Consider the following 72,089-nt stretch of genomic DNA (forward strand, 5'->3'; position numbering starts at 1 on the left):
TCCTGGCTGAATTAAGGAATTAATTAGGGAATTGATTAAGGGATTTTGCAGCCTAAGGCCAAGACTAGGACATAATGCCAGGGTGGGAGCCACAAGAGGCCTTGAGCTCAGCACCCTCCATGTTAGACAATCCTTCGGGTAAGGACAGGGGCGTTCTTGGGCTGCGCCATGCTCTGTCAAGGACAGATACACATCACAGCAGAAATCTCAATTAATATCAAATTAACGCCCACCCCCTCTCTGTGCGTCCACTTTGACTCTGAAATATTACCTTCATTAAACACAAAGCCACCCCAAACCTGACACAGACCGTCTGATTTCACGATCCTGTTTCCTTCAGCGCAGTTACACTGGCATTATTAAATTCAAGACTGGGTCCCTTTAATTGTTTAAATATATATTTTTTTTAAACTGTTTTAAGTTACGACAGTAATTTTAAAATTTTTAAAGCATTTTAAAACCAGGTGGAAAATCATTACTGTTTCACAAGCATATAAAAAACGACAAAAAAAAATTATTTATATGGCTGTTAAGTAGGGGTGGAGCACGCGAAGCTTTATCTCCTCATGATTTAAATCCCAGGCAGCGTTCCGTTTGGAAACGACACCAGATGGATTCCAGAGTGCAGCTCAAGGTCATCTAAATACTGCGTTCTGCTCCAAACTGTAAAGCACGATCCTCGCGAACCGCACAAAGCCATCCACAGAAATTTAATACCCTGGCAGCGACTTGGGGATCTTCCGAGAGAGCACTTCCAACGCTTCTCACCCGCGAGCGCGAGGACACAAATAGCCCTTGTTTAAAGGTGATACAGTAGGAAGGAAACCTCTGGCAGGTCGTTATCATAGGAAAAACGCGTTTATGCTCTTGCTTTGTAAATACGTGCTTTATAAGAACTAGCTGGTTGACGGCCAGATGGCTCATTTAATATCGCCTTATTCCAGCCAAGTCACTCACCTGCAGCTGGAGACGGAAAGCTTGTTCCGACAGAGCTGCACCACGATATTCTGTGTCACTGCATCATCTACAGCCAAAACAACCTCGGACACACAGACCCTATTTACAATTCTCCTGCTTTTTTAGTTTGTTGGGGTTTTTTTGTTTGTTTCTTTTTTTTTTTTTAATAAAACCACTTATACTTGAGTAATAATTCCCCTACATTGCAGGATTAAAGACTTATTTTAGTAGAAAAAAATGTCACTACTGAGTAATAGATAAGCGGGCGCCAGCCACGCTATTTTTACCCCTGCGTGCCTCCTGCCTTCTCCCTGCGCTCCCGCCTGCTCAAGGGGACGGCTCGACCTCTACGGCAGCGGGTCCGCAGCACCTGAGAGCAGCCTTGTCACTCTGAGGTTTCACTTCTGCACTGAATGTGGCCTTTTAAGCACAAAAAAAAAAAAAAAAAGAGACATTAGGCAGTTAAACGGAAGGTTGTCTTCCTTGTTAAAGAGTTAGTATAGAGACTGTTTTACAGTACAGCGCAGCACAGAGGTTGTCCAACATTTCTTGGACTCATTTTTGCCTGCTGTCTTTGATGTAGCCATTCACCCTTCCCCTATAGTTTTTTTTTACACCTTTCATCACTATAGCTCCTAGCACCTGGCATTCCTACTTCTTCTTCTGCCTCTTCCCCCTCCAAGGCACTGCTCCGAAGTTTGGGAAATGGTAGTTTAACCAGATCATGCTAAAGACTAAACCAAACAATAAGGAAATACTTCCACTTGTCCTTTTTACCTTAGACCAAGGCAATTAGCCTTTCCACCAGGACAGAGCCAGGATTTTCCAATGAAATCCAGTTTTTCAGGAACAGAAGGTCTCAAAGACTAATGGATTAGTCCGCTGAGCCATTACATCTGCTGACTCGAGCTAATACCACGTTTCCAATATGCTGCGGAAATGATGTGGGAACGTGTATTCGGGAAAGCATATTTAGCAGAGTAGTTGAACTCGGCACATTTAGAGATTTCCGCGTAGATCTGTTAAGTGTATCTTTTCACAAACCTTTTCTGTATCTTGAGGAAATGGCGAGACCTCAAATCACTGGAAAATTTCAAAATATTTGTTCCTCCAACGACCATTATGTAAACCCAGGAGAGAGGCTTGGTGAGGAATCACTCTCTGTGTAGGTCAGGAAAAGGAAAAGCAACTTGTAGGGAGTCTTGCAAAGGGCAAAAGTGGACACAGAAATTGAAGTGTATTTTTAATTTTCCTGCCCGTTTCCCCTCAAGTAGCAACTGATTTTTCCAGGCGTAGAGAAAAACAGCATCTGCAGATATGTACAAAAGTTTATTTTACAAACAGCAACTACCTTTGCATAACAAAATTGCAAAAACATAGATCAACGTTAGAAAAACCAGCTCAGGGGTACATTTATCATCTGAAGCACAATTTAACAGAATTCACCAAGTAAAAATACTCCCCTTCCTCACATCCCTCCCCAACCACCTACCAGATGGAATTTCTTCCTAAAGCTTTAATTCAAGATATGAAATAGACAGCGGTGACGTTGCAGTAATTTTGGACATCTGCAATTAATTGATTGACTGTATTTTTATTACCTTTCCCTGGCCTTAAAAATAAAAAGTCAGCTCAGATCTGAAATATGACAAAGTCTGATTTTGGAGTAATTTTTTCCTCTAAGAAGCATTGAATGTCCACGTTCATACGTGTGTATTTCGTTACACCACTAACCCACTAGTTCTTTTTTCTCAGTAAGGCAAGAAACAAGTTACTTTTGTACTGGAAACTATGAAATGGCAACAAACATAACCTTGAGTTTGCAATTAAATATTTGTTCAGAGCTCTGAAACGGCTGCTACTCTGTTAGAAACGTGCCTGTAAATGTGTACGGACTTGAGTAATAAATGTACTTTTAAAAAGCATAAGAAGCTTACAAAATATTGATTCGAAAGGATTACGTGCACACGCTTTCATTGAACTACAAGAGTCAGAAAGGTGTAAATCCAGAATTTTGGGTTCTAGAAAGTGAAAAGCCTGCGACAAATTCAGTTTTAGGAACCTGTGTACAAATGCCTTATTCAGCTGTTCACGAACAGAAACGGAGGGCATCGTTACAGTCTTCAAACTTCACTTTGAACTTCCTTTTCATGTTTCAGAAATGTACCAAAAAGCTAATTTTGAATAGCTTAATTCAATCAAAAGAGACAGTAGGAACTGACGCCTAAGCAAGAAATTACCACTTTTCATTTTCAAAGCTGCTGGGTCCTGATGAGATTTAAAAAAAAAGTCATTTTCAATATTTGAAAACATTTGAGAAAATGAAAGCATCTCAAGATATTACAGAGAGTCAGTAATGAAAACTATTATGATACACCAGTATTCATTAGCTCTAATAAAGCTACATTAGTCTGGTTTTTTCACTACAGACCCCACTTTTCAGGTTACGTTATGCCATTAGAAAAACCCCTGTTTCTTAGTACTCAACTTTCTAAACGCTGAAAAACTTTACAAATCATTGTAAATCAACTCAATCAGAATATTGCAAAAATTACTCAATGCTCTTCAGTTTAAGTCTATGGGTTTTTTGCAAACCGTTTACCTGTAACATGGAGTCATTTTTGGTACTAAACTTTACTTTTAAAGTATTGTCGGTGCTTCTTATCAGGCAAACAAGTATTTTTGTAGTCATATCGCTTTAACAATATATAGTTCGATATCTGCAATATCAATATCTGATATTCCCTATGGCAAATGGGGTACATCTACAGACAGCTGATAAAGGAACCATTATGGTTTAATCAAAAAAAAAATATCATCACCTAAGTTTTTTTTAAAAAGTGTTTTGGACAAACTCATGATATACAGAACAGTTTACAACATTCAACTTCAAAATGTGGTGAAGTGTGCCAAGCGCTGTAATATGAATTGAAATGAAATTCAGAAAGTGTTTAGAAACACTTTTTTCTTTTTTTTTAGACTCTTAAGAACTTTGCTGCTTATCACAAAATTCACTTTAAACATAAAAGTTTAGACAAGTTGGATATTAAGACCCAAACTCATTTCATCACACTTTTGCTCACGGCTTGTCAGTTTGACGATTCCCATTGTGGATAATCTCACCCTTTTCGGCAGAGTTCGGCAAGATCACAGTATGGGAAGGATTAAGACAGAGCGGCAGTCTTTGTTTGCATCACCGAGATGTTGTGTATATGCCATATATAATGCGATAACCAACAAACGAGATGGCATGGAACCCATCTTCCAACATTAAAAAAAAAAGCATTTTAATAAACTAGAAACATCAGCCTTTGTAAGAAGTTTTCTTCACAGTTTTATACTTGCTAGCACATATTTAATAGTAACAGGCAGAAAGCCCCAAGGTGTTTATAAACGTACTTGAAGACAGTACTGATTGCTGCATCCAGAAAAGCGGTGGCAGCAAATTCACCGAAGTGTCATTCATGGCTTGGAGAATCCAATTCAAGGAAAGAAAACTGGTGGAGTTTTTTTTTCCTGTTTCGTAAAAGTAGCATTTGACATTAAAAAAACCCCACAAACCAGGGGAGTTGAGCTCAGTACTTCTCTCCATAAGGATACCGTCAAGAGAGTTCACTGCTAAATGGTAAAGTTTCAGCTAACTCCATAAACACCCTTCAACTTCACTTGTGACACTGTCAAAACAGTTGTGTTTTTTTTTTTAACATAACACTGAAAAAAATTACTAAATGCAGTTTCCGTCGTCAAAGAAACACTTTCAGCTGTATCTGCTGCTTTCACTGGGACTTCGATTGTTAGAGTAACTGCGATCGCTTTCACTGTCAGAGCCATAAGATCTACAAAGAAAAGATTAAAATGCCTCAAAATTGTATTTTGAGCTTCAAATTCAAAATTGCATCAACATGAAAAAATTGTCAAGACAGACACACACGAGACAAGAAGAAAACACACAAGTCTTTTACAGGATCATATTTCATATAACTGAAGTATTCATTAAGGGACATGCAAAATTAAAATAATCACTAACTTTACATGATGAAAACCCCTGTGTAACTCAAGTCAAACTGTGTTTGTAACTGCAACATTTCTTTCTCCAATACAGCTAAATCACCCACAGATACTTCTTTTGCAAATACCAATAGCTGACTGAGAAATATATTCTAACAAAAATCATTTTATATTGCAAGTGTTTCTCAACTAAGATAATTTAACAAATCCTTGCTTTATATATTGCAGTTTTTCATTTGAAGAAGGGTCTTAAGGCCCCGTAACACCACCAGGAGTGCATGAGCGTCTGCAGAGTGGAAGTTGTAGATTAAAAAGTTTTGGCTTATCCAGAAGAATTCCAAGCTCAGCACCTGGCTGAACATCAAGATAGAGTCCAGATGGTTTCAGACAAGCCACAGAATATATTCAAATCACACAGAATAAACTTCCACTAGAGATTTTCTAGCCTTGTGCCTGGAAGGAAAGCTCTCTAAATGAAAGATGAGCCAATCATAATCCAACACTCTTTCTCTGAAGCTTCCCAACATCCTAAACCGATGATGTTTCTGTTTCCAGAGTCTCCATTAATGTCGTTAATTTCCCCTCAAACACAAGACCAAAATTGTCTTACTGTCAGAACTAGATGGGGAAATGCATGTGAGCAAAGTCTGGTAAGAGTTGGTACAAAGTTGTGAAAAAACGGTAAGGGGACAGCAGAGGATGAAAATTTACAGCAGTCTTTGGGATCGGCCTAATTTAGCACTGACTAAGATAGGACATTTTAATAGGTACAAAAAGAATCATCACTGATATTAAAAAAAAAAAATAAAATATCTATTTCTATCTCCATCCTGTTCCACTTCTGATCTTTGTGAAATGTGCTCACTTACACCTATATAATTCCCCTGGTCTAAGTACAATAAAATTTATCCTAAATTCATCAGAATCTCACTGGATTTGCAAGCAAAATGTTCTTTCAAAATATGTTCTATGAAGTTAAAAATTACTTCTGGCTAGCACTGCATTTTTTAATTTCCCTTCCAGATTTTTTTTTTTTTAAATCCATCTTTGCAGTTTAACCAAAAAGAAATTACCGTCCAATGGAATACTTTGCACACCAGGAAGCTTTTAATCCGTAACAGGGCACTTGGTTTAAACCTTGAGAGCTAGTTCACTGTAGTTTCAAGAAACATTTGAAATTATTAAAAAAACCCAGACACGCTTATTTTGAATGCATACATACAATGAACTGGAGTCTTCTCAAATCTTTCTGGGGTTTCTAGAGAGAGTTTTCTGGGGAAACTCTGGTTTCTTCCCCATTCTCAAATTTAGTATGTCAGAAATTCCGACTTCCTTACTCACACACTTGCTCTAATTTTAATTGTTTTTAATTACTATTTTTAGTAACAACGTATTTTTTATATTACGTAGGGGAAAAAAATTAGTTTTCACAAAGATCGTTAAGTACGTATTTAGCAAATTCTTTTGCATAAATACAGCGTGTCAAAGCCACGCTAGCAAAACCATACCTGGATCGCCTATCGTAACTTCTGGATCTTCGGTAGCTGTCACTCCTTTTACTTCTACTTCGACTTCTGCTGTAGTAACTATCATACGTGTATGACCTACTTCAAAGGGAAAAGAAAGTCATTGTAAATCTACAATTTCTTGTCTAAAATGCTATTTATTTTAAAGGTATGTTTTAAAGGCATTTATATACAGAGATAAGTGGCTATACAGAAATTACTTCTGAAGGATGTGGCAAGCATCTTTCTACATTTTGTAAAATGTAGAATTTTTAGAAATGTAGAAAAGTTGAAATACAAGACGAAGTATCTTTGAAACAACAGTAAAAATCTCAGATTTATTAATCTAGAAAAGACTTAGTAAGCATTTAAAGTTTTGCGTTTTCTCTACAAATTGTAGATGCAGTAGAAATCTTGTTTGCTAGTAGTTCTGAAAACAAGTAACAAAGTGACTCCATTTATAACTCAGTTTTATTTTAACAATAAAGGGAAACGCGTTGACTATTGCTTATCTCCTATCACCACCTATAACTGTAATGCCAGGATGATTTGGTTATTTTCAAGCTTTTGAAAGCATCTCATGTTGATTTTACTTTGATTAAAATTGCTATCGTGATGTTGGATTTTTAAGTACCACAGATAAAGGAGTATTCTTACACGAAGATATTTTTTATAAGAAGTACATTTATTGCAGAGTTTGTTTAAAACTATAATCCATACCTGGATCGACTGTGATGACCATAAGAACTACTTCTGGATCTGCTTCTACTATAGGTTCGACTGGCAAAAGCAAAAACACAAAGACATTTTAAGTTAATCAGAAACAGAGGCTGAAGATAGTGGGGGGAGAGGGGGAGTGAAAGGAAAGGAACATGTTCTGCTCAGAACTCCTTACCCATACTGCAAAACATTAAACAAAATTATTTTTCAGTTACAGGAAATTTTGAAATCTGAGTATTCTAACTTGCACATTTCAAGCCAACACTTCAACTGCATAGCTAAGCACGTTCCCAACTCGCTCAGAGCCTGAAGCGTCAGACTGCTCTCCCTAATTTACTGGTTTTGTAACAGACCACAACACTATCTCCAGTTAGAGAAACTTACCTACGACTCTTGTAACTGTGGTAAGAACTACTTCGACTTCTTGACCGATCTCTACTATACCATCCCCTGCTTCGGCTTCTTGTATAGCTTCTTGACCTACAATCAACGAACAACTATGAAAAGCACAAAATAGAATATAACTGAAGAGAAGAGCAGCAGAAAACACAAAGCAAAGCATGATAAAGCTTTATCTTTTAAGATAAGTATTTATTCCACACTTGCTAAATGTGCTGTTTAAAAGTAAAACATGAGTTGAAAAAGAAAAACATGACTTAAGTATCAGAACTTTCAATTTAACACGGTAGGCTGTGGGAATGGCGCAAACTTCTTACCTGTATGAATATGTAGAACTTCGAGATCGACTTCTTGAGTGACTGTAAGACATGGACCTTGTTCTGTGTCTGGATTTAGATTCAGATTTACTTCGTGACCTGCTGAGACTCCTGGACGGGCTATTGTCATCTCTACTTGGAGATTCTTCCTCACTGGAACTTTCTTGGTTCCTTGGCCTTCGATTTAGCCGTGCTGTTTTTCTAACTTCATCAAACAGAGATCCAGGCCTTACTTTATTTTTAGCTTTTATTTCAATTCTTAAACCAGCTGGTTTAGGCTCTGGCACTGAAGCTACGTTCTTAACTTCTGCAGCAGTACTAACTGTTGCTGGCTGCAAGTTACCAACACCTTGCAAAGGCTTCCATTTATTATCTATCATATTGCTTTGTGTATTTTCAGTATTTTCACTTTTTAAACTACAGTCTTTAGCGCTAGACATGGCGACAGAGTTATTTTCTTGCCTTCCTGTTTCTTTTTCTTCTTTAATATTAATAAAGTCTATAATATTGTTTCCTAGTTTGACAGCCTCTTGTTCAGGGGTCTCAACCTGTAAATCTTTGTGTATACTAGCACTTAAAGCCTGAGGTTTAGCAGTGAGAATGACAGGAGACAAAATGTCCACATCCAGCTTCCCTGGTGAGTTACGATCTGGCGTACAAATCTCCATGTTGTCATCTGTCTGAATAACATCTTCCAATCCGTTCTGGTTACTTTCTTCAGCTTGTTTAACCTCATTCTTACAGGCAGTCACATTTATTCCTGAGTTTAAAATACCGGTTGAAGCATTTGTTTCAATGCCATCTTTATTAAGGTTGCTGCAATCCGGTGAGGTATCACATACCGAGTTTTTACCTAAAAGCTTTTCATCCGCACAAGGCTTTTCACCATTTCCCATTTTATCTTTGACTATTTCATCCTTCTCATGAACTTGCTTTTTCTCCTTTATGTCCCTGATAAGCTGCTTTTCTTCTTTATCATCCTTGGCAACCAGCTTTTCATTTATCTCCTCCTCATCTTCTTCACCAAACTCCAGGGGGGGCTGCCAATGAAACATTTCTTTTCTTCTCTGAACTTTGTGTTTCTTCTCCTTTTTCCCTTTGGATTTTTCTTTTGCTTTTTTGGAATGTGATTTTTTAAGAGTTTTTTTCAATCCGTGTTTGTGTTTTTTTGACTTTCCTCTAACGTTTGTTGAGCTAGAACAAGAACTCTCAGATTCAGAGGATGACAACTGTTTGCTTGTCTTCCAGGTACAATCAGAATCCAGAAAGCCTTCTGAAGAATTTGATTGCTTTTTTATCCTTTTGGTAACGCTAAGCTCTGTATCAGATCCTGACGTGGCCTCTCCTTCTTCTTTGCCAGAGGAGGGTCTGGAATCTCCCCTATTATGCCTTGCTTCTCCCCTTTCAGAATTTGATTCAGAGTCCCATTTACTACCCGAATAGGATTTTCGTTTAGCTTTTGCACCACCTCTAGGTTGCTCAGAGGATTTCTCCTTAGCTGCTTTCTTTTTAGCGTGATCAGAATCCCGCTCACACTTGGATTTCTCCTCCCCTCTCTCAGAACTTAAGCTATTTTTATCCTGTTTCTGAGTATCTCCTTCTAATTGAAAACGGCCTTCTTTTTCTTGGACTACTTTCACTTTGGCAGAACGCTCACTGTCAGTAGAGAAGTCTGAAGACGACAGACTGTCGCTCTCTTTCAACCCTTGAGAAGACTCATCGTAGTCTTTTGTACACTTATAAGGGAGAGTACTTTCAGAGCTCGTTTCTTGCCTCAGTTTAAGAGACCGAGCTTTTTGATCGCTTGATGCAGATTTTCTTTTGTTTCTGTGTCTATCATCATCACTAAGGGAATAGTAAGACGTTGACTCACTATAACCTGACCTGTCACTGCGGTATTTACTCAATGATGGTGATCTGCCAGAAGAACGAGACTTTGTCCTAGAGCTAGATGGACTTCTAGATCTTGTGTAAGATCTTGAGTATGACCTGCTTCGAGAGGACCTGCTTCTTGATCTTGGCCAACTATCTGAGCTTCTGTCACTACGGTATTTGGAATAACCGCTTCGATCGCTATCTGAACTCCTTTGTCGCTTACGATATGAGGAAGAAGTGTTAGCCTCTTTAATGACTACTAAATTGTAATTAGTTGGTGCAGGTATTAAATGGGTTGTTTTAGCTTTCATTTCCTGAATCCGCTCATAAGATGGCTTCCATGGTTTCTGTCCAGGTTTCCACCTTGAAGGCGGTGGACTATCACTTAAGGGTATAACAGGGAGGTTTTCTGGGACAACTGGTGGTATGACAACTTTGTCACTTGGGAGTATAACTGCTCTTACAGGCTCAGCAGTCTTGTTCAACTTGTTTTCATTTAATCGTGTTGAAATATTTCGTGGAGAATTGGAAACTGTCTTTTGGTGCCTAGCGTTAGAACTTGACCTTGACCTACTTCGAGAACGCGATGATTTAGAAGCTGATCTTGATCTAGAACTTCTTCGGGAATAAGATCTTGATTTAGACCTAGATCTAGATCTGGACCTGTAGTACGATCGAGTCCCTCTGCTTGATAATGTCGATGAGCTCTGGTCTTCCTTATCAGATTTCGACCAGTCTCTTCTGGATGAATGTCTGGAAGACAATGAAGAAGAACGAGATTTCCTCTCACGATCACAAGATGATTTCGTCCTCCTGGGGAAGGAATGAGAGGATTCTACATCCGATGAGGCTGATGTTTTCTTTTTCTTCGTTTGCTTGTGCTTCTTGAAATGCTTCTGCTTTTTAGATTTCTTTTTATGTTTCACCTTCTTTTTCTCTTTTCTGTGCTTTTTGTGATGGCTAGAATACCTTACAGTACTCAGATCAGAATAACCGTTATGGGACCAAGACCTTGATCTCCGGGATGCACTTCTTTCATCCCATCTGCTTGTACATGGGTCACTCAACCTAGAAAACAAACAAACGAGCCCCACACTAAGTGGAAATTCTTTAAAAACTTCAGGTAAATTAAGTATTTTCCCCATCTCCAGTGCAATTAATTAAGTTTCTAAAAAACTGAGATATTCCCCTCCCCTTATTAACAGACAATTGTGCTTTGACTGAGCTTCTTACACTCATTTTATTATCTGAAATTGCATTGCTATGAAGAGAGCTACTTCTCTGTAAGAAATGCATCAGCCAACACAAGAAGATTTTGCATATTGTAGAATCTGTGTGAAGAGACTAGATGTTTCAACTGCCCTAGTCCACAGGACTTTGACTTCTATAATTATAGGATTCTTAAACAACATTTACATACAAATTTTAAAACATCATCTTATTTAGTATTCTTTTAGCTGGTACACTGCAATACAGCAATAAACTGAATAGACTCAGTATATAAAAAGAACTATGAGTAATATTGACAATTATTCAATAACGACTACATATAATATTCTTCAGTTTTCCTTTTGAGGTGTATCTATCATGATTTGACAGAAGCTCATATTTAGTATTAATTCATCAGAAATTCTGGCGAGCTGACTGCCATCACGGAGTTTGCAATTGCAGAAAGAACATTATAACTAAAACACTAGGGAACTGGTAGATTCGATTGTCTTATTTGGTATCCAAAGAAACCACATAACCAAGTTTGAGGCTAAAGGAAATCTGACATGACTAGCTCTACGGAAAGCAACGGGAAACTGGACAGGTCAATTAATTATTTCTTAAATAAGCATCCGACATGGCACCATCAGAAACAACTCTTCTGACCCTCTGACACTTTTCAGCATGTGTTCTTCTAGTGTCACATTGAAAGTTTTCCACTTCTGATTTTTGGAATTTAAATGGAACATGTTAACCACGAAGATATTTACATTTTTTATTCAAACTTGAATGACACTGTGCATCTACACAATCTATTAAAGCTTGTGTAAAAAACCCAAGACATTTTAAATTTGTAGTAAGGATCTTACTTATCTCCTTTACTCCACTTTTCCCCACTAGGTGGTCTATATGTTCGTAATCTTTGCATTTCCTCTTTCCAGTGAGGAGGGGTCTCACTGCTCTCATCATCATCGGATTCAGAACACGATCGTGACCGAGGTGGGGTGTGATACCGCTACGAAAGTGAAGAAAGATAATTGCATAATATGTTTTGCTTTAAAAGAGACTGGATAATACAGAAAATATATGGTGCCTCTTACACAGATTTTGCATGCATCTTCATAACACAAAACAGACAACATCTATCCCACGTGCGAGACTAGATAACATAGCTAACCGTATCTTTTTGTACTCTGAGAGAATTTCACAAAGCTTGAGAGGGGCCAGCAGCTAACTCATTTTTTCAAAACGTAAAAGGAAGAATCAAGGACAAGGTCATGGTTTCCCTTTAAGTAACACCTTTTGGCATAACACAATTACTGCAGATAATCAACTGGTTTTTTTTCAGGATACTAAAGCACAGATGTTTCACTTCAGTTAGCAGACACTTAACTGCTTGTATAAGTAAAGACAAGCCCTATTTCAAGAACTACTGCCATTCAGCTCTTCAGAAATGGGAATCCAGTTAAAGACTTGTTCCAAGCAAAAAATTATGCTTAGGCACAGCATTTAAGTAGGCAATAAGAGCTACTTGTGCTGCAGAGAAAAAACTCCAATATTGCTAACTCGTTATTTTCCATTACGCAGCTGGATACACACTTAGGTAAATTCTGTGAAGAGATTAGATGCTCCTTGACTCAATAAAGAAAAACATCTGGATTTTACTCAATTATTTTGAGCCACAAGCAATGTGTGTAAAAAAAGAAGTATATATTAAGCCCCAGAATAAAGGCAGAAAGATGTATGTATTGGTTTATTCAGTTAATGACAGGCAAAGTCTTTAAGACATCCTGTTTATATAGAAAACAAACAAACAAAAAGATAACCTGCCATGAAGATTTGGAGCTTCCCTTTGAGCTGAAGCAATGACTACTTAAAAAAAAAAAAAAGGTTTTACAGATGAATGGCATATAATAGGTTGTGAAGGTTTCTTGGACCTCCCTAATTCTCTCATATTATACTCAGGAATCTCTCAGAACCTAAGAGGACTCAAAACTACAAACAAGTCTCTTGAAAAACAGCAAACAGTTTCACCCTTGATAGAAACCGTGGCTAATCAGACTACTGGAGACAGCAGAAAAATGCGTTTCTCCAACTAATTGATAGCCCTAAGTTATTTCTTGTATTACTGATTTTTATTCTTAATTTTGCCAAGAGGGTGCCAAAATTATGAAAAACAAGACACAGACACCCAAATCTCTGGCAAAAACCAACTCCATTCAGCTTTAAGCTATTTTTCCAGAAGTCTTTGTTTACATAAGTATTTCAAAACATTCCATTTGAGAGGCTTCCGTCAGTGGATATCACAAGTGTCAAACACAAAGAAAAGCTGTCAGATGCAGCAAAGACAGCTATCAGATTTAATGTTAAGGCCGGCAAATAAGGGTTGGTTCTCAGACGAGGCTCAAACACTACAATACCTTGGTCTACACTTGGGCCATAAGCCGTTAATTTTGTGCCTTAAAATAATTGCATTGTAGGGATCAGTAGAAAAATACTTCTCAAATCTAGTGGCTATCATGTACGAAAAACATGCTCAGAGAAGTCTCAGTTAAGACCATTCTAACAAAAAATGTCTTCAGCTATACAGATGTATAAACTTTTATTTTATCAAAGACTTCCGCTTGCAAAAAAATTCGGTAGGACCGAGCCTTGGTTTGGTTTATGGTTACCCAAATGCCGCTGGCTAACTTGATCCAGGGAAACATTCTAAAGGGGAAGGATATGCTCAGTCATGGTACGCTACAATTTGAAATACACCCGAATCAAATGAACATTTACAAAAGCTTTTCTTACATTCTCCCTCTTCTACTTACTGAAAAACAACAGCGCAGCTGTGCAGTGGTTTGGGCCCTGTATTGTGAGTTACTAGACAAGACAAAAGAAAACTTTTGCTTGAGCGCAGCAGAACTAAGGCAAAAGTCTTCAGGATACCAAAGATTTGAAGTAGAAATGAAACCTGCATAAACAGTGGCAGTCTTCAGAGAGGAAAGTAGGGGAAAAAAAAAAAAAGACCGAGTCTGCGCATCTGTAAAAATGCTTCAGTACCCGCACTGTACAGAAGTAACTTCTTGCCCATGTAGTGTCACTTATGACATCACACAGACTTGATCTCAGCCAGGACAGCTCATGAAATCTGACAAACTACATGAAGTAGCTGAAAAAAGGAAACAAAAGATTGACTTAAAATGTCAAAAAGCAGAACAATGTAAGTGACTCTGCCAAAGTTGCCAACAAAGCTGTTGTTTCTCAGCAAGGTATGCACAACCATCAGAAGATGCAAATACCAGAACTCGGAGGACAGGCATTATACATCAGAAAGGGCTGTATACACCCCTGACACTGTAGAACAGCGTTGTCCACTGTCATGTGTTACAGTCCTGAGGCTTAACAGCAACAGCAAGGAAATGCAATGAGTGGAGAAGAGAAAAAGCTTCCGTCACTTCTCATTACTTTAGATTTCATGGCTCACGTGGGACAAATCTAGCTGAATTAATTTCAATCGTTAAAAAGAAATAATTTTATTCTTATGTTTGAAGACTTCTCGTAGCTGAGGAGTAAGCATTTGTTTTCCCAAACAACCTTTAGGTAAAAGGACAGCAAGGATGGGAAAAAAGCGATATAAAATGAACTACCTGACGACAATATTTCAGCCTTCTAAGCTAGAACCTACAACATTCAACAATAGTTAAAGCGTCACACAAAGCCTCCAAGGAAATTCAAAGCTCAAGGTCAGAGAAGATACTCTGTGTGACAGAAAAATAAAAATAAAAAACAAAGAAAAAAGTAATTGTCACATACTATTGTGCCCCGTCCTTTAATTTTTCGTCCAGATTTAGAGACTGATGGTTTCTGATCAGTCAGAACTGGCGTAGCATCAAGAAGCTTCCTACATAAATTAATAAAATATGAGCTTACATGGAAAGAAAAAAAATTAAACTAATTTTAAGTTAATCGTGCAAAACATTCACCTTATTAATTTACTTTGAGATGGCAGAACCAAGAATTCAGTGAATTATCCAAGAAATAAAGGAAGACACACACACCAAAGAAAAGCAAATCAACATATATTTGTTCTCAACCAAACACGTAGCCTATCTGAGCTCTCTACGCATAAATAAACGCTTACAATGAACTTGCAAAGTACTCTGTTAAACTGGTGCATGACTTCTCTAGTACATGGCTTTTCTAAAGAGGTCAACTTGTGTTTGGTGCCCAAATCATGACGACAACATGGGCAGAAGATTTTCAGGATGTCAGCAATTACACAACAATGTCTTAGCGTAGGGAACGGCAGTTCACAATAGTCCACAGACTCTAAAGCATTGCTTCTCTCCTAAGCAACAAGACGTAATTCAGCATTCCTTCTTACAGTTACTGAAAGTAGCTTGTGAACTCATTACTTCCTTTGAATCAAAAGGAGAGTCATTTTCTCTTATTCTTGAAATCACAGACAGGTCATAAAGTTCTGGCTGAGTGATTTTGAACCAAAGTTTCTTCTTTAGTCTAAGATGAAAAATCAACTCTCCCAATCAAGTCTACCTTATTTGCCAAATATTGCCAAATATTTGCTGTGGTTTACATTGCAAAGTTGCTCTTGGAATTATTCACTCTTTCTTGTTTTTGTCAGCATCTGCAATGAAGTTTAAGGTCGTAACATGCACGATCCTTAAGGACCAATGAAACTAACTCATTAAGTTTCGCTGAAAAACCCTCACACAGGTTGTAAGGAATATTACAAAGAAAACTGCAAAAAGGGCAATTAAATTATCTCATTTAGAAATTCTGATAGTACAGCCATCATTTGCTATCATAGTAACATGATGTTAGTGAGGAAATTTTATGCATAGTTTCCACCATGTCAACGTAATAAGAAAGCTCAACGATTCTTACGGTTCAGGTTCTACGCTGACAACAGGCACATCTCTTCTTAGCAAAAATCTGTTTTCAGGCACTGGGGGAATTTCTTCAGGACGTACCACCGGTTTGTCCCTCTTTGTGCTAACATCGGCAGCTTTTTCTGTTATATCACTCTTGTCAGAAAGGCTGCTATGGGGAAAAGCAAGTTGATAAATAAAAATTAACTGCGAATTCATAAACAGTGCTTTTCAAAGCGAATTCCAAAACAAGCCCACATAACGCAGTGATCTTTAGGATGGCTCAAAACCCAGAAATGTTTCACTAACAATCCATTTTAGGCTAAAGAAAGGATGGTGCACAATTATTGGAAAGAATTTTAATTAATTTTGCTTTTAATTTGCCATTTTTCATTAAATATTTTTAAAATATAACCAAATAGAAAGCAAATATCTCTTGATTGCCTGTCTCACTATAATATAGGCATAGTGAATCCTAAATTCTTTAATGTGCTGAGACTTACTTCAAAGTTGCTTTAGCTTTTATCTACAAAAATGTTAAACTGTTTCATAGAAGCTACCCAACAAGCTCAGCTTTTTCTTGTTTGATTGGTTTTGTTTGTTTATATATATATAAAAAAAATCAACCATCAAAACCCAAACTGAAATAAAATCATTTCCATATTCATTGCTTGAGTACTCCATAAAAACAAAGCTGAATTTCTCAGACTTCTCTGAAATTCTTAAATTTAAGAGACTAGTCACCGTCTTTGGTTTGAGGTTCGCTTGCACCTTGGATCCTCCTTCTTTCTCTCTTCCTTTCTTCGTTTTCTCGATTGTTTGGTTTTAGTTCTTCTTTTACGCTTCCTCCTTCTGCTTCTTTCATTTTCAGCTTCACTGTCAGATGAAGTTTCTGAAGAGCTTGATGCACTGGAGGAGGAGTCTGAAGCTTCTGAGTCAGAACATACTTTCTTCTTCTTCTCCAAAGCTTAAAATAGACATTTTATATTTACAGTGTGTTTATATGCATGTATGTTTATTGTGTATGTATACAGCACAAAATACACAATTTCATACACGTATAAATACACACACTCTGCTCCAGAAGAGCTTTGTGATAAACCATGAATTTTTTTCATAATTAATTACATTAAAGTACAATAATAAAGAGTCATATAATTGTGTCCAGTCTAAACCCATAACAACAAAATGCTACAAATACTTTCCAACAAAGACTGTTGTACAAAACCGTCTTCAGTTGCCATGAAGCGAACTGGAAGAACTTCCATGAACAACTTCCACCATATAAGACAACGTAAGAATGTTTTGGCTCTGCATTGATAAGTCACACACAGTAACTGTGTAACTGAAGTTGAACATTCACTTGTGCCAAGCCAATATAAAGAAAGGCTGAGAAATAAGTATAACTTTAATAAGGAGGGTTACCCCCCTTTTCTCCTTTGAAGATGTATTTTAGGTTATAACACTGAATTCCCACCATTGGGTTAGAACAGAATACACAAATAAGCAAAGACCATTTATAGTTTAAAAAAAAAATAATTTCTTTAGAAAGCAATGGACATGTTATAAAACAAAGTTTAAGAAAGAATTAGTCGCAGCTGCAGTTGTATATTTTTTATTTCTAAAACTTTGTCATTCTCTCCTTTCTGCATCCTCATACTTTTACATTTTCTATCCTCTTGACTTTCTCTAAAGGACATAAATAACCACATTATCCTTAAGGAAAGTCAAAAGTGGAGTAGAAAATTCGAACTTATAACACTCTACTACTTTACAGCGACTGTCTAAACATATATTTAAGATCATTTGTTTCCCATGAATTCTCAGGAAAAGGCAAATTATGTTGACTACATACACTGCATATATTAACAATACATGATCTTAAAATAAAGCTTTGGAAACAGCACAAAATTCAACTTCAAGAAAAGCTTGTGCTTGCATCTCCATCTTTTAAAGTCAGAAAAATAAGCTGTAATTACTTTTTGAGTATGTCACATTAACCTCAAACATTAAGGAGAATTGGAGGCAGGCACACATTTTCCAAGGCGTAAAGCTCTAGGTCAGGTTAGGTTTGCTGTGCCTTCCTCACCTACACCAAGCTTTAAGTTTTAAAGGCTTGCAGGAATTAAGATTCTAGAGATTTACCATAATGATTTTTCAACCTTGGAGTAATTTTTATATTCTCTGAAAGCCATGTCAACTTTTAATTAACTTCAGTCATATGTATGCTTACCATCTTTTGCTGATTTTGTAACAAGCACCCCACAGTCAATAACTCGTACGTCGGCATAGGGCCTACTTGCAGTATCAGTTTTCAGATTTTCTATTTGCTCTATTACTTCAAAACCAGAAATAACCAGTCCAAAGACAACGTGTACGCTGCAGAAATAAAATATTTGGAAAGTACGAACATTTATATATTGCTGTAATTATCTTCCAATGAATTTCAGATTTAAAAAGTCATTCCGCAATAGAAACATTCAGCTTCATTGCCATTATCTGTCTCTTAAAATGTCTTAAACTTAAATAAGATTCTTATTACTTTTACATTTACAAGAGTGCTAAGATTCCATGCAACGTGGAACGGAGGTCCACTCCAGTTCAATTTGAAAGAAATACTTGATGTCATTCTACTCTCTTCTACTCGGGCAGGGCAAACAGATCATTATTTCTAATCCATCCTTCTATTTTGAAATTTTGCGCAATAGAGAGATCCATAAATGAAGATGACCAAGTGCAGTTTTCCCTACAGAAGAAGCATTTATAGGTGTATACAAACTTAGCATACAAGTTCCCACTGGCACTGTGGGGACAGTTATAATTAAGAAATCGCCGGTTTTGTTCTACCACATACCACGTTTCTTTGTCCTCCTTCCATTTGCCCCATAACTGATACTTCCAGGAACTAATTTTTATAGGGGATAAAAACACCCCACAAAAAAGGGTATTATCGAATACATTAAACTTGACATTTCAAAGCACTGATTTATGGACTGAGGGCAGCAACCAGTTTTTAAAGAAATGAATGTTAAGATTTAGGGTCTTACAAGTTTTTGGTCAGCTTTAGGAAATAAGTTGCAACTTGAAATTTTTATAGAGCAGAAACTTTTGTTTTCCATCTTGTTCTATTGTATAATTTTTCACAGAATTAAGAATTTGCTTCCCCATTGTCGTCTACTTTCAATACAACATGTGAAGACTTACAACCTTCAAATTTTAGTCATCATTGGAAAAACTATAAAGGATTCTTACCCATCGAGATGAGGAGCGGGTTTCGTTGTTCTGTTTGACAAACAGCAAGATGGTAGGATGGTAAAAAAAAATAAAAGTCAGGGATTCAGATGAAGTAAAAGAGGAGAATGGCACAGAAAAAAAAAAAGAGATGAAGGTAAGACAAAAAAATAGTGAAAAAATCCAGTTACATACATGGAATTTAAAAAACTTTACAGATTATACACACAGGCTTTTTTAAACTTTTACATGAAATTTGTTTGAAGTTTAGCTAATTGTGCATACTTGAAAGCTGTACCAAGTATCATTTTATGCATGCAATAAACAATCTTCAAATAAGTGTCTTTAAATACACATTCAAATATAACTCACTAACATTTTTAATCGCAGAGAAGATACAATTTGGCAATAAATACTGGATAACTAATGGAATGTAAACATTTCTGAAATTGTTAGGTAATTACACTACAAGGTTACTTTAAAGTCAGTTTATTTAAAAAAAAAAAAAAGAAGAGTTACAGTATGTGATAGATTCTTTGCTTCCCCCCCGCTACTTTTTTTTTTTACTTTTCATTTATTTAATCAGCTTTATGACTCAGAATACAAAGCAACACTTCTATCTTTAACCATCAAGACTACAGCACTTCAGCTCAGAAGCTCACAGGCTTCCCAACAGCAGCAGCAGCACAATAAAGCAGACGTTATATACTACCCTACAGCTTACTCCGGGGATAAATGCAGAATTCCTCCCTATTTTTCAGCATCCCACGTTTACCTGTTTCTAGCCTGAAGGAGAAACGCCAGTGCCTTACGTTTTGTACGCTATCCTAAAAGGCATTTGGAGTCACACCAAATTTCTGAGTTGGCTTCATATTGGAATATTCAAGGCTGCACGTATATAATTACATGTTAAGATTCATCTTGTTGATGATAATGCCATGACCTGATCTCTCTATATCCTTTTCCAAAAAATAAAGGCAATTACTTCTACAAGTAAGCCTGCACAATGTTGCAAAGGAACCTTGCTACACGGACAAATTCAGTAAGGAACATCAGAACTTGCATTAATCTTGTATATTGGGGAAGAAAAAAAAAAAATACATAAGATAATTTGCATCTGAAGTTATTTTAACATTTGAAAACATTCTTCTCTCCTCCCCAGGCACTATTTTGCCTTTCTAGCCTACTTCCAATTAACTCCCCTCTCTCAAAATAAATAATCACAGATGCTTTTTCTAAATTTACAGTAACAGAGATGTGGCACAATGAAGTCAGTTTTTCACTGCTATAATAAAATACTACTTTTTAAGCACATATCCTCACTCGAGTTTTGAACTATTAGGTCACAAACCCTTCCAGTGCTGGAATGCATGCCAAAAGATGGAACAATGAATCAAGAGTGTTTACACTCTTCATTTTTTTTAAGCTCCAAATGCCAACCAGACTAAATAATACAGAAAACTTCTTTGATTTAACACAAGGAAAGAAATGCTATCAAGATGACATTTAATTTCTCAATAGTAAGGGGTGTCTTTTGTTTGTCCCTTCCGAATATAGCACATTGCTACGAACAAAAATTCTTACAGCTTTTGAAGTTCTTTAAGCAAAAGTTAACTGCATTAACAACCTGCTGTTAAGTAAACACTTTAAGTGGGCTTAATTATAAAGCTGATTTAAAGTAGTGAAAAAGCAGAAGTGGGTTACTTCAATGAAACCAGTAATAAAGGAGACTTGGTGCTTAGAATTAGTTAGAAACAGCAACAGGTTCCAACGCACTCGATGAGTGCTGTAGTCCTGTGCTCCTGCCATGCTGCAGCAGCACGTGAAGACCAATTAAGCAAATTACCTAAGCACATACTTTCTTTAGACTAGTCCTCAATAAGCAAAGAGAGGGATAGTTGGTACATTAAAACCCACGTAGAGGTTTCTTCCATTACAGTGGCAATTTGATAGATAAAATGGGTAGGATTTTTCCTCACTTACTCCTTCATGAAGTGAAGACACAAGGAAAAGCACCATCAAAAAAACACCCCAAACTTTTCAGACGCACAGTAAGGAGTTGGGCGATTTAAAACTTCCTATGGGAAGCAGAAACCCAGCTCCTCATTGTACTTTTGAAAGTTTTCTCATCTCAATGCCAGGGTTGTAACATGACATTTATTCTGCAAATGGGCACTTTAAAAAACGACTTCAAAGTTTTCTGCACATGTCCTGCCTTTCAATCCTTGAAAATTTGCTCTGGCTTCCAAACTTCATCAGGAGAAAACATACTTACTGCCTTTGCACTATAGGAACCCAGAAAATAATATTTTATTAAAGCATTTTTATATATAACTTTTATAATTTAAAACATTCAATATCTGCCTTATAGCGTATATTATTATCCAAATTATTTACAGAAGGAAAAATACCTTTCTTCACTCAAGTTTAAAGTAAACTGGTTTAAGTCACTGCTGAAGAGAAAAGCATCTTTTTGATAAAAGCATGTTATCACCCACCCCCCCCCCCCGAGAACCTCAGTCCTAACAAAGGATTCAATGCACATAACAATATGATCAGAAAAACAAGAAAGATAAAAACAGAATAAAGAAAAGGAAAGGACACAGCCTTAGAGGAATGAGACATTACCTTTGGAGCGCACGATGTAACACTGTTTCTGTAAATTTTACACAAAAATGGCAGAAATAAATTGTAATACATTTTCAGACAAAACTGAGTCTATGTTTTATTAAATACAAGTTTAAAATTAATATTCATCAAGTTGTATGCAGAACAAGGATGCCTAAAAGAGGGCTCTAAATTTTCTTTAGAATACAAGGTACTTTGAAAACTACAGTAAGTTCTCCTTAAAAACAAAAAGAAACCTACAGGCATAACCTGCTTGTATACACTATTACAAAGATAAATGGTTAGAAAAGAGAATCCTCCCGCTCCCCTCTACGTCTCAATCCAGCAAAAATGTTAGAACACATGCACAACTTTAAGCAGATGAATAACTGATTTCAATGGGTTTATTCACATGCTTGCAGTTATATAGGTGTTCAAATGCTCTGTTGAACCCCGTCCTAAGTATATACTTCACAGGATGGCACACCATAGCTTAAAACGTTTTTTATTTACAAATGAAATGTGTTAAGTCAGTAAGTCTACAACTTCATACATTTCATAACTAGTGACATCTTCCTTGTATTATGAAGCTTTTCTAAAACTAAGAAAAATAGGTGTTTTCTCTAAATACGCATATTCCTGTTCGATTGCTTGTGTTCAGAATTATAGAAAAACACATTGCAGATGCAAAAAAAAGACAAAACACGTGCACCAGCTAACATCACACTTTTGCTCTCGTATAATTCTGAGCAGCAGCAATGTTTTAAATTGAGCTCATCCATATTTTTTTTCTCCCAAATAAACTATTACTTCTTATTTATGTCTGCTTAACTTGAGCAGTGAAATGACCTGTTTGTTACTTATTACACATAAAAGCATCCAGTGAATGCTCTCACTCGGGCCGTGCTTTTACACAAACTTTTGCTCAAACCAATGGGACCTGCTTGTGTGTAAGTGCACATATACCGCTTTTGCTCAAAGATAATGCAACATCAGCCCCTTTAATTTGAAAATTTTAGGTTTTTATATTACTGTCAGTTGTTCAAAAATTAGCTCAAAGGTATTTCATTCACAGTAAAAAAAAAAAATTAAGTGTTGATTAGAAAGATACCTGTTATGGGACACCAAAAAGACTTAAAAATGAACCACTTTAGTAAGTCAGTAACATTCAGAAACCATTTGTAAAATCAAAGCAAAGAAGTCCTCGTGATTTATTTTATCCTTCATTTAGGAAATCAAAGCAGTTAGTTTGTTTGGATTTAGTAACTAGGCACAGCACCACACATTATAAACACCTTTAAAATAAAAACAACTATTTAGTTTTGAGCAAGAAAGCAGAGCTTGAGAGACACATTAAGCCAACAATACCCTCAACATGGAAAAAAATTAATATAAATCTATCAGTAATAGCAAAACAGCCTCAAGTTTTAAATAGCTTTCGGACACAGGGGCAAGAACTCCAAGCATTTGAACTGATAAGGAACACAACCAAGGCCCGCTCTTTAAATTGTATGAAGGATATATTCCTCAGTAAACTACATGGCTAAATAACAAAGCAATAAGTTAATTACACAAAACTTCCCAACAACAACAAAGAGGCTGGTTACTTTTTTTGCCTCCTATTGTTTTATTTATGCTTCATCCTGCCCAGTTGTGTCTATTTTTCTAGTAAGTGTAGCTTGACAGATTTTGTATGACAATGGAAGCAAAGTTAAGCCCATGCAAGAATTTGCTGGATCAGGAGTCTCATTAGTTTTATATTGCTTTACTCTTTTTTATAGTACTTTATTTTGCATTGCAACTTTCCTTACTACAGGTTGGGTATGGCCACAGGCAGGATGGAGTTGCTCTAAAGAGACAAGATACCATTATCAGATCAGCTTGACTGAGAAGCAGAATAGATTGCTCAAGAAGAACATGACCCAAGAAGTAACACAGTCACTGAGCTGCAACATCCAGGAACAGGCTGACTATCTCCCTTCCCCCGGGCCCCCACCAACGCTAAATCAGGGACCTGAAGACACTAACTGTATTTGCATAATCCTCTAGATGCACTCCCCCAATAACTAATAATAGTAATAACAACCTTTTCAGCAGCAGTCCAAAACAGATATTGGAATATCTAGAAAAAGGAAGGTGATTCTAGAGTGGTTCCTTGTCAAGCTCTACCCCATCCTAGGGATTCCACATCGGAGTATCAACATGGAAACAGGACAATTAAAAGAAAATTAACACACTCAGGTGGCTCTAAAGTTATTCACAGAAAGGAAGCAAACTGATAGTGGTGTTATCTGAAAATGCAAATAGCTAATTTATAAACTGGTACCTTACAACTGTTCTCAACACAAGCCTTCAACAAAATGTTAGAACAGATCTCTGTGGGTATAGAAAATTGAAATTCCAGTATTTCAGAAATCTGAACAATATAAAGGGGTGGTCTCTGTATCCTTTCTGCTGGATTTCAACAACATGCGTTTCTCCAGACCAGGAAATGTTTCTTGGACACATCTGTGAATAGACTTGGCCTATTTAAAGCGCGCGTGCATGAAAACCAATCCTGTCTTATTCTCCTTTCAACCCAACTGTTACTCCTATTCAAGTAAGAAAAGAGATAAAAAGGGGAGAAAATTACTCAATGAGCATTAAACACAGCACTGCTGACACTATATATGTACACTTCTGACACTTTATTCTACTTTTGCTTTTTGCAGTGCTTTAATTTATGTTCATTCTTGTTACACTGGCCTCACTGGAGCTTCCTAACAATACTTACACTGTCTTTTCCATGCCCAGCTCTCTACTGTTGCTTATAAATGCTTCAAACTCATTCATGCCAGAGAAATTCCAGATGAATCAAAGAAAGCTGATGATACTTTAAGATTGCTCAGATGCTTGTTTACATTAAGATTAGCCTGGAGCTTCTATTTCAAGTAAAACTAACCGCTGTTGCTCAACTTTTAACAATTTTTAGGCACTGCATAGAATCTTGCTGTGACCAGTGTGTTGGTGCAGTCTGCCAAAGAGATATTTGCTGCCTAATTACTTTCTGTAAAGGCTAGTTACTTCAAATGACACTTTTCTGTGGTAAGCAGGGAAAGAGCTTCTGATGAGCAAGCAGAACTGTCATAGTCAGGATTCTGGCTATTACTTTAGCCCTACTTGGAGAAATACTAACATACAAGAAAATAGCTTATTTGCACTCCTTATCTGCCACATTACACATGTATGATAGAGCAATATAGAGTTTTCAACTCTGAAGTTAGTATAAAAAAAATGAAAACAACTAAGAAGTTCAGATGGAGATGAACTATTTCACTCTCTATAAATCTAATAAATAAAATGAAACATGTTCAAACTATTAAAAAAAAAATCTAAAGACTGCCTTTCACACAATTTTCAGGTTACACATTTGAAGAACATTTTTCCTAATGATAAACTACTGAATAACTGAGCATTCTTTTGAGTATAAGAAACACAATTTCAGCTTAAAGTATAACACTAAAGGAAACAAACATATTTTATTAAAGAAAAGCTGTATAGATGCACAGTACATTCCCTAAAGTAATCAGGCAAATGTCACCAAGCAAGACTAGCTGCTTTAATACATTGCACTTTAAAGTTAAGTCACAAACTGCCTAGATGAAGTCTTCAGTCGTTGTTTCCTACTTTGAATCTTGAAATTCAAACTCTCCATATTATGAAGCAGAAACCAAGTTCCACCATTAAAAAGCTATACAAAAAGGGAGATGGTTGAACTGTGTTTCACCACCCATCTTTGCCTATTCATAAACTGATTTACCCAACATGACCCTGACTTTGCAGCTGACGGTATATATACACACCTGCCTCTATGAGCAGCCTCAATGGTTTCTGTATGGATTCTAGAATTGCAGATATTCGTTCCCAGCATCAGCTGCAGTACTGGAGGCCAAAGGTGGGTTTCAGCTTAAACCCGTAAGCTTGGAATACAGTAAAGGCATCCACAAGCAAGCTAGGCATCTCAGCTGCTGGTCAGATCTAGGGAGAAAGCTCGATTACCAATGTATAGACATCTTCAGCTGCCCTACTGCATCCTGCCTGGAGTACATGGTGTCTTGCAGGTGCTACATCATATTTGCACACCCTGTCTTGGAGTTCCTGATGGTGTCTCAAACAGCATTAGCTGTCTGTGCATATGGTAAAATGAAAAAAAAGTCCTGGTCAAGAGGGTCACAGAAGTCTAGAACATTGAAACATGCTTTGAAGACTCAGAAGCCCACCTAAACCTCATCAGTTATACTGGAAGTTTACTCCTGGGCTGGATTTACTTGCCTGACTCTAGGGCAAGCTGGTGCCATTTAAGACACCGGAGGATGTCCAAGAAATCTGCATGGGGCAAGCGGGTAACAAATAAAACCTTCAGAACATCCACACCTTTCTCTCCCAGCAGCTGAAGGCCAGGCAGGACACCCCAGGACTCTTTAGATTCCTACAGGCAGCTGAGATGAATCTAGCTTATGTGGAGAGGATTACGTTTAGCTATCCTACTCTGCCTGAATTCCCACCAAACTAACACTTGCTCTTCACAGTGATTTTATGAAAAATCAGAATATTTGAAGAAAACTGCACGTTGCAAAATACTTCTGTATTTGATGAAAGTGCTCTTAAACACTGTTCATTGTATTGTCCCATGTAAATTACAATTTAGCATCTAACACATCCTTAGGTTGTTTTGGTGTGTGGGGAGAGAAAAGGTGTTTATGTCTGTGAAATCTAATTGAACAAGTAAGCTGAGTCTACTAAGCATAAGGGAAAGAACATGACTTCCGAATCAATGCAGGAGAGAAAAGAAACTTTAGAGCCCTCAAATGATAGCTTCTTGACTGATGTGACATCATTAAGTTTTCATGTATAGTGTTCAGATAAGCTTAAAAATGGAAAATTATGACATGAGAACCAAAAGATAAGCCAAAGTAGTAAAGAGTGAACTAGTGTCTTGCAGAGACCTTATTAAACCATAAGGGTTTTTTATATATATATATTTCATTCCATATTACTTTTTGTGTGTGTGTATATATATATATATATACACACACACACACACACACACATATTCAGATTTACTGTAAGGAAGCACAACAGTTAAATTTGGTTTGAAGGTAACAGAAAACAAGATGGGGGTTTTTTTTGGGTTCTTCCCCCCCCGAGTTTATCACTATGGAAAGTCAGAACAGTGGTAACTGTGAAAGACTTCCTCTTCGGTTCCTATTAATTTTCCATTTTTAGGGCATTCTTTAGGAATAAACCTAAAAATGTCTCTTATCTGAACTTCATTGTATCATACTGAAGATCTTTTTCAGGCAAAAGAAAAAAAAGAAAGATTCTTGAGGACAATTTACTCCTTTACTGAAGACAGTGAAGCGCCATTCATTCTTAACCCCCAAGAAAGATGGCAAAGAAAAAACAGTTTTTCTAGTTAAGTAACTACACTAAAATTTACTTTTGAACACACCAATGTTATTTCACAAAGTTCTTCTCAGCACAAGCCCAAAGCTATAATCCAGATCTTTCCAAATACAAACTGTTGAACATTAACAGAAAGCAATTTTTAAATGGGGGTCAACGGGAGAAATAGTCACATATAAATAAGCAAGTTTAAAGATAATAATACTGAACCTACAATACAGCTACTTTAACCAGAATACCCTGACATATCAGGTCTGAGTATTTACTGATGGTAGAGAGTCATGCGTTTTCTACAATTTATCAGAATATGGCTACATACTAGAATGTTTTTTGTTTTTTTTTTTTAAGGCAATGAAGGAAAAATCTGATTATCAGCACATAATTTTACACAGTGTTGGTACCAAAGTAGCTGGTATATACACAAGTAAACAGAACTATGCAGCAATATAGAAGAAACGCATGTCAGGAGCAAACACTCCAAAATAATAAAAATTAAGAAAAAAAAACCCAAAAACAACTAACAAAACCACTGCTCATCCTCCCCCTAAAAAAAAAAATTGACCCAAACCAAACAAACAAAAAAACCAAACAACCCCAAACTAAATCATAAATCACCATATTTTAAAGAGCACATGCAAAACTACACAAACCACCTCTATACCCAACTTCCTTTTGCATACAATGCTCAACATTGTAATTTGCAGATAATCTGTTAAGATTTGATTGATGCACACAAAGTCAAAGAATCTGTTTTCTGGACACTAAGAACTTACTGCATAAGTCATAATTTTAGGGTGAAAAAAAAAAACGAGATAAACAAGGAACATACATGTAGTACCAGCTCCTAATCCAAATAAATGCCACAAGCAAATTGCAATAACTAATGTTTCCTATTAGAGTTTACACTGCAGGTACCCCCTCAACCCTATTTAAAATAAGGCGGATAACATCGTTATAGATAATTTAGCAATACCATCTTTCTCATGAACAGCGCTTCTCTGTTTAAGAAAAGCTCAACTGTCGTATTACATCTACTCACATGAAAAATTGGGAACCATTGGTATGTTTCCCTCGGTTTGCCATTGACAAAAGGAACGCTCTGTCATGTTTGAGAATAAAGTTTTCATCTGTTTGAAGAAAAAATATGTTTGTCAGATTTTCCCTGACAAAGAACACAAGTCTAATTTTCTTAGTAACTTTTGGATGCTATAAGGAGAAATTCTTCTGCTGCTGAAGAAACATGAACAGGTTGGAAAAAACAAAGACCAGGTTTAAACAACTCTCTCAAAAGTTACAGTAGAAACAGTTATCAGACAGAAAGCATTCTTTCTAAAAGAAAAAGTTTCAGATACAGTGCAAACATTTCTAATGAAAAAAAAAAGTTATTATAATGTCTTCAGTAAACATTACTTTCTCATAGACTTGGATTTAAAGCCAGCATTTTCTGAATAAAACCAAGGTTGGCAGACTTACTGACATCCTAAAACAAGACTTAACATACATGATACTGTTATTTACACAGCAGGTACCTCAGGCAGAAAGATCTAAGCCATTCCCCTGGTATGGCACATTACAAGATAGGTGGCTATCTATTCAAAACTGGAAGTCTCGAAACATACAAGGGAAAAAAAAATAAAACCCTAGATGCCTGAATGAGAAACTGAAGAACATATTCTTCCTACAACTTAAGTATAAAATTAATTAAGACTAAAATAAACACGCATTTTATATTGCGGTGAATTAAAGAGGACTTCCGGCTGTACAGCATAACATAAAACCAGATCTTCCAAAGTTCATTTTCAAAGCTAAAAATACTAAGTTGAGTGTAAAAAGCCATTCTTTTTAAGATTACATGCCAAAACACAATGCTGCATGTTTCGCACTCACCACCTTTAGGAACAAACCCTAGTAACTGCTTAGCAAATGGATCTATTCAACACTTTCTTTTGACTAAAGGCTGCGACACTCCAACACCAAACTACGTCTCTGTTTAAGACAAACTTAATGGCATGCGCTTAACCAGCAGAGCTACTGGCAAAACATACAGGACCAGGGGCTGTCACATCAATACATGTAGTGACTTCATTAACACTCCAATACCACAATAACTACCTGGTTTTTGTAACAAAGAATTGTATGTCTTTAAATAAATACTTTATAAACTCACCATTTTCCTTCCAACAACAGATTTTAAGAAGAGGTAAATATACATTTATTTACAAATTCTTTGTAAGTAAAAAAGCTTGTGTAGCATATAAACAAAATCAAACACTTTTAGAAATTAAAACTAAGCATACAAACCTTGAACAGGGAAGGGGAGGAAAGGGACATTAACAAAAGAAAAAATAGCTGTTTAGAGCTGGAAATTATGCCAGTATTCTTTCTCAGAAAAAGTCATTAACCCTCAGAAAGGTTAGACACAGAACTCTTCATTTCTCCAAGCAACACAGATATCCATCTACAAACGGACGTATCAGTTGTCTATATATTTACTAGGGAGGGTACAAGGGAACAGAGTTTGAATTTGTGTTACTGAGCTTTTGTCTCTTACCTTCTCATTTTGCAAAAGACCACATTCTCTATAAACAAAAGAATATGTTGACAGTTTTAGGCAGGAAGATAGGAGTTTATTCATGAATAAAGTTGCCTAACCTCCATGCTGAAAGTCACGTTTAATCAATAATGTTAGCCTTAATTAATTGTCAGTTAAAGTTAAATATTACCAAAAAAAAATTATCTGAAAGTCATGCATATAAAAATAATTCTCATGCAACATTAGTTTCATGCAAGAGGTGATCTATAAGTAGACCTGATTTCATTAAGTAGCTTGGGAATCAAGACTTGTTTATCTCAGAACCGAATAAAGAATCCACAAAGACATATTTCCTCTTACCTTTAAAATAGCCACCATAAATAGATTCACCTCCTTTTCCGTTACCTACGCATTAAAAAACATGAATTAAACCTTCTGTTTCATTTATGAAAAAAGCTGTATCTAACATTCCACCAGTTTATAACAAACCAGGATACTCTGGCCAGTTACTAAAATCTGAGCATAAGCTTCTTAATTAAAAGTCACAGCCGTGCATTATCCTGCTGACACTCAAAACACTGAGAATGAAGATTGCCTTAGTGCCTCTGAACACTGGGAAGTCTGAAGCGGGGCTCCAAAGGCTAATCCTGACTGGTATTTGCCAAAGCAGCAGACAGCAAAACAACGCCAAGCAAAAAAAAAAAAAAAAGACCAAAGTAGGTACGACCAACAATCTCGCCCAGCTCAAAGCGGCCGAGAAACCACTAGAATGGATAAGAAAGTAGTTGGCAGTTTTAAAGGCACTTCTACTTGACTCTCGAAACAAGATATTCTCTCACCGCGCCCATTTTATCAGGTACAAGATTTCAGGACACAGTGAAGACGACATACGTTTTGGTAAGGACAGGTATTTCATGGACAGACAACAGGCTAAAACGTTATGTTGTACGCATACTGCAGGGAAGGAAACAAAGAAACTCCTGCAAAAAACTCCTTTTGGAGACTTCTTTTAAAAACTTCTAGGTTATTTACTACAAATAATGAAAAAAGTAAACTTATTCAAACAGTTAGGTCCCTGTATCAGTCAATTACTAGTGTTGCCTCTACTGTGGACGCAAAAGTGAAAAGCACTAAGACTACATTTTGGATTTGAATTCTGTTATAATAAGATAGGTGTTAACTCCAGCAAGGGCTTGCTTGGGTTTTTTTCTTTAACTTAACACATTTTTCTAAATAAATATTACTTCAGTTGAAACATTTTAGAATTTCAAATATTAACAAAGAAATGGGTGATCTATGCTATTACTTCACAGAAAATGAAATAGTTTTATGGCATTGTAATGCATCCATGGCTTTTTCTAAAATTACATTATAACCACTTAAGTTATAACATTTCTGTTCCACTTAAAGCATTTCAGTTTTAAAAGTGTATTTTACCTTCGCTGAAGTCCCCACCCTGAATCATGAAGTTTTTAACCACACGATGGAACGTAGTGCCTTTGTAGCACAGCTTCTTTCCAGTTGTTTTGCCAATTCCTTTTTCACCTGCAAGAAGGTTAAACAAAAAGAATGTACAGATTGTGACTTAAAAAATTCCAAGGGTTTTACCTCCCTAGCTGTCCTGGTTTGAGGTAAAACAAAACCAACTTTCTGTTCAATGATTTTATTTCTTAGCTAGGCCTCTTCTAACTCTCTGAAGTTAACAGCATGTTGTGTCTAAAATGGTTCGTTCAGAGTGATAAGACAGTTTGTGCCACAGAATGGTATGCAGTGAGGCTCTTGCTTATACTTATTGCTATAACAACCAAGGTCAGCTAATTTCATTCTTTGCCCCATTGGAGGGTCAGAAACAGAAAAGCGTCAGGGGTCCCTCCTGCAGGGAGGAGCGGACGGGACAGGTGACCCAAAACTGACCGACAGGGGTATTCCATCCCATCTGCCCCATGCTCAGTAGAAAAGCTGAGGGATTGAAGGGTCAGGTCTCTTCCTTCAACAGCTGACATCTGAGGAGGACCCTGCCTGTTCATCAGCCTTTGATCCTGATCCATGGGTTCCTGACTCCAGCTGTGGAATCCAGTTCCCATCCATTGCCGAGTCCAGCCTGGGACTTCCCCAGTGCCTGCCGGTGACGTCATCCTGGGAGCTTAATGCAGTTTTGTATGTACTGTATCTATTTCCTTATTTTCCTTTTTATTTTATTATTAATACTTTAATAAAGTAGTTTAGTTTCTTCTAAACTCGTAAATCTCTTTCTCTCTCCTCCTCCTCTCTGTGTATGAGGTGGAGAGGAGGAGCATCTGTCACCGGCCATTGGGCAATTTGGCCAAAACCACGACACTAGTGCTAATGGATATGAGAGCGCCATCAGAATACCACAACTATAAAAGATCACACAGTCCTACCTATTGCCTTTTCACCATCCATTAATAGCAGAAGGGGCCCATTTACAAGGGAACTCTCAAGTGAAAAATAGGTTTCTTCTTAAAAAAAAAAAAAAAAACAACAAAACAAACAAACAAACAAACAAAAACCCCTCTCCTCCCAAGGAGGAGTGTATTTATTAGCAATCTACTCAGAACAATTTCTAAGAAAACAGGAGTTCACAATAATGATAGGTTACCTGTTTTCTGTGGTTATAGCTGCTCACTGCTATGTGAGCTGAAACTTACACCGGAGCTCTTTGCAAACCACTTATACATCTGGATGTACCAGCTGAATCCCCGGACAGGAATCTGAGCTCAGAACAGGCTTCAACTCAGTTTCAGTGCAATCTACTCTTGGAAAAATGGGATTGAGCTATTCCAAGCATCTTTACCAATCCATGCACAGCGTCAGGCCATCCCTTAATGCCAATCTGCCCAGCACCAACCTTTACCATCTCAGTATGAAACATGCACAAAACAGACACCCATTTCTGAAAAGACTGGCAGAACAGGGCAACAAAATTGTGTATACAAGAACCATTCCAGGACGAACTGAGAATCATAACAGGGGGGTGGAAAACATTAAAAATCTCCCAAACTCTGAACTGGGCCCAGGGCCATTCTTACCCAGCTGCAGAAGCCAAGCCAGGCCATGGTACTTGTTAATCTGTTCTGAGCCTGAGGTTTCCTAAGAAGTGGGCCCCAGTGGGCTCCCGGTGTTCAAACCTAATAGTGATTTTTGAGAAAGGCATCCCAGAACCTCAAGTTTCATTATTATTTCTTGAAAAATTCAGAAGAAAAACTGCACTGGGCAGGTGGATGAAATGCAAGAGAGACACTGACTTTAGCTTCCAGGAAGAGGGAAGCTGTCAGAACATGGCAATTAAGAGTAATAAGTGTATAATACCCTGTGCAACAGCTAAAATCCCACGTAAATCACATGTGCATGAGATACTCTCTAATGAGACAGGACAAATAACCCAGCATTCAGTTTCATCCCAATGGTTATGGAAAAGGCATTTGACATTCTGTCAGAGGACATTTAATCAGCATGTTCTGCGCCATGTAGTGCCCTCAGATGTGCACATGTATTTGTTACCCAGAGACAATGCTCCCCTTTTGCGATCTGTTATTCTCCCACCCAAAATTAACTGATGGCCAAATCATCCCAGATGTGCCATTCCAAACAGCCCATCACTGCCAGGATGAAGACAAAGAGCAGTTTGTGGCACAGAAACCACTCATGGCATTGCTGTTTATCATACCTGTAGAAGCCTCAGAGAATACAACTTATTTTCCATTACCCTGACTCTCCATACCCATAACCCACGCCTCCTCCTACCCCATTTTTATTTTCCACGGAAGTTATTCAAGCAAAGCTATTTATCACAGGGATAGACATACCCCTCTCCCCTCCTCCCCCTCTCCACATGCCCCCCTTTGCTACAGCACTGGAAATCCCACATCAACCAATACCAAGGAGTATCAGCCTACATTTTTCTTCATGTGTCAGCATGTCCCTCAACAAATTTGTTTCACATAATCAGTTAGCTAAAAGCTGTTCACTAAAACCACTTATTAAAATGCTGCCTGGAAAGCCTTGCTGACTCATTTTAATGATTTGGAAAAGAGTTATTTCATATACAAGGTAGAGGCTTCACTAGTGCAACTAATTCAAGGTATACTGCAAGTTGTTGAGCATTCAGGTGTAAAAGACCTTTGAATTCTTCACATAAATAACACACAGCAACTCCTATAATAACTTAATCAAGATTAACCTTCACCTTCAACTTACAGCTTAAAAATCCCTGAGGAACAGTGCAGACCAAAAAAAAAAACCCCACCAAACCCTTACTACCCTAACCCTTCCAATCATCAAAAACCATTTTTAAAAAGTTAAGTCCTACTTAAAAAAAAATGGGTTGGAGGGTGCTACATTATAGCCAGGCATTCTTTTGCCCATGTTGTCCCTTTGATTTCACAGATCCCTTCTCTCCTGTCTCCCACCAAACAAGCCCAGGAATTCTAAGGGACCATCATATTCCCTTTTAGTCCTTCATTCAGCTAAAAATGAAAAAGTTTTCTCAGATTTAACAGATGTTCCTGTCCTCTGATCCCTGTGTAGCACTTCTATGAACCTGAAATACACTGAAAATTTTATTAGATATAATCAACATTTTAAATAAGAAAAAATGTATATATACTCAAAGTTTTATGTAGTGTCCCAAGTCAAACGTCACCATTATACTGTGCAGTGACATTAATACTTAATGTCTCTCCTGATAAATCCTAAAACCCTGATAATTCCTAAAGAATTTCTTGCCTTTATCACATTTGTGTAACTTGAGTGATCAATAATTCCACCATCGTCTCAGCCTTGTCAATCACTTCTACCAACAGGAGCCCCACATTAGGGACAAAAAGAATGAATATACATTTTTGTTCCATAAATTCACAGTTTTGAATTCTGTAATCATCAATTATCTCCACTACTCACACTAACAATCTGAGGAGTGGAAATACCATGCTATTTCCTGCTACGCATTACTCAAATCCTCCTCAGGGCTAACAAGCATCAGCTTTGTTTTTACCAGAAAAGAAAAAAATATATATATCAGCATTATTATTATACTGTGGTTTATACCTGCATAAACAAATAGTAACTGTAAGAAACGTTAAAAATCTTAAACATAAGCATGCTACTTACCTGAGCACAAGCAAAGGAAGTTTTTGCAAGTCTTCGGACATATGTCTGAGAAGAGCTGAAACATAATTCGACCAACTAGAAGATAAAAAAATAAGTTTTATAGCTATATAACAAAATCTGTACAAAAATACTTAATTAGGAAAGAAAAAGTTGGTGTCTATAGGTTATGAAATATACCATAAAAACCACACTGTTGGCCAGCATTACAAAGAGACCAGTAATAATCTGTCAATGAGCACTACCCTCTAGTGGTGTACACTGGTAGAACTTAAAAGATAATTTAAAAAAGTAACTACTCCAGGAATTACTTCGCTTTTCCTCCACTTAAAGAAAAAAAAAAAATAATTGAAGTTCAAGTGCATTTTATTCAATACTTTGTCACCAAGAAAAATTCTAAGAGGCTCCTAAGAAATTGTGTTCAATTGTTGGGCTTTGTCCAAACATATACAATTGCCAGCAATTTGCATTGTTGGTTCAAAAAAATTGGAGAAATTAAAAAAGAAAAGAAATAACAGAGACACCCCTGTATTTTGTACTCTTATATAAAAATTCAAGATGTCTTCAGCTGTTGAAATGTCTGCATTTCATTAACTGCTGTAAGAACGTTCTCTGAACATTGGTCATTACAGCAGGAAAATCTAAAGAAAATGGGTAGGGACAGTCTCCAAAGAATGAAGAAACAGCAAACATTCAAAGACCCTACATTAAACAGTGGTAGCTGTAACTACCACTATGAAAAGACAGCTATTTGGAAGAAACTACTGAAGATTCATACAGAGAACACAATAGAGAAGACAGTTTAGCAAGAGTGTTATCAATTTTCGTTATAAGCACAATTCAGGAGAGCAGAAATCCCATTCCTCTGCTTGCAGAAGCGCTGAACTGAACAGCGACAAAGTGCTTTAGAAAGCCACGTACTGATTTCCTCTTGCATATAAAACCTTTCAGAAAAAAAAAAGTCACTATCCCCATTGTACCAAGAGTAGAGAAATAAAGACCAGCTGCCGATTTACCAAGATGACAGCTGCCAAATAACTAATAGGTGTCACCACCTGTGGTCTTCAGGAGGGACTTTTGCCCTCAGGCATAAACTGCAGAAGCCTTATGGTTTCAAGTCCCTGTCCCACATACAAAACCCACCATATTTAGCACCTTAAGCAGCAGGCACCACCACATCTGTCTTCCGGTGGAAGAAAATCATCTTAAGTTCTTGAAGATGTCCAGGCAGAACATGCAAAATGACATTCATAACGAAGGTACCGTGATTTCAACAGTATCTTTCTTTCACTAGTGCTTTGTCAATAATAACATCAGCTAGATTCTCATGCCTTTCAACTCCTACAAACTTTGTGACGCACACATTCAACATCAAAAGACTATAGAACCAGTTTAAAGGGTAAGGACGCTTCTCCTCCATATAACCTAAAGTGCTGCTTACCTGGTTATATCCAGCTATCTAAAATGTGTGCTTGTAATACATAAACCACATACTGTGCATCCATCTACTGGGTTACTATCTGTATTTTGTCTAAACTGCATGAATGCTATTATCACTGAAAGCTTGTATTTTCCACTGACAAACAATGAAATGTGCCAGAGAAAGATCAAACGCATTTCCACACCTTGATCAAATACGTATGAAATAACAGCTGTTAATAAAAAAAGAAAAAAAATCTTTTTATAAAGTATGCTTAGAACCTACAAATCTTTCTCTTACCTCAAAAAAACAAAAGGAAACATCTCATTTTAAATTTGGAGCTCAGATAAAAACAGCATTTGACATGCTACCGGTTTCCTCAGATTTAGACACCTCTTCCCTGAAATGATTCACCTGCACTGTAGAGAGAAAATTTCCAATACTTTCTTCAGCTTAATTTCTCTGGTATGAAGGTGAAGTTATCTGATTGGGGAACAAGCTTTCTGTGACTAACCATAAGACTTGAAGAGTAAATTAAGACAAACAAAAAACTGCTAAAGGGGGTTATTCAGGTCTGCTAACAAACCCACCCAGACTCCTCAGTAGGCTTTAGCCAAGAAATGAGCCTGAAGTGATAACTCACTTCTAGGCTAAAGCAAAAAACGCCGGGATTATATTTTTAACAATGAAGTTCTTGCCTAACTTGAGATGTAAATCTTCCAGCGCCACAAGGAAGTTATACAAACTATTAAAATCTTTATTGTAATGCATCAGCAGGCAGGACATTTCTATAATTTTAACATAGTGTTGTTCTCAACAGAAGACTGATTCTCACCAGCTCCTAGCTAGAAGACACATTTGTCTCTACCACAGCATAGATTTTACAGCACATTACTGTACTTTTTGTGCTAACACCATAGAAATTTATCCAACTTAACATTTGCCTGTTATTTGTAAAACAATACTTTGATAAAGCATTCTTATTTGCTAGCAGGCTTTTAACTAATTTTTTAAAGATTTTTTTTTAAATATAAATTAGAGTAAGTGATGAAAGAAGTATTTACATTACTGGTAATTAAATACAGTAAGCGATGCATATATAAAGTCTAAGATGTTTTGAAGTTTGATTTCATAAAGTGTTATCTGTAGCTAATGAGCTATACCAATTATAGAAACCAGAAGGCATAATGACCAGAAAAAAAATCCAATTTCAGAACTCTATTTTCAAATTGAAAGATGAAAATGTTGTTTTTCTTTTGGTTTGTTTTTGAACCCCTGACCCATTTTTTAGCTGAGGAAGAACTAGTACTTGATTCAAATTAAGTGGTAAAAATTCAGAGTAGGAAAGTTTAACAAAATGAGCATTGATTGCAAATGTTTAGCCAGTGATTTCCTCCATTTTAGCTGCTTAACTTTTTAGAAACAACCTCAGGAGCAAAACACATATTGCTTGAATGTATTTTCCATGTAATACAAACTGTTTTGCTAAATGATGTTACATTTCAGGCATAAAGGTGTCAATTTCAGACAGCTGCACCCAAAATAAACCTAGCTGTTCAAAACTGAATTTAAATATATTGGGTTTGTCTTTTCCCCGATGTCTTAGAGCAAACCAAGAAAGAAGCCAGTGCAGCACTTTTCCCAGTATATCAACAGGAATATCCTGCTGAAGGAGAAAGCAGGGATTACAACCATTAAGACAGTGATGCACATCCCTTACAGACAGTGGCCAGGACGTCTGCCAGAGGCCCAAAGGCTTAGACAGATTTGCATACAAGCTTAAATAACAGCTCACTAAAATGACCCTACTTTAATTTTATTAATTTATTTATCCCAGAATTTGTGAACGCTAACTCATACAAATTTAAAAAGACAGCTTTCAAGTAGAAATGTGGCTACTGTTTTCAGAAAAATAAAAGCTTACTGTGGAAAGAGAACAGATTTAAAATACCAGTTAAAACAATGGATGTCTCAGTTCCCCTGAGCAGGGATCTATAGTCTTGACACATTAACACTCCATAAACTTTTTTCCCCAGGTCTCTACTAAGGCCTGTCTTCCACAAATACTACCTGAAGCTCCCTCCCTCCCAATCTTCTGTGGTCTCCACAAAAGTAAACATATTTCAGTACTGCATATAACAAAAATTTACTGTCTTCAGTTTCACAGATACACAAGCGAGAGATTACACCTTGTCTTCTAGCAGAAGGGGCTGATCAGTTTGCTCTTCCATTTACTGATCCAATTTGTTCCAGACTCCAAGATAAGTCTTCAGGTTATTTCATTCTGCACTGACAACAATTCTGTATGATGACTGGATTACAATTTTTATTAAACCAGATCCCTCCAAATCTATACCTTATCTCCCTTACACACCCTCTGACAGGGGTCCCCCCACAGCGCATGCCCTTCTGGCGTCCGTTGTACCACATTCAACTGGTTTGCCAAGCGGTTCATGGGCAAAGTGCTTTCTGCCAATCTACAACTTTTTGCCTTCAAAGGGCTAAAAGTTAATGGGAAGCTAGTCGAGAACAGTCTCCATCTTCAGGAAGGGTAACAAAAAGGCCATAAGGCCTCCCTGGTTCTACTAATGCAGGCACAGTATTATGATGACTTTTGCAGTGTAGCTTGTTTCACATAAATTCATAGCAGCTGAAATCCCGAAATACATCAAACTTGAGGCAAAAGTGACTAGAAGGAGAGAAGTAATGAAATAACAGACTGACCAATAAGGGAAGGGACATACCCCAGTAAGGTAAGAAGCTGAAGTGGAATGAAAAAGCGAGCAAGGGGTCAAACGATAACAGAAGACAAGAAAAAAAAAGTAAAAAAAAAAAAAGAGAAGAAGGAAAATTCTGCTGTGAATAAGAATGAAATAAAGGAAAAATTAGTAAATATAACATACTTCATGATGGATAAAGACAGTCGGGGGAGCAGGGACGGGAGATGTGTGAAAAAAATCTCGGATGGCCACATGAATGCTACAGCAGGAGAGTATGTGTGTGACATACCAGTCGGACATCCGTTCTAATTATCACGGTACCTGAAAGACTGAAGCTCCACACGGATTTTTGCATCACAGAGTAAAGACAGAATTATTTAAATAGGCATCTGTTGCCATCCCAAATTTCCTGGCACACTGTAAACAGTTTACTCCGATGTGCATGCTGTATGGGTTCAAATCCATTGGTAGGGGGGTCCCAAAGAAGGGACAGTTGCTGTCTGTGCTAGTATTGAAATAAATGCTTATTCCCGATTTATTCTCCATTTGCTCTTTTAAAATTACGAACCACAATGTGTATTCATAAAAAAATGCTTAACAGGCAACTTAATAAAAGTAGCCTAAATTTAGACTTAAAAAACACTGACACAAAGCCTACAAAGTTTGCCCCACTGCAAGAGGCACATACAAGCAGCCATCAAGTTTTATGCCAAGATTCTGTAGCTAAAATTAAAATATGGACGCAAAAGCTGTAATAAAGCTTCTGAAAGCACAACCAAAGCTACAATATTCACTCCTGTATTTTCTAAGGGATCTAGTTAAAGAGTAAAATTAATTTGAACTATGCAGTCCCCTCCCCTCTCACATATGCACACACATACCTGTGCTGTCTTATTTTTAATTGCTAGAGGTATCTTGACAAACATTGGGTAAGCAAAGTCTGTAAGGGGAAAGCTAAGAGTTGGCAGCTGCGTGAAGGAATATTTTTGGACTCCAAGCAACCTACACTGTTAAAAATGACACAGTTTTGAATTCTGCAGGCAAAGAGATGTCTCCAGTACCTAGAGGCACGTCCTCTTATTCTCCACATTTCGTGGAGAGATGCGAGTTCAGCTTTTCAACGTAGACAGGGTGGGGGCAACGTCTTACTTCTTGGCTAGCAACAAAATGCAGGATTGTTCTTTTCACCAGTTCTTTCTCCCTACATCTAATAAAAATCAACAAGTAGATTGACTTACTGTATTAAAGTCAAATAAGCAAAATGTTAATTTGGAAGTCTGCTGGTAGCTTAAAAGTTAAAATTAATACCTCACTAGTATCAGCAAGAGAGTACATCTCAGAGTTAATGCTTCATGTCATCTGGAAGCACTGCTTTATCATTCACACTTGGTTCAGCTTTTGAAGGTCATCTTACAGCTAAAAGAGCAATGTTTAAGCTTTTTAAATATAACCTTAAATCCCAAGACATAGTTGCATAGTGAATTAATAAACAGACACTAGAATAAAGCAGTATAACCAGAGTACACACGAGTCCCCATACCAACATTTTACAAATTGGCATGTTTTACTGCCAAAATACAAGTCATTAGTCAGCTGCAATAAAAACAGCAGGGCTCTGAATTTGATAGATTTGTGAAATTCCTGTTACTTTAAAAGGGAAAATAACTACAGACTGGCACGAACAGAGCCAAAGCCCCTGTGTCTACCCCAGGTACTGAAAGCTCTGCACCACCAAGAACACTAACGCTGCAATTCCTCTCTGACACCGCTATCAGTCGTCAAACCCAAGTAGATGTGAGGGAAAACAAGGTAATCCACTTTCACTCGTGATGCACAGCACAAGGCGGAGGAAGGGACAAGGCAGGCAACAAGAAGTATTATGAAATGGGAGCAGGAACATCCGCACAAAGAAAGAGCTGAAGAAAACAGCGCAGGGAGAGATGCCTCAGATGAAGAGTTAAAAAAACCCTAACAAAGATTAAAAGCAAAGGAGATGAAGGATGATGAAATGTCTTTGCTATAATCAATCTTATCAAACTACCATTCCTAAACTGGAAACCTACCCAACCTAGAAACATTTTTAGTAGTCTCATTCCATAGCAAATCTGAATTTAAAGCAACAGAAAACGTTAAAACTCCATTTTTCTCTTCAAAGTATTCAGAAAAGTCACTGTTAATTAAAGCAACTCAAATAGGAGTTTGAATAGCAACAGATTTACAGATATGCCCTATCAGGTCACTGAAGTTAGAATTGAATCTTTCTTTTCAAGTTTTGGTGAAAATAAAAAGCAAGTCAAACAGGTTACAGTTACATTTTCATGCAACTGAAATCTGAAAATGCAGAGACCTTATTTCAAAATCTTTCAGAGAAACAGTGGAGCAGAAAATGAAAGTGAAAGCATAATGAAGCCATCACATTTATTCATTTTTCTGAGAGACAAATAGTAACAACATAGGGCATTGAGTACGTGTGAGACAACTAATATGCATCGATAAATTCATGTTCAAAAAGACGAGTAAGTAAATCTGTATGACCATTTTTACAGAGCGGGGAAAACAGAAGAGGGAATCAAGTAGCTATTCCGGGATTAAAACTCGCAGTGTCCCACGTACGGGTGATGACACTTCCCATAGGGAAAATACGAGTTAAGAGATGATTTATTTTTATTATTATTTTTTTAAGCAGGCCATCTGTTGAGACATTCTATGCTTCTATGGCCAATTCTTCATTTACATTCAGAAGACTCATTTTGAGCAGGAAGAGGAAAGATTGAGACCAGATGACCTCCTGAAGTCCTTTTCCAGTTTTAATTACTGTGTGATTAAAAATACTTCTAGGAGTACCTCTCCAGTTTCCTCACAACTTGACCCAATTTTCCATAGTTTATAGAATTGTAAAGGTATAATACCTTTACACAGCACTTATAATACAGAACGCTTTTTATCTTCAGAATAGTTAGTCTCACTGAAGCTCTCTCTCCAGGAATGCAAATAAAAATCAATCGCAAGCGAGAATAAAAAGTATCCAACACCCTAGCAAACATCAGAAGTTACTAAAGACTAACTCAGAAATTACACATCAGTGGCCAAACTCATTGCTAACGGCCTGAGTCAATTATTAAGGTAAAAATGTGGTAAAAAATACAAAAAACAACCACCACAGCACTCGAGAGGAGTGTTCGTGTGGGAGAGGTAAGCCTTACCTGGTTCCCGGTTGATTTCTATCTCGAAGAAGCACTGGGGCCGGTCCTGCACCCCCATGGCGGCGGGCAGCCCGGCGGCCCCTCGCCACCTGGACACAAAGAAGAGGCGCCTTGGGTGGGAAGCGGCCCGGCCCCGCCAGATCCCGCCCCTCGGCCGCCCTTCCCTCCCTCATTCCCTCCCTCCCTCCCTTCACACCGAGGGGTAAAACGACACCGGGCGGCGGGGCTGTGAGAGCTGGCGGGGCTCCGTGAGGGGGCGGCGGGGCCGTGAGGGGCTCCGAGGCTCCGTGAGGGGGCGGCGGAGCCACGAGGGCTGGCGGGGCTCCGTCAGGGGGTCGTCAGGGCCGCGAGGGGCGGCGGGGCTCCGTGGAGGGACTGGCGGAGCTCCGTGAGGCGGCCGGCGGGGAAAATTCACCCCGAGGAGAATTTTTTCCTCTCGCAAACAGCCGATATGGAGGAGGGGAGAGGAAGGATGAGCCCTCCCCCTCCCTTAACGCTGTCGGCCCGGCCCACCCTCTCCCCACGGCCTCACCTGGCAGCTCCGGTGCTTTGTTCCCTCGCCGCGTTCCCCTCACCCTCCCCCCGCCCCTGCCAGGCAGGCGCCGGCAACCCCGAACGCCATTAACCGACGGACTCCATGGCCCCTCCGCCCGCCCCGCTCCGCCCCGCCCCGGCGCGGTGCCGCCTCCCCCCGCCGCGGCCCGCCCCCGCCGCCCGCCTGGCGCTGTATGGGGCGGACGAGGGGGAGCGGGAGGAGGTTCGTCTCGGGGCCAGTGGCTCCGCTCCCTCCAGAGGGGCGAGCTTCCCCCGTCCACTTTGCTGCGGAGGAGGAAGGTGCTTTATAGAATAAATAACACGGTGAATCCCCGTAGCGGGGCATCCCCCCTCACCGCCCTCTGTCCATGCTGGGCTCTGGAGCTGAGCGAACCCCCCCGCCCCCGGGCTTCACACCTTTATTTTGAGGACACTGAATGGTTTTCCAGAGATATCTCTCCCTCTGAAGGGAAAAGATTTTTGCGAGCACAAAAAATCCCCCCTCAGAAGATTTTATATGTGGAAATGTTTGCCGCAATGCGTTCGTCAAGGCTGTGGTGGGACTACTGGTTCTCCTTCAGCCACTCCGAGGGCCAGCCTGGGGTGATCCTGTGCCTTGCTCGGCCTCAGCCCGGTATAAATTTGCCCAGCAGTGTCATGTAAACCTAAGAAATTCTAGTTATTACAGCAGGCCATAGGTTATTTTTCCTGAGTTTGGGATGTTGGCCCATCCCAGAGTGTGGAAGTGGTAACTGTGAACTGTCAAACTGTTCAGGAAGGAGTATTAAATCTATAAATCCTCAGCCTACGACATCTTTCAGGCCAAGTTACTTCACTCCAAGCATGTCCAGCAGCTTAAAACAGCTTTTCATGTAGCCCCTTCATATTAATTTAATTTATGTAATTACTCCTGTAACAGTAACTTTGTTCTCATCGGTACAGAGATGGGTTTTCTGGGAAGGTGGAGGAAGGCAGCACCTCTAGAATGGTTGTCCTGGTTTGAGGGACACAGGATTAATTTCTCTTTCAGTAATTTTACTGTTCAGTAAGCTCTCTTCTAATGCTTGGGAAAACCGCATTTTTACAAGACTCTAGTGTCTGAATTTGTGAAAATACTTACTTTATAGCCAGCTACGGTGTGTGGGTTTCAAGGTCTCAGTATTTTCGAGTTAGCCAGGTGGGGGGATGAGAAGGAAGGAGACCCGGGCACTTCACCCAAGCTGCCAACAGGATTATTTCATACCATGAACGTCACATCCAATATAAATTAGAAAGTTTGCTGAGGAGTTCTCTCTCTTTCCCTTGATGGCTGTGATCCTGAGACCTCCTTGCCCCGGTGCTGGACCCCTGAGCCCTTCTCTTCCTCCCAAAGCCGCAGTGTCCAACATTTGCTGTCCCCTGCTGGGAGTGCACAGCTTCCTACTGGTATAATTGGCTGGGTATAATCCTTTTATATTGGTATCAGGATCAATATTGGTTCTTTGGTGTTATTAATGTTAATTATTTAGTATTATTCTATTTAATCTGTTTATATTTCAACCCCTGGGTTTCCTTGTTTTTTCCTGATTCCCCTTCCTGGGTGGGGAGGGGTCATTGGGTGACAGAATAATTGTCCAAACAACAATAAATTGTTGTAGGTTCCTCAAACCATAACAATAGCATACACCCTGAATACATTGTGCCATCCATACAGCCTTTATGTAGTCTCCAGCTAAACCACAGCCTCACCACTTGGTGCAAAAAAATGTCTTTTATTACTTCCAGAAAGAAGTTTTGTCACTTTCTGTGCTGTGAGGACACTCTTTTAAGTCCTCACCTCCCAAGAAGCAAACTGTTTCCGAATGCTTTCCAAAAGTTGTACAAACCAGAACTCATTGCAGTAATTTTACCTGGCATCAGCGTCTGTGGTTATGTCCTTGTCTGAGGAGAAATTCAGAGGTCTTAATGTTTAAAAAAATGTGCTGAGAATGAAGAGTAGCGATACTGAAATCAAAGGATATTTTAGATGTTAGGAATGCAGCAAAGTGGGATTGTTTTAGATGTAATTAATCTATAGCTTTAATGGCTGCTGTCTCTGTAGTATTTGAGCATCTCATGAAGTTTTAACCGCCAGATTCTGTCATTCCTTATTATGTCTAATAACACGTGATTGTCCCTAAGGAAGCCTGTCTTTGGAGTCGTCACATAGGTTTGCTGGTCCTTTGGGGATAGTCGCATGACAAGATATCACACACAATGTGAAAAAAAAGTAGCAGAGTCTGGCCCTAAATTATTTAGCTGTGAAATGCTCTTATAAAGTAGAAGGGTATTACTTGCCTTGCTTTAAAATGGTAAACCGAGAAAAAAAGCTACTGAGAAATTGAGTTACAGTAGGTCCACAGGAATTCCTTTCCAAAATTAAAATTTGAAGACACATCTCCTTGATTTCCTTAATCTTCCCGAACAATAAATATTGTATGTTTGGGTTTTTACGGTTTTGGGCTTTTTTTTTTTCCCCTGGGATGCAATGAACTATTAATTCCCTTTTACCTGCAGTCTCTTGCGTTTCTGTTTTCAGAACATGAAATTGCTAAAGGCAGATGAGCAAAGAAATAGGCATAAGTCTCAAAAAAGATATGGAGATGTGCTACTTGCTCTTCATGCAAGTAGCAAAGATTGTGAGCAATAAATAAAAAGAAGTTAATTTCAAGCCCTGATTATTTTAATAAAGAAGCAAACTAGAAAGGAGTTCTGATCCCCTGGGAGATAAGCTCTCAAGATCATCTCTAGGACTACAGCTGATAAATATGCAGCTTGGTGGAAGAAAGACATACCCTCAGAAAAATGTTTCCCAAGCACTTCTGAGGCCGGTCTTTGGGACCATGAAACATTTAGTTACAAATGAAGAATTTGCCTTGTGTTCTTATCTGGGAACTGCTGCAGATGCCCTTCTGGTAACATCCTGAGCCCGTTGAAACCAGTGACAAAGCCTCCATTGATTTCAGCGCCTATGGATGTAGGCTGTTTGAGGGGGATTCAGGTCTGTATGGCAAAGCAGTATAGTTATGAATAATTGCTTCTGTATAATACTAGTTTTTGATAAGCCATAAATTTGTGAAACGCCCCCTTTTATAGGCTAAAATTTTCTCGGCTATGTTCCAGTCCTACAGACAACGTTTGCGTGCACCAAGATCAGCGGACCCAACTTTATTTTCTACCTAAAATCAACTTCTTAGTGGTACGGTTTATGCACAAGAATTCAGGTTGACAAATCTTGGCTGAAAGTTGCATTCTTCTCTGAGATAGAGCATGCTTGGCTACAAGACTTTGAAAAGTAGGAGGGTGCAAAAGCCGCTGTTGAGCAGTTATGCAACCTACACGCACATTAGGGTAAAATGGTGTAAATTGGGACACAGTCTTTATTTTCCAAAGTGTCTTTGATTGCCCTGATAATTCCTAGTCTACCTGTGGCCATGAAAGCTCGAACTAACCAGCTTTTGTTTTTTCTTTATAGAGGGTTCTCCTTTTTTTTTTTATTTTTTTTCAAAATCCATACACAGAACCTGAGTCTGAAGTCGAAAACAAGTTTTATTTATGAGCGACATGTTGTTGGTCAGTTCTTTCTTATGCTATTTTAGATGTTGCCATTGCAGTTACATTTTATTTATCAACTCCAATACCATACACGGCCTAGCGTCTGAAAAACCTGTGGTCTGCTCCTTGCGTGCTGAATATTTCCTTACCTAATTTGTGATTTGCACTCACATTACTTAGATAAGGAGGAGAAGGAATTTTCAATGTAGCTTTTCATTATCTGGGACGTTTCAGTTTGGGGGGGTGGTGCTCAAAATACTTCTGTGAGACGGATTCATGGCTGCTTATTCCAGATCTCGCTCTGTAGCTGCTCTGCGCAGATTCTGATCTGGCGCGAATGGATGCGAAGTGTTGACACCAGGAGAAGAAGTGACTCAGAGCTGTTCACGAGGGTCACTGAAGTTTTGAACATTGAGGGATGGTGGAGAAAAGAACCAGAAAATTCCACAGTTAAATTTAAAAACTTGTGTTACTGAGGAACAGACGAGCACCTGAAGTGTTTCCTTCAATCATTCAGGCATGCAAAACCATTTCTTTGGTATTTTTTTTAGAATAAATATTGCAGACCGGAATAACTGAAAAAGGTCTTTAATTATGAAAAGCCTCGCTGCTGAGCAAACAAGAAGTTAAAAGTGAAAAGCTGACAGGCAGTTACCTGTTAAGCAAACTTAAACACTGAAAAGGTGCTTAATTAAAAAATACCCATGTCAGCATTTGAGAGAGGAGTTTAGAGTGTTAAAGGGAAGTAAATGGCTTGGGATAAGCAATAAAATCTGTTAGCTTCAGGCTGCTGATCGGAATCCACACCGTGGCAGTAACATCTGACATTTTTCCCCACATTGAATGCCAAGACGTTGAAGATCTGTGCACGGCCAGCAAAAAGCTCCTGCCCACGTTACCAAAAACGTGAAAACTCCGGGCTTTTATGGAGCTTTGGAAGCAGTTAACGGTTCCTATTTTGACAGGACTGAGTAAATTGGGAACGAAAGGACATGGAGAGGAGAATGTTCCAAGTACAGCAGGAGATTTGGGGGTTTCGGCTGGTATCGCTAGCGCCTGCCTTTGACAGCAGCATTCCCATTTGGCACCGTGCATTAACAGCTATTCAAAGAGCCTGGGAAGGTGACGGGAGAAACCATCTGTTACCCTTCTGCTGCCCCCGGGTCCAGTGCATGAGCAGTCTGGCAAACCTGCCCATGGAAATGGAAAGCCAGATCTTTTGATGTCACTCTTTCACCGAATGTGAACATTAGGTAAAAGTAAAGAAAGATTGTATTTACTGTTATTAACATACCAGTAATGTCATTAATAACTTCATAGAGTCAGGGGCACGGAAGTAAAATAAAACCAGATTATAGCCACCCATACACTGAGCCAGCTCCAATAAATTTCCCTCTCTTTTGTTCCTTGACAAACTCTTAGGATGCTTACACAGCTGTCCCATAGCTGAAATTCATGTCTCAACCCAAACCTTTTCTCCTAGGACTTGCTTTTACCAAAAAAGAGCATTGATGTGGGGACACGCATATGCTCGGACAGGTTATAGGGATATTTGTAACCTCACACATCCAAACACTCCCTGCAGTTCTCTTCATTCACGCTTCCCTTTCCCCAGGGATCTCCTGTGAACTATAACCCAATTAATACCTGAGCCATTAATGCACTTCCTAAAGGATTACCGAGCTTTCCTCCATCCTGCCCTAAAGCCTTGGGAGTGTTTCCATCCCTGGCATGAGTAGGTGGAGCCATCTGCTATCGGGCAGTAAACAGAATTTGTTAATGACTGTCCCAGCGTGACAGAAATATAAGCAAACAATTAATCCATTATGTGGTAAATTGCTTAATGGGGCAGGTTGTATTCCTGTAAGTATAGCTTCTTTAGGCACTGACGCCTGTGCTTCATGTAAACTAGTATACGGGACTTTAAATGGCCAGGATGTGTGCAGGTTATTACCAGCAGCTTGCTGAGAGTAGAAATAAAGTCAGGCAGTTGCTGGGAGGCAGGTCGGGTTTGGGAGAGTGGAAGTCTCCTCCTCTGGCTGCCTGGGCTCTCCCCGGATAAACAAACAGCTTCAGCCGCTCCGGCTGATCTGGCGTAAATCTCAACAGCACCAAGATCTCATCCAAAAAACATTCAAAAGCAAATGCTGTCAAGAAGCCTCAATATGAGTGAGTTCAGAAGCTGGAACATCGTTTAATGTAGTTTTCTATATCATTCTTCCAGCTGCTCCAGACTGACTCCTGCCTCTGCAATCTTCCCATCTACCTACCTGCTTATTTTCTCCCCTTCATTACTATCTGAGTTCTCCCCAAATAATTTTACCAAAATATCTCCATTTCGCTTTTCTTTCACTGCTTGTAGAGAAAGAGGCGGATGATTTTATATTGCCTTAACAAATAAATGCCAGATATCTGACGTGTGGATTGTGTAGGTCTCAAGATCACATGTGGCCTGATCCAAACACCAACGCCATTAATATTTTTTTCATTTACTTCAGGGGATTAAAACTCAGGACTATTGAAAGAAAATGATGTCTTGCTAGTAATCAAAACTATTCTTTATCCAAAGGATGAAGCCTACTTTATATCTGACTTGATTTACCCATTCAATAATACTTAAATTAGGTCAAAAAAAAGAGATTCTTTTATAATTAACTGGTGAAACTTGGTGCCACAGGAAAGCACAGCGGTTAATGCTAGGATGTCTGTTTCTGCATGTGGAGTCTTGTGTGGAAACCAGTGAGTGGGCCACGCTGCATAACAGCAACACAAGCGAGTTTCTACCCTCACAATAAAATTAGAGTGTTTGTGTTACCGTGTTCTTGCAATCTTCCATCTGTTTATCTGTGCCTGTTGTCTCTTGTATTAAATTATGAGCTCTTGGAATGAATGAGACGAAGGTCTTTGGTAGGTACTTTGACAACCTATATCGGTTTTATGTCAGTGAAAGAAATAAGACAATTTTGCCTAAAAGGCTACCCTTTAGGCAAAAAAGGCTACCCTTATTCATAAGTGACACTGAGGTAGGGCTTAGAAATAAAAAACGGTAGTGAACAAGTAGAAAGGAAAAATCACACATATTGCTGAAGGCAGCTAACCGACCCTGTAAGAAGCTTGGTATGAAACGTAATATCCCCAGGATCAATCTGATTCAAACTAATATTTAATTAATAGCTTTTTGCGGGGAAAATGGCATGATGACTCCTTTCCCCTAAGTTTTTACTTTCTTTCTTTCTTTCTTTTTTTCTCTAAAGTTTAATTTACCTTTTTACCTCTGCATTAAAGATGTATAAACCCCAGCCCAGCGTTCTCACTAAGCACCATCTGAGAACACCCTGTTACGCAGCACAATGTGCTTGAAAAGCTTGAAACGGAGTCAGCTCGGGTACTTCAGAGCTTGTTAGTTTGAGGTCAGACAGACTGGACATTTCTGCACCATGGTGGCCAGCACTGTGGATCGCAGGAGGGTTTGTTAATTCCGCTGCGATGCCGACAGCCAGCAGAGGTTCAGGGGACCATGGAGCAGAGACATCAAAGTAGCTCCACAGACCAGCCTACCACCAGCAGAGATTCATTGGAGACAATTTGCTGTGCTGAGCCAGAAGTGACTTCACGTAGAGCTGGTGGGACACCTTGTCACCGTTCTCCCAAAGTTCCCGTTTCCAGGAGTGTGACATGTGGCACAGAGATGCTTGAGCTGGTTCCAGGCAAAAGCAGCTGAGCTCTGGCAGGGCTTTACTAGCCCAGGCTCAGCACTGTTTCAAGGCAGCTGCGTTGCTCCGAGACCCAAATTGGCCTCAGAACAAGTACAGCTCCATTTGTATGCACTGCTGGTCCTGAAACAGTAAATCAGATCGAAGCCAAGCTGACTCCGCACAAAGCCATCTCAGGTACATCTAAATCCAGACAGCCGGCTGTGCTTTAAAAATAAAGAATTCAAGTCACTACGCAAAGGTAACTGGGTGAAATGTAGTGGCCCCCGTGAGCTGGGAGGTCAGACTAATTGATAGAGCACTTTGTTCTGGTGTTAAAGCTGTGAATCTGCAGCTGAGGTTTCAAAGCAGAGTGATGATAATAGCGAGGAGAGTGCCAAGAAGGAAAAAAGCTGAGTGGTTGGCAGAGCCGTGGCTGCAGCGAGGCGGGTAATTCTCCACAGATCAAAGTAGGCAGAAGGGAACCTCAGCCTGCCCCTGAAACGGAGGGCAGAGTTTGCCGGACACACAGAAATTCTGGCTGGTGGATACGGGCAGAATCATTGAGATGAGGAAGAGGAACGGATTCCTGCAGGGAGTTCCCGCAAAGAAGTGGGAGGTTTCTATAGGAGGAACGTGCTGGGGAATGAAGGATTGCCAGAAGTCCTCGACTGGCACAGCGGGTTTAGAGAACAGTATTAATAAAAAATGCAGTGCCTCCTGGTAACAGCGCTAGTAATAACTGTCAAGATTAATGTTAACATTGATATAAATAAAAGCTATATGCAATTATGATCAGCTAAGGTTAGGAAGAGATTATTTTTCTGGCTTGAACAATTAAGTGCATTGTGTGCACTTACAGACAGGGGAGGTTGGAAGGGGAGGATGTATATTGTCTTCTGAAACATTCAACCCTGACCACTGTCAGAGACAGGATACTGCATCGATCTGTTTGGGAACAACAGTTTCTCTTTTCTGCAACAAGCACAAAATATTTGTGCTGGGAGTTCAGAAGCTTTGGCCTCACTTAATTTGATACGAAAAGTTCTTGGTGGACAGAGATATATAAAGGTGCCAGCGTGATCAAGTGAGAATCTTGTTTATGCCGCGGCAGAGAAAGTTTGTCTTATGATAAGGCAGGAGCTTAAAATAAAACCTGAATGTAAGCATATAAATGAAATGATTTGGTATTTACTTTAGACTGCAAATTCTAGCTCCCAAAATATAAATAAAATGGCTTGCTATTTACTCTAGCTCCTACTTGAAATGCAGGCCAGGATGCCATAGGCTTGCAGCACGCTAATAATTGCAGATATACCATCAATTGTGCTGGCATATTCGTTTAATGGATCACAATTGTTGCTATAAACAAATGGTAATTGCTTGGGATTTAAAATATACTGTAATTGCACTTTTAACATCGAACTTTTGTGATATAAAGACGGTAATTGCGTCACCTTTCAGTTCAATCAGTTTAAAATATGGGGGCAAGGGCAGTTTCGCAATGATGACCAAGAGAAATAGGAGAATGTTTCAAGACAGGGAGCAGCCAGCCTCCAGTCCTGCTCCCCTTACAGCGCACCACAAAACTTCCCTCCCACTGCAAGAAATTAGGACTGGCCACATAAAAAAACACAAAGAGATTTCCAAAATGGAGTCTTCAAGTTTCTGCTATAACCAAAGTGGATTTGCTTGCAGGGGGGGAAAAAAAGAGACAAGGAGAAGGCCTCGTCCTTCTCCTGATGCCAAGTTTGCACAACGGGAGTATGGGGGAGGCTGCCAACCCCATCCCACTCCATGGCTCCAGTTTGCAGCCAAGTCTCCCCGAGCACGATCCTTTCCATTGCTCAGCCCAGGTTTTATGTGAGTAAATAGCCTTTGTCCTCTACCCGTTGTTCAGATACATTTAAATATCCATCCTTCTAACTTTATGCACCGAACTGAACTCTCATCTCATGTAAGGTTCCCTAAAACAAGTGAACCCACCTATTGACTCTCCACCTTTCACAGTCCCAACCTCCCACCACTTCTGCTCTACCTATGGCACTTGTCTGAGCCTGAACAGACCAACAAAACCAGCAGAAAACTGCCACAACCAAAAAAAAAAAAAAAAAAGGAAAAAAAAACCCCAAACCAAACCCACAAACCTTCAGGAATTTCATAAAACTTCACCTACAGGTGCATCATGTAGGTTAAGTAGGATGAACCTGAACCACTGAGGTGTCATCTAGGCGAGGTATCCTGTACCTGCAGCTTGGCAAAGGTATCCTGATCGACTTGTGTGCGTCGGTCAGTCAAAGGAAGAGAATTTTTTTCTGGTTTGATGGAGGATTATAGATCAGCTGGGAAATCACTTGTGTTACATTCTACTGCACCCTGTTAGTTTTAGTCCTGGTGCTCAAATCTGTCAAGTATTTATCTGGGGTAACTGCCTGGCCTTCGTGAGAGTAATAATGAATAACTAAGCTTTTTACTGTCACAATAATAATGAAGCATTTATGGTGACTTAAGGAACAGAATAAGAGAAAATCCAGCCATCCAGCCATTGCTGCCAGTTAGCGTCTAACTGGACAGTCAGATATGGAAGTGTTAATGTATCAGGGTAAGTGAAGGAGTGATATTATCACACAGTGTCTATAAACGTAAATCAAGATCAATAAAAACACTGGCTGCACACATTCAGCCTCAGATTCTGAGGGTGGATTCAGAGGCTTTAAGACTATAAAACTTAATTTCCTGATCGCCTGTACCTTTAGCATCCTACGGGTATATCCTAAAAATGCTTCAATATCTTCCTGTGCCGGTGGTTGCATTGAATTCCTGAAAGTATGTACATGTATTCTAGGAGAAGAAACACTTAACTGCATCAAGGATGAAGTAGAAAAAAGCAAAAAAAGACTTTACGAGCAAAAAACCCTCTAACTCAAAATGATTTACTTAATGTTCAATTTATAATGGAAAGCCACAAAAAAAAAAATCTATAAATCTAGTTGTTACAAGCTCATCTAGAAACAGCTATAAACCTGTGTTCCTGGGCTGTTAGGTCTTGGCTGCACTAGAAAATGTTTCTTCCACATTCCGTAAAGTTGAGCTTCAGTGCTCCTGGCCAACATCTGCCGAGCTGGCCAAATTGAGGTCCACACGGTAGAAAAAAGTGTTTTGAATATAATTTCTGACCCAAGAATTGGATACACTGAGGTCTGGTTAAAATATATGAGGCAAGGAAAATCATCAGAAAACTTCATTAGAGGCGATGTAACCACATCTCCATGGGCACGTTTCCTCACGCGGGCCCTTCTGGCGTGGACAAGACGTGGCTGAGTCAAATTCTCCTGGCACTATAAATGTAAGCAAACTGCGTCCCCTAATTCTCAGGTGAAAACAATTCATTTCTGGAAAGAAAACCATGTCTCTGCCTTCATTGTCTTCCTATTTTCCCCTCTGCCAGAGCACTACATCAATCATTTTCCTTCGCTAAAGGCAACCTGTGCTGTTGACTTGTCTCAAACAGTTGTAGGATGAACTTGCTGTCAGAAAACACCTGCTGATGCTTGGCTTGACTGAACTGTCACCGACCCACCACACAAACTCACTCACACCCTCTCTCTACACCATGTTTTCATTTTCTTGCTTATCGGGAAACAAAGGGAAAAGCCATAAAAATAATGAGCATGTAAGCAACACTGCCGGGGAAGAAACAGCTTAGAGGAAGAGCAGTGAAAAATCATACACAGTGGAGAAAGTCTCCTGAGATAAATGCGAAGATTTAGGGCAGCCTGACAGTAATTGCAGTGTTTGCAAAAGTCAGCGTGCTTGCACCGCGTTATTTACAGCAAACAACGTGCTCAGTCAACACAGCCCATTCTCTGCTCCTGAGGCTGGCGATTTTCTTTTTTGTTGTTGTTCTCTCCCTATTCAATCAGATTTTCCAAATAATTTCCCCGATGCTTTGGCCTCTCATTTGGACTTTTATAGGCTGTTGCAGGCACCGTTCGTATTTGATGTTCTAAAACTGAGAGACAAATTAGTTAATTTGGATTAGTCATAACAGGAGTGACACGGATGGATAAGCTTTACCCAAGAAGGCAGGTTTCTAGGACAAACAATATTTATGAGCAGAGGCATCATTTGCTGAAGGCAGTGAAATGCGGTCTCTTTGAAGGAAGACAGAGAAAACAAAATTGAAACCACTTCTGAGCATGGCTCCTTGACTTCTGGGATTTGTATAATTGCGAGTACGTCATCATTATCTCCATTCTTCCCTGCTTCATTCCCACCCAATATCCGCCAGTTTGGCCAGTATGTGTCTTGCAGCATGCAAGTGATAGGTGGGTATCACTCTTGATCAGCAAGGGTCTTCACTGAGGCAGAAGGAAGATGTGAAAGTTTCATTCTATGTTCATATTCAGATTTTGGGCTGCAGAAGCAAGTTTTGGCAGAAAAATACAGTGAAATATCAATGTGGAATAACAGTACTTTTGTTGGAAATCAAGAGATCAGTATAGTTTCTGTACTCAAGTGATCTTTTTTCCCAAGAAAATCCACTTATGAGTGGTTGAACCTGTGTTATCTCATTGTTCAGGGCATATTTCTCATGCATTCTTTTGCGTGTCTTTATTAAGACGAGTCGCTCCGTCAACCTGATGCACGGCTGCTCCTTTTTCCCACCAGCAAAAGCAGCGGATGACACACCTTCTCCTGCTGCACCACTCCCAGTGTACATCTGTGATACCATCATCTCCAGATGCTCATCTCCTGAGTCCGGCCCCAAATAATCCTAAAATTGAATTAAAGTCTAGCAGATTTTTAAAGTAAGGAGGTCGAAGTGCTTTTCTTTTATACTTTTAAGGATTCATATTTTTGCTCTACTCTCCCATTGTGAGATCTAGAAATTACCTTCGCTTTAGAAAGCAAGATGGGATTTCCCCAGGTTTCTCATTAATCCAGATTTTTGAACCTTAAAATCTCATATATTTCAGAGGTCACAGTAATATTGATGAACATGATAACGGTTTTCAAAATAAGCTAAGTAAGCTCTTTTATCCTCTCTAAATACCAGATGAAGAACAGTCTAATTTTCAGACCACCTCTCATGTAACTGGAAAGGAGAGGAAAAATCAAATGGCTGTTTCATGGACTTCCTGATAAGGACTGCCTGGGATTGAGGTTTTATGGACTGGAATGGATTGGGCTGTGTGGACAACACACAAACTGGGACAAGGGCTTGGCTGGAAAGGGCAGGAAGGAAGGCAGTGTCTTCACCTCTCATCCCTGAAACTCCCATAAACTCTGCCGGGGGATGTACGTGTATGCAATGTAGCTCCCTAAATACACTGTATTAGCCCTCATGGTAAAGTACACTCATGCTCCAGGGACACTCAGAAGCTGCTATTTTCTCTGTCTCATCAGTGAAGGCCTGTAGGTACCTGCAAATGGATGTGTGCCCAAAACCTGTAGGTGTGCTTGGGACAGGTTTAACCTAGCTAAGCAGGGGACGACGGTAAAGTTTGGCGGCACAGCCTTTTGGTGCGATTCGGCAACTGGAGAATACACCCAGAGTCCCTGGTGGGCTTCTGTCATACATACCAAAGGCAACAATCCTTTCTTCCCAGGGTAAATTAAAGCTGTGATAGAAGATACACACTTCACCTATGCATGTTGCAATCCAGCCTCTAATTGCCATGAAGCCACACTCCAGGTATGCACCAAATGCCCCAACATGCTCTGAACACTGTGTATCTGGTGACCTGTGCTATTTGGCAGGAGGAAGAGATTACATTTCATAGAATTGTAGAATCATTGAGGTTGGAAAAGACCTTTCAAATCATCCAGTCCAACCATTAACCTACCACTGCCAAGTCCACCACTAAACCATGTCCCTCAGCACCATGTCAACACCTCTTTTAAATATCTCCAGTGGTGGTCACACCACCGCTTCCCTGGGCAGCCTGTTCCAATGCTTAATAACCCTTTTGGTGTGAAAATTTTTCCTAATATCCATCCTAAACCTCCCCCGGTACAACTTGAGGCCGTTTCCTTTTATCCTATCGCCTGTTACTTGGGAGGAGAGTCCGACCCCCACCTGGCTACACCCTCCTTTCAGGTAGTTGTAGAGAGCGAGAAGGTCTCCCCTCAGCCTCCTCTCCTCCAGGCTGAACAACCCCAGTTCCCTCAGCCGCTCCTCACAAGACTTGTGCTCCAGACCCCTCACCAGCTCCATTGCCCGTCTCTGGACCCACTCCAGCACCTCAATGTCTCTCTTGTAATGAGGGGCCCAAAACTGCACATGGTGTTCAAGGTGGGGCCTCACCAGTCCCAAGTACAGGGGGGATGGTCACCGCCCCAGTCCTGCTGGCCGCATTATTCCTGATATTTGGAAGCGTGGCATCCCTCAGGACTGAACGCAGACCCATGGGCATGAAGCAGAAGTGGCGTGTGCAGTACCACCACTGCCACTCTCCCGCTGGCGGTGCAGGGTGCACTACACCACGTAGTATCAGTGTAGGTGCCACAGTCCCTCCTCCTGTGTTAAACCTCTCCCTAGGATTCATTAAAGAGTGGCATGTAAGAAGGGATGTTAGCTCTGATGTTCCTGACTTGAATTCCCCTTGTAATTATAACTGGCCCCTTTTGATATGTTTCTTTTTTTTAATTTGCACTTTGCTGTTCCTGTGCATTCAGCATGACTGTGCTACAAGCAGGGTGTATTTATGTGGTGGATGATGTTGTTTCTCCAAAGGGCTAATCCTAGGGATCCTCAGGGGGAAAAGGTTCTTTGAACATTATAAAACTGCATACTTGCCTACTGCTAATTAGGCAAATATAACCTCCATCTGAATCTTCTTGGGGACTAGGAAGAAGAAAAAACACCCTGAAAGCAGGTAGGGAAGGGTTAACGAATGCAAGGCAGGCTGTGAAATATTCTTTCTGGCTCGGAGATGGGAGGCAAAAGCGCTCATCAAGCACAGAGACTCTTTATCTGCTATCTGACAGTGCCACCGGGGACAGCGAGATGCCTGCAAACCAAGGTCATTGCCTCCCTCTTTGAAGTAATGCATTCCTACTTACTGGCACAGAAGTAAAAGCTGGACCTCCAGCACGGCCAAACCCATCGAGTGACACAAGTCAGGGCAAAAAAAAGCGTGGAAAAAAAGCAGAAGTATCAGCACCAAAATCCTCAGAACTGAGAGCTAAAAGGGACAAGGAAATTATCCAATCTGACCTCACTTGTGATTGGATTTTTTTCCCCAATTACTTCTCCATAGAGTCTGATAACTTGTCACTCGACCTAAAAGTCAGTAACCTACAAATGGTAGGTAAATGAAGACTCCCCCTTTTTGAGTTGGGAATCAGAGGAGAAAATTAAATATTGAGGATCAAATACTGAAAAGAATTATGCACGTACTTACCCAATGGACTGGATGGACATATCCAAACCGGTAAACAGGGCCAGACACTGGTGTGAACACTTGTCCGTGGCTGTCTGTGCTGTTCAGTTGTTGGCATTGCTCTTTGTTGTGTTGTTGGCTTCTGTTGACTGACCCGGGCATGGTCTGAGAAGGTCATGGGCCAAGAGCACTTCCTCACCAGCAGAAGGAAGAAGCCACCCTGTCCTGGGCAGGCAGAACAGGAGCAGAGTTCAGCTGTATAAACAGGGGTCCTGACATGGCATTTGATCTCGGGTCAGAGGATGAGCCCTGACCTTCTTTATTTACAGGTATAGATATAATCAGTTAGCTTATTTGTGAGCCAAAAAAATGCCCGAGCTTCTAAACTACCTCCTGTCAATGCTTTTTAGATGTCACAGCGTCGCCTGAGGAGGCGGAGCAATGAGGGCTCTCCAGGGGAAGAACTGTCATAACATTTATCCAGAGCTGCGTGTCCTGTTAGGTCCCAAGAAATAGCAAAGCTCTCCAATATCAAGTGGATGCCATCTTTTAAAGTCTGAAGATGCTGTGACTTACAACGAAGGGGGAGAGGGAACAGAGAGAGGGAGGCTCTGGGTTAAGGAACGCAAAGCTGCAATCAGCTCCCTCACAGCCTCCACTAAGTCCTTGTCAGCTTGAGAGGCTCCCAGACCAGTGTCTGGTCTTAAATGTTAATATAGCGTGATAAGAGGATGTAAAGAACAAGAGGAGGCTTTCATCAGGGTCTTGCATGCACCACTAAGCTCTACAACCTCCCCCCTTCCCCTCAAGAAGGGGCTTTAGCTGCCTGTGCTGGAGGAAGCTCTGATAACGCTGCAGCCATAGCCTTGGCTAAGCCTGTTCTGACATGAGTGTGTGTGAGGAGCTGCTGTGAGAAGACCCGCATGAGGTCTCCTTCATGTGTTTCAGGAGCTGCATTTCAGCTTGCACCCTTGCCTGATTGAGGTTTGAGGTTTGTCCATGCCCTGCCTCGTACCTTGCTGACCCTGGCCTGCTGACTTGGCTTCCTTGTTGCTACGGTCTTCTCTGGCATCTGCTGGACTCTTGGGTGGACTTGGTCACTCTCACTGGATCTGCTCTGCTCTATTTGCTGTGGAACCAAGCCCACGCTGGGAGGCTGCAGCCACCCTCAGCTCTTGGTTATCCTTCTGCTGTAAAGCAGATCCACTCCACAGTTCCTGGGTGACCTCCAAGCCCTGCAGAGGACTCTGGTCAGCCTACAGAGGTAGGTCTTGACCTTGCAGGCTTCTCTGACACCTCTGCAGCCACAATGGTCCCTATCCCTCAAGACCTGAACTGCTTAAAGGGGACTGGGCAAGGCTATGGGCTTCACTGGTCAGATGCAACTAATCTTGGCCACCTATTTAGCAGATTTTAGTTGTTCAATGAAAATAATGTCCCAGATCTCCGTGATTGTGTCATGCGCTATACCGAGTGTCAAAGCGCCATACTAAAGGATCCTGAAAATGGTCACTGCTCCGGGTCATTTTCTGGGGGTACCACAACCTATATGGCTGTGGCTAAGGCTGGAGCCCCACCTCGCACTACCCCTTACTATCACCCCGTTGGGTGGGTGCACCACCCAAACTGCTGCTCCGGTGGACCTGGGGCGTCCTGTAATTCTGTTGCCTGAGTTTGCCAACAAAGCCTGGATATCTACCCAGTTCTGAGCCACCCCGATGACTGCCACTGCTCTCGGTGAGAGGAGCACCCAAAGGGGGTCCATCATCCCCAAGACCATTCCCCTCCAGGTCACTTGAATGCTCAGACTCTGTCCTGCCCTATCCTGCACTCCCAGGACCATGCCCCTGCCCCAGGCACAAGATTCACCCTTCAGCCACACTCCCAGATGAGTGCAGTGACTGCCAACATCTTCGATGCAGATGGAAACACTGCCACCGCACTGCCTGTATGGTCACCCCATTGATTTGAGTCTGCTGGGAGCATCTACAGAGTGTTGCACCCTGAATGGGTGGCCCTTGAACACCTCCAGATTAATCTGGCATGTGGGGGGTGGTGTCTGCACACTGAGCATTTCACAACACCCATCTCTCCAAAGATGGACCTTTGTAAGGTGTGGGGACAACAGCAACGGGAAGGGAGGTAGCTGTCACAGCGCTAAGTGCACCAACAGGTTCTGCAACTGCTCTGCCCCTCCTAGGGCTTTAGCTGCTGGTGCTCAGGGTCAGCCCTGACGTGGGGCAGCTGTAACCTTGGATCAGGCTGCTGTGGAAACAGCTAAGTTGGAAGAGTGAGCTATGAGAAGTCCTGTCTGGTGTATTTGTCCGTGAACCCTCCAACCCTGGGCTTGAGAGCTGCATTTCAACACAAGCCTTTACCCTTGGTCCTTGCCTGAGCTGAGGTGCAGGCATGGCTGTCCTCTGCCTGGCTTTGCCGAGCAGTTGTTTCAGCTTCCTGGCAGAGGGAAGAAAGAAGATGGAGGTCAGAGTAATACAATAAAAGTTAGGGCTTATTCCCACTCTGCTCATTTAAGTAAGTACTAAAATGGTGTGATTATTTGCCAGTATAAATGCATAATTGATTATTAATTCCCTTTGCAGAGGCGTTGTGTCCTCCTTCACGTGGACCGCAAATGGAGTACAGAATTAAACCGTGTTGATGGGGCTACATTTAGCAGAAAGCACAGCTGGCTTATTGCTTATGCTGCTCAGGCTTTTAAAAGTCAAAGTATGTAGGGCTCCCTGCTGATAAAAATATTCCGAGTTGCTGCTTGACTCAAGGGTGAACGCAATGTGAAACGTCCTCAAAGCGGTTGGCGGTGTCGGCTTAAAACGCTCTCACCGTCCTCCTGCACTCCTCCTTTGGTTGCACCCACGTGCCCGTGGGGCTCTGCTCTGAAGTTTTTGGAGAGGAGAAGTAGGTGCATCGCCTCTTTGTTCTTGCTGCATTCTCTGATCTTTCTCACGGCTGCCCCCGCCAAAGCCATCGCGTCAGCGTAGGACAGGAATGAACAGCGGGGTGCGGGAAGATTTCAAGCCAGTTGTGTCACTTCTACATCATGCCAAACCCGGGCAGAAAGTTAAAAGCTGCAGTGAGCTGCCTCAAGGATCAGGCTGCTTTCTTTGTCCTTGGAGCGTTAGCTGGGGAGTGAAAGAAGAGAAATAGGGAGCACAGAGTATATGGACTTGTTCAGGAAGAGATACTTGGTGCAGCTCGTGCCTTCACGCTGCAGCATCCTCACGCCTTCCCCTGGAGTGACATTCCTGGTTATGGATGAAGTCAGGTTGTTCCTCTGGATAGACTGAGCTGATCTCATCCGATGCCTCTGCTATTTCTGAGTAACAAAATAAGCTGTGAAGTGTGTAATGAGAACTAACGATTTGCACTTTTTGGTAAGACTCCAAGCCATATTTGCACCCAGTCAGTATTTTCCACACACCATTCAGTTTAAACCATTGGTTTAAAACATAATGATCGCATGATTGTTTATCTGATGTCTTGCAAAGTTCACTACATGTCACTTTGAGCACTTTGTTACAAGCAGTGTAAAAATGAGATGGGGCTGGATTTGGAGAATGCATTTATCTGGTGATTATTTTGCTTGAGGGAACAAAAAAGATTTGTTATATTAGGAAGTGGTTGTTGTAGGCTGTGTAGGAGCAATGGAAATAACCTGTACGTAAGTCATGTTAACATCTGAAAAACGCATGAGAACTCAGGCTAAATCCATAATTAAAAAAACCCCAACCAAACATATGCAAGAATGTCAGTATGTATTCACATATTTCAATATAAATACAGAGGAAGAAGAGGTGGTTCTTCATGCTATGGCCAGCTGAACTGTACAACTCCTTGCCAGAGGCTGCAGATGCAGAACGTTTACCTGGGTTAAAAGGGAAATGAAGACCGGATTTTAGAGAGGAGAGATCTGTTGAGGGTTACCAAGTAGACCAACCACATCAGGTTCATGACATTCTCTGAGATGAAGGTAGTTGGGAACTGTAGTTGGTGGGGGAAGTGTCACTTATTCGTGCTTTGACGTCTGCCTATGGACACTTCAGGAATCAGGGCAGTGGTTGTGCATTTGCATCCCTCTTGCTTTGCCCTTATGGTATTATTTATTAACAACAAACCATTAACATGAATACGACAAAGCTGAACAATTGTTTATTGACTCTTCTCACACGATGTTTAAAACAGACCCTATATCCTGAGAATGTTTATTCAAACCAACATTACATTTCTCAAATGCACGTGATGGGATGGATTCAGTTCAGTGAGTGTAGTCAGACAGAGACCTTTCATGTGCTTATCAAACGCTCACAAAATCGGGGATTTAGATTACAAATTATGATATGTTCTTCTACAATCATGTGGAGCAAACAGAAGGGTTTACCTCCTGTTATAATATGAAATAAACTATTCTGGAAGTTAACAAATCTACTTCCCAAATCCCTAGGAAATGAAAATTTAAGACTTTGCTCCTTATGTTCCTCCATCACGGATGTTTTGGGAAGAAATGAAATGAGGATTACCAGGGGATTCAGAGACTGCCTTTACTATGTGTTTAAGCTTGTCTGAATGCAGTGCTCAACCGGTGTCTTATGCAGTTCTGTTGGTGATGCAAAATGTTTAATGATGTCTCTCATGACAGCCTGTCACCCTGCTGACAGCGTGGGGGAGAAATGTGGCAGCTAGAGAAGAAACCCTGGCTACAGACCAGGCTCTTGCGCGACCTTGCCCTGCCAGCCATTATCAGCGGAGCACCACGATCCTCTACCTCGGGTAAGACGTCAAATCTCCCTTCACAAAATGAATAACCTCCTCAGACGTATTTCCACTGAGGCTGTGATTACTGGACATGTGTAAAATCGAGCATGCTGAGAAGGTTTTAATTTTACACATACTTTCCCATTTCGCAAATGGTTTGGATTCACTATTTGCATACCTAAGATATACACCAGTGGTTTCACTCCACTATTCATACACGCACAAGGTGTATCCACATACCATAAATAAGCGGTTGTGAAAGGCATTAGGACTGTAATAGCCTTCTCTTTCAGATTAGGCTATACCTTTCTTTTTAAGCAGAGCTGTGTGCTATCAGCTGGATAATTCAGAATTGTTTACCTTGGAACCGGCATTGTGGCCTTCTAAAAGCAGGATTTGTGTCCAGCACTCTTGCTCACTCAGGAAGTATTGGTGAAGATATTTGAGCTCTAACAAGCTATTATGTCTATTTTGTTTTTAACATCACCGCCAAATGCCAACTTGTATTCATCCAGAAAGCTGTCAAGGGGTTTGCGTGTCAGTGCATTTTCTTCTATTTTAATTTAAACCTCTTAGTGAAAGTTTCAGTATTTGCCACGCTCGGTTCTTTCCCAGTCATGGCCAGGATCATTAAATCATAAGAAAATCCCGAAGGCAAGCAATCTAATAAAGCGGTCCTTTGTTTTGTGGCTGGCAGGATAATTCAAACAGAAGGTCAGTCAAAAAATCCTGCTTTTCTGAATGCCACGGGGAAACGAGGGCACGAGTACCCGGCCTCTTTCTAACCACCATGCTACAGCAATAAGAAGTGAATTTGCATTTAATGCAAGAGATGAAAGTGTAAAAACTCATTCAGTGAAATAACAGCAAGTTATTTTCACAGCAAGGCACTGCTCGTGTTGGCTGGCACTTCCACGGCTTCCTGGGGATTTAGGGACTACGGCATGATTTTGTACAATCCACTTGGCCGGGCTGCTCGACCCTGAATGTGCCATGTCTAATGTCTGCTAACCCAGTTCCGTACCACCTTGCGGAAGGAAAACTTAAAATATGTTCAATTTACCTACTGGGTCACCTTTTATCAATGTGACCATCTTCCATCACCTCGCCTTCAATATCAGTAAACAAGGTGCTGTTCTGATTTCAGACGGTACGCTGGGTTTGGTTGTTTTGTTTTGGTTTGGTTTTTTTTTGTTAAAAAATATCTTCACATAAAGTTACTTCCCATGTGAAGTGGAAAAACTTGAACAGTCTGAGTAGCAGTAAGTAGTTTCTTGTCTGGTTTGTTTTTGCTAACCGTTGCTATCACCACCTCTCAGCCGGTAGGTAAAACAACTCTTCAACAACTGTGGTTTTCATGCATTGTCAAAGATTCTTCAAACACGATAGTATTCAGCGGTGGATGATATTTTCTTTTTCCCCAAATACTCTATAGTTTTGCCTTTGACAAAAGGATGTGCTGCTTCAAAATGGAAGCAAAGATTGGCTTCAAATTCCCTGGCAAAGCTTCTCATACAGCATAAGATCATCTCAGCTTATCTGGTTCAAGCCTGTCTGCGTGTAATGTTGTTTTCTTTGGAAGTTCAGCATCGTTGCTTTGTGCTTCTTTGTTCTCATTTCTTACAGTTGGAGTTGTGGCAAAAGAAAAAAATCAGCTTTTTTGTTTCTTTTCAGCACCAGTGGGTAGATCACTGCTGATGTAGATGGAAACATTTTTTTCCCTATAATTGTTTGGGCTCAGCCTTCAAACTTCTTGTCCCAGATCCACTGCCTGCTGCAAAGAGGAACAATGTTGGGTGACTGGTAGCAGACTGGTGGAGCAACTGGAAAGATATGGAGCATCTGGTGGTCAGTGCAGCCTTACTGACAGAGTGGCAACGCTTCAGCATCTTTACTGGTTGGGCTCCTCGTTTTCCCTGACAGCAGGTACTGGGAAAGAACAGCAGTGGCTCAGCCTACAAGACGTTACAAAGTGTTACTGGAGGAACCTATATCTCCTTGTCTCCTGAGCCACTCTTGTGCTATAACTTGGTTTAGTTAGTACGGATGGAGCCCTGCAAAGTGCTGGTTGTCATTCACTGGGATGCTGCTAAGCTACAATAACATAAGAAGTTCACTTCTAAACATACAATGACTTTGTAGATCAACCCTCCACTCTCTGTAAAGGACAGGAACCCTGCATTTTGTTCTGCAGTAGGAGAAATGGTTAGCAGGAAGGTTTTTGTCGCTAAGTCAAGATAAGCACGATGGAACATAATCTGTGCTGTGCAGTGCTAACCATCTGACACAACTTCTGTCTGCTTATCCCCCCTGGGCTAGTAGCAACGCAGTCACTGCCTGATTGATATCCTGCTCAGTCTTCTGGCAGGCGAGTATCTTGAAGAGGTGGAAGAGTTAAAGAGGGGAGTGAAGGCTTTCAAAGGATGGCTGTCATGGGCTAACAAATCCCCACGCAGCTAGACTTTAGCCATCTCCTCAAAAGAACTCATGACACAAACAGATTGTGACATCCTCAGATCTCTAACTGGCTCGCCTCTGCCTACTAATAAAATACAGCTGCTGTTAACAGAGTGTAACAGCTCATAGTTTTGCCAGTCACAGGGAGAAGAATGCTGGCTTTGGTGGCAGCACGGCTCCCTCTGACACACCTGGGAGTACGGATGCAGCTACTGCTGAGTAGTCAGACTGTATTGTGGACTTGCTTGGTCACCAGCTTCTTAACGAAGGCCTCCAAACCGGAGGAAAAAGCCTACCAAACACCACACCTACTTCTTTCGGTGGTGCTAGTAAACGGAGAGATGTTCCCTTTAAAGGCAGAGTGAATGAGATCAAAATCCACCATACTATGGGAACTGGGCAAACAACACCCTGCATGGATGAAAGGAAAGAAGTGTTTGGAATTAAGCTGATCTATTGCTGTTCCCCAGAATCCCAAATCCATCTTTTCCCCCTAAAGCTGGATATTTCATTTCACCGACAGAAAGAATCCAAAGCAGCAACCCTCAGCGGGGATGAAATCAGACTGTGAAACAAGCTAGACCTGCACCAGCGTGATGATGTGTTTTGATGAGGGGAAGCTGTTAGAAGAACAGCAGAACATCAATGATTATTCACCTCACATGGTGCTAAGCAGTGCTGCTATTGCTTAGAAATAGCAACAACTTGATTACACTCAGATAATGTCCCCACATCAAGATTTATGATTCAGAGCTCCCATGCCCAGTAACATTTATTTATTTATTTTTCACTCTTTTTATTCTGCTGTTTTTTCAGATGAACATGCTGTGAGAAGACAATTTGTGGTGTGTTACTGCCACGACAACTGCAATGCGGCACAGGTATCATTCCAGATGCAGAACTTCCTGACTTTTTTCTATGCCTGGCACCACCAGAAGGAAGGAAGAAGGTAATCTACTTTGAATCCCAGTTCAACTTCTGCAGCAGCTCGTAATTAGAAAAACCCATCTGTCACCTAGGATGCACAGCAGTACAGAGTCCCTCTTGAAGCACCAGCACAAGGACTGAGCTAGACAGCTTAGTTTTATTTCAGCCATCGGCTTCCAGAAGAGCCTGGGAAGGCTGCTTCACGTTTGATTTGGTGTCTGCATTGTACCACTGTGAAAACCTCACTGTTTCCTCCCCTCCCTTGGCTGCTAGACGGGCTCCAGTGTGGGTCCCTCAGCCTTGGATGGATGCACGCTCCCACCAAGACGACAGCACCCACAGCCCATGTCCTAATCTTACAGAATCATTCAGGTTGAAAAAGATCTTTAAGATCATCCAGTCCAACCGCTAACTTAACACTGCCAAAACCACCACTAAGCCACGTCCCTCAGCACCACGTCAACACCTCTTTTAAATATCTCCAGGAATGGTGACTCCACCACTTCCCTAGGCAGCCTGTTCCAATGCTTGATAACGCTTTCAGTGTAAAAATTTTTTCTAATATCCATCCTAAACCTCCCCTGGCAGAGCTGGAGGCCATTTCCTCTTGTCCCATCACCTGTTCCTTGGGAGAAGAGACCAACCCCCACCTGACTACCCCCTCCTTTCTGGGAGATGCAGAGGGTGAGGAGGTCTCCCCTCTGCCTCCTTTTCTCTAGGCTGAACACCCCCAGTTCCCTCAGCCGCTCCTCGTAAGGCTTGTGCTCCAGACCCCTCACCAGCTCCGTTGCCCTTCTCTGGTCACGCTCCAGCACCTCAATGTCTTTCCTGTAGTGAGGGGCCCAAAACTGGACACAGCGCTTGAGGTGGGGCCTCATCAGTGCCGAGTACAGGGAGACCATCACTGCCCTAGTCCTACTCATGCTATTTCTCATAATTATGCCTATCTCCCTGCCCTGCCCCTGCCCCTGCCAACGTGCCTGGGGTCAAGCCCGTGCCCAGACCTGACCCTGTGTGACCACCTGCTGCGGGTGGCCTGTAGGGGCTGAAGGCTGCGACCCCGGCCCGGCGCTGAGGGAAGCCCGGGGGAACCGCCACATTCCCGCGACCGGGCTCCAGGCACCACCGGCGGCCCAAGCTCATCCCGCCGCTGCTTCCCGCGGTGTCCCCACCTCTCCCCGTGCCGTGGGTGTGTAACGGGGCCGGGGCTCCCCTCCGCCCTTTGCACCGGCCTCCCCCGTCCCGGCGTGCCCCGCGCGGCGGACGCTCTCCCCGCCGTCTCTGTGGGCGGAAGCGGGTGGGGTGTGTTGTCGTGCCGCCGCCGTTGCCGTGCGGCGGGAGAGGCCTGGGGCCGTGGCAGGTGAGCGGCGGAGGGGTTCTGGGGTTGGGGGGAAGCCTTCTCCTTCCCTTCCTCCTCCTCCGTCCACTTCTGGGTCCCCGGGGACGGGGCTGAGCCGTGCCGCCCCGGGGGTGTGTGTGGTGCTTGAGGGAGTGTGAGGGGAGGGATGGGCCCTGAGGCGGGGAGCCGGGCTGAGCAGGGGTAGTGTGAGGGTGTGCGTTCCTCTGGCAGGTTTGGGGTGCTTGAGAGGGGTGTGGGGAGGCGATGAGGGGATTGGGGTTTGGAGGGATGTGGGGATGGGGTGAGCAGGAGTGGTGCATCTGTTGGGTTGGGGATTCTGTCCTATGGAGGTAGGATCTGGGGCTTCCTTGGAGTGCTTGAGGGGTGTCAGGGGACTTGAGACTCTGAGCAGGGCTTGGGTTTGGCTAGGGATGTCTTGAGGTGAGCTGGGATAACGTGTCGGTCTCTTCTCCCAAGTAATGGGTTGTAGGACAAGAGGAAACATACTCAGGTTGTGCCAGGGGAGGTTTAGGTTGGATATTAGGAAAAATTTCTTTACCGAAAGGGTTGTCAAGCATTGGAACAGGCTGCCCAGGGAAGTGGTTGAGTCACCATCCCTGGAGGTATGTAAAAGAGGTGTTGAGGTGGTGCTGAGGGACGTGGTTTAGTGGTGGTTTTGGCAGTGATAGGTTAACGGTTGGACTTGGTGATCTTAAAGGTCTTCTCCAACCTAAATGGTTCTATGTGAGGATTTGGGACCTGTGGAATTGCAGTAAGACTTGGGGGTGTCTAGGGTGCTTGAGGGGTGTTTGGGGAGACATGTCAGTATGAGAGTGCCCTTATGTGGGGGGTGGCTTTCAGGGTGCCAAGAGTTTCAGGATATCTGGGTTTATTGAGGAGTGAGAGATGAATAAAGGTTAGGTAAGTGTAAAAAGGCCAGTGGAACAGGATGGGTTGTTAATTAATTGGGCTGGTGAAGCTCTGGAGGTGAGCTGGTGGGCTCTTAGGAGGCTTCAAGGTGCAGATTGGTGGATGTGGGTACATACTGGGGAGCAGATAAGGTGTCTGATGTTTTTGAGAGATTAATGTATGGGGAGAGCTTCAGAGCCTTCCAGAGTTGTGTCAGTGTGGTTTGGGCAAGGGTTAGGAGGATTCTCCTTTGAGGCAGCGCAGTTAATGGGGTTTGAGTTTTGTGTAATACGCGTTATTTATGGTAATTCATCGGAGTATGTGTGAACAAGTTTGTGGTGGTAAGGTTTTTCTACATGCTTCCTTTTGGGGATAAGAAAAAATTCTCTAGGGTTTATAGGAGCCTGAAGGCTCTTGATATCCATAAATCCTGTTTTAAAAGTTGAGATAACATCATGCTTTCAAATTGTTTTTATTGACTGCTAAATCGGGAGAGTGGCTATCGTGCTGTAGGGCTGTGATATCAGTAGCTTGGTCAGCACTGCTGTGAGCATTGAGGGAGAGCAGCTGGGAAGAAATACAGGTGGGAATGGATACAGTTACTGTGGCCTTGGAAGATGAGAAATTTAACAGCATTTCAGATTTGCCTTTTTATATATGTGAGAAGAGGATAAAAGCCATCTTGTGATCCTGCAGAGAAGTAGTAACTCTCCCTCATAAACCATGTCTCAGTTCCTTTTCTCTTCTTGTTGGTTGAGAGTGAAACCAGTACTTGAGCTGGAGCTCTATTAAATGTTTTGTGTTTGATTGAGTCAACCTGAATCTCTTTTATATCCTGGCATCACACCTGTATCAGTCTGTGACTCCCTCTGAAACTGACCCACCTGAGGAAAGTTGCATGAGATGCAGTAGTTATAATCATGTATCAAGCTATCACGTGTCCAGAAAACCTCACAGACTGCTTCAGGAGCCTCCTGGACTATGGTAACATCCACTAAAGCTTTCTGCTCTTTCTTCAGTAGGAAGATCAGAACTTGAAGAAATGGTTGGGTGTCGTTGGGTTTGAAACTGTCCCACGTGCCACCTCTAGAAAGAAGGGAGATGTGACTCTGAACAGCGAGAGAAGACAAATGCTTGAGAGTAGGACAGTCCTTGTTAGTGTTATGCCATTCTTAGAAGGAAACTTCTGCTTTTGTTGCTTAGATAAAATAATTTTTTGAATAATTTCTTTTAAAATAATTCCCTCCGTGAACTATGCATTAGCTTTCAGACCCTTTTGAGTAGATTGTTTTCTAAGTACAGGAAATACAGTACTTCTAATAAGGTAGGAGTTTGCCTGGCATTTGGAGAAGTGTGGCGCTTGAGAATTGGGTCTAATCTTCTTATTTGAAGGAGCTTGCGTAACAGTACAGTAAAGTATAAGAGGTCTGATTAAGGCTGCCTTAATAATCCCTGTGTAGTTACTGGAGAGAGTTGGCCGCTACTGAGGTAGTGAGGGATGTGCTTCAGATAACTTCAGTTGCCTACTGCGGGAATACCCTGAAAAGTCTTGTTTGTTATAAGACTGGTAAATATGTACTGTTAATGTGAGTCTGACACCGAACAGTTTTCTTCTGAAGTGTTGTTAGACGTGCAGGTGTTTCAAAGAATGAAAAAAACAAGCTTTGTTCCCTTCAGTCATAAATTATAACTTATTCTTCTGAAACAATTGCTTGAAATATTTCTTAAGGTCTTGCCTGCTTTGTGCCAGTGAAATAGCTGGGCTGACATGATGCTATTAATTTTGAATAGTGAAAGATTTGATATCTGCTTAATCAAAAGACAAAAGTACATTGTCAAAGTTCGGGACTTAAGTTCAAAGGTCTGCCACGTAAAGTCCGTTGCAGATACTTTGGGCTGCTAATCATATGTAAATAAAAAGAGACTGGAGAGGGAAAGGGTAGGTCGATCTGAAATAGTAAGATCATAGATTCACTTGGTCCGTGTACCCTTGATCAGTCCAATAAGTTGTGATAGTATGTGTTCGCTTACAGGTGACGTGGCAAGATTGGTTTGCAAATAATTGAACTTTTGAGGGAGGTGACATAGTAACTGTTATTTGCCACAGGCACTGAGCGCCTTCCAATGTGCAAGTAACAAGAGGCTTGTGAAAAAGGACGAGGAAAACCCAAAGCCTCGTTGAGGTGCAGTGCCAGGGTAGGTAGGCTGGAGGAACGTGGAAAAGGAAAGGAGAGGGCTCGATGTGTCTGAGTGGTTGGTGCGTGGTGATAGGAGTTACACAAAAGACAGGCAAACTAGTTGCGTGAATTTATTTTCAGGCTTTGCCCTCTTCCCTGAGGTCATGTTGGCTCTCGCCTCTTTTAGTGTCACCTGTGCTACGTTTCAAATAAATCCCTTAATTAAAAAAAAAAACTTGTATTTTTTTTTTTTTAACACATAAGTCTTTAGAGAGTACTGTGCTCAAATCTCACATGTTTTTCTCTTTTGGGGAGTAGGGTGTTACCTATGCAAACCTTCCTTTAGACCGTGTAAATGGGAGCTCTATAAGAAGCAGAACCAGCGAACACATTTCTAGTTGTTTTGCCCTGAGGTTGCGCTCACCTGCTCTCTGTTAAATTTGAGTCACTGCATCAGCCTTTCTCTCTGTGGGGGATGTGCCTTTCCTTTTTACACGTTTGCCTATTTTCACAAAACCAAAAGGCACGCAAGAGATCTGTTCCACTTGCACCTACAGCTTGGTTATGTGAGCCTCATTTCCTTAAGTGGCAAAACTAATCAATCCTTTTGGATGAATGCAGCAGCAATAGTCTGGTAGTACATTACAGCAGGTGTATTCTGCAAGGAAGGAGCATTGACTCATTTCTCCAGTGAAGTCTGGCATTTAATCTGGAAGTCTTCCTGATGGTGACTGATTCCAGATCTTTCACAGAAGAAGAGAGAATCCCTCTAGTGGGCAGCTGATATTTAGGGAGAGCCTTACCCTCTGAAGCATGATGGTTTGTATGTCTTGGAAAGTTCTATACATTTATATGTGTATTAACTATAGGTGATGGTAACACTAGGGATGAATATATATTGTGTGTGTATATATATATATATATATAAAAAAAACTATTTATCCTAATCTTAAACTCTTGCTGTTAGTGGCATAGTGAGTTGAATAATTTCATAGGCTAGACACATTTTAGCAAATGTCTTTGGTTTCCAGGTTTGGTGTCTTTCCATTTTCCTGGTCATCTTCTGACTGTTTCTGAAATGTAAATGGGAGTGTTCAATGCCTCTGCAGTGTTTGTCAAGTGGGGTATTTTGCACTTATACTTCATCAGCATTACCGACCATTGACCATAAAACTCTGCTGTTTGGAGCAGAGTTAAGCAGCATACTTAAAAGTTGACTGTGTTAAAGTTAATATTTCTGAGTTGGCAATTTTCTATTTAGTTTTCATTTCACTTTTATGTTAAAGTTTAAGCAGCTTTCTGCTTAAGCAGCTGTTTTTTTCATGGCCACTAGCACAACACATTGAAGACTGATGAGGTGTTTCAAGTTGATGTGTAATAATCCTGATTATTATTGAAATTGGCTTTGATGCATGCTGAAATGAAGTTAGTGAGCTTAGTTTGATTTTACAACTCAAATGACTACTGGAGAAGAACTGTGAGAGGTAGAGTGGGGAAAAAAAACTCATCTAATTCTTCGTTAATCTCCATTTTAAAAGTTCAAAATAACACTTCTCAAGTGATGTGTGATCTTCTGTAGTTTTAATTTCCTTTTCTAAGGAAACAAGTTATGTGCAATTATGGTTTCTGAAAATTGTTAGTTGCTTTTATATGCTGGCAAATTGCAACCACCTTTGACACAGGGGTAGTTACTACAAGTTATGTTGAAATGATTCCTGTGGAGCAGAAGCGAGACTCTCCTAGTGCTGCTTGTAGTAAGAACCCAACCTTTATTAGATGTTAGAGCAGCTCTGGAGGTGAGAGAGTTTATGAATGCCTGAACTAGGAGAGACTTTGCTCTCTTACCTTCTTAGACAGGAGAAACACTTGATGATAAGACACATGTTTCAAAGAAACTTTGAGCATCATAATGAATTGTTTGATACAGGGCTGTTTAAGGCAGTCATTCCCTCTATCAAAAGTTTGAGGTCATAATCTGATATTTTTTTCCCCCGTAATGATTCATTTATGTAGTCTGCTTGAAGCAGAGTAAATGCATTTTTTTCTTTTTTTTTTTTTTTCTCTTTACTTGTTTGTGATAATCAAAGTCTGCTGATGTAGAGCTGCTCTTTTACAGGAAGCTAGGATAACTTAAAAACAGTGATTGGGGCATCAGAAATATTTTGCATAT

General features: G+C 40.5%; 2 protein-coding genes across 11 annotated transcripts in view; one reads left to right on the forward strand and one right to left on the reverse strand.

The window, feature by feature from the left end:
• Nucleotides 1–532: 532 nt before the first annotated feature.
• Nucleotides 533–42,773, reverse strand: NKTR (natural killer cell triggering receptor). 9 transcript variants are annotated; one of them, XR_010069768.1, is made up of 18 exons: nucleotides 42,686–42,772; nucleotides 42,154–42,242; nucleotides 34,814–34,888; nucleotides 31,121–31,228; nucleotides 30,044–30,088; nucleotides 28,190–28,277; nucleotides 19,120–19,149; nucleotides 18,101–18,246; nucleotides 16,612–16,834; nucleotides 15,884–16,039; nucleotides 14,792–14,879; nucleotides 11,860–12,005; nucleotides 7,907–10,849; nucleotides 7,575–7,670; nucleotides 7,191–7,250; nucleotides 6,474–6,572; nucleotides 2,002–4,793; nucleotides 533–1,377 (listed from the first exon to the last, which is right to left on the reverse strand). XR_010069768.1 is itself a non-coding variant. In XM_063324295.1 (17 exons), exons 2-17 carry the CDS (start codon nucleotides 42,209–42,211, stop codon nucleotides 4,715–4,717), a joined length of 4,434 nt encoding a protein of 1,477 aa, XP_063180365.1. In that variant the 5' UTR covers nucleotides 42,212–42,242; nucleotides 42,686–42,773; the 3' UTR covers nucleotides 1,860–4,714. The 9 variants fall into 9 exon arrangements, 8 of the variants coding, with proteins under 8 accessions (XP_063180365.1, XP_063180364.1, XP_063180366.1 ...); XM_063324295.1 differs by lacking the exon at nucleotides 533–1,377 and having other exon boundaries at nucleotides 1,860–4,793; nucleotides 6,474–6,569; nucleotides 15,884–16,036; nucleotides 42,686–42,773; XM_063324294.1 differs by lacking the exon at nucleotides 533–1,377 and having other exon boundaries at nucleotides 1,860–4,793; nucleotides 6,474–6,569; nucleotides 42,686–42,773.
• A 23,964-nt stretch (nucleotides 42,774–66,737) lies between these two features.
• The window catches only part of SEC22C (SEC22 homolog C, vesicle trafficking protein), a 21,827-nt gene continuing 16,475 nt past the window's right edge, over nucleotides 66,738–72,089 (forward strand). For both annotated transcript variants that reach the window (XM_063324299.1, XM_063324300.1), the window contains exon 1: nucleotides 66,738–66,854. The gene's annotated coding sequence lies outside the window, so the exon portion shown is untranslated. The remainder of the gene's footprint in view (nucleotides 66,855–72,089) is intronic.

This window comes from Chroicocephalus ridibundus, chromosome 2 (assembly GCF_963924245.1).
Source record: "Chroicocephalus ridibundus chromosome 2, bChrRid1.1, whole genome shotgun sequence".
NCBI lineage: Eukaryota > Metazoa > Chordata > Aves > Charadriiformes > Laridae > Chroicocephalus > Chroicocephalus ridibundus.

Excerpts from the sequence above, each read along its gene's own strand:
- NKTR (XM_063324290.1), bottom strand. The coding sequence starts at position 42,211 with ATGGGGGTGCAGGACCGGCCCCAGTGCTTCTTCGAGATAGAAATCAAC. Across the intron at positions 12,006-14,791 it reads TTAAAGGACGGGGCACAATA|CGGTATCACACCCCACCTCG; the intron begins GTATGTGACAAT and ends TCACTTTCGTAG. Across the intron at positions 7,671-7,906 it reads AGTTCTACATATTCATACAG|GTCAAGAAGCTATACAAGAA; the intron begins GTAAGAAGTTTG and ends CGTTGATTGTAG.